The 72,089-nt window shown below is 32.6% G+C and overlaps 3 protein-coding genes across 3 annotated transcripts; 2 read left to right on the forward strand and 1 right to left on the reverse strand.

The window, feature by feature from the left end:
- Positions 1 to 342: 342 nt before the first annotated feature.
- CYL1 (alpha-N-acetylglucosaminidase family / NAGLU family) lies at positions 343 to 32,168 on the forward strand. The gene is made up of 19 exons (XM_020367553.3): positions 343 to 669; positions 880 to 953; positions 1,299 to 1,510; positions 2,135 to 2,256; positions 3,557 to 3,642; positions 9,407 to 9,501; positions 13,481 to 13,562; positions 14,007 to 14,113; positions 16,602 to 16,632; positions 16,875 to 16,992; positions 18,584 to 18,634; positions 18,857 to 18,966; positions 19,060 to 19,162; positions 19,454 to 19,552; positions 21,858 to 21,968; positions 24,145 to 24,386; positions 30,123 to 30,360; positions 31,483 to 31,561; positions 31,644 to 32,168. Exons 1-19 carry the CDS (start codon positions 460 to 462, stop codon positions 31,880 to 31,882), a joined length of 2,409 nt encoding a protein of 802 aa, XP_020223142.1. The 5' UTR covers positions 343 to 459; the 3' UTR covers positions 31,883 to 32,168.
- Positions 32,169 to 47,007: 14,839 nt separating this feature from the next.
- Positions 47,008 to 48,582, reverse strand: LOC109806049 (uncharacterized). The gene is made up of 3 exons (XM_020368395.2): positions 48,422 to 48,582; positions 47,495 to 47,650; positions 47,008 to 47,404 (listed from the first exon to the last, which is right to left on the reverse strand). The coding sequence occupies exons 2-3, from the start codon at positions 47,645 to 47,647 to the stop codon at positions 47,309 to 47,311; spliced, it is 249 nt and encodes an 82-aa protein (XP_020223984.1). The 5' UTR covers positions 47,648 to 47,650; positions 48,422 to 48,582; the 3' UTR covers positions 47,008 to 47,308.
- Positions 48,583 to 65,791: 17,209 nt separating this feature from the next.
- On the forward strand, positions 65,792 to 71,769 carry LOC109806092 (putative mediator of RNA polymerase II transcription subunit 26b). The gene is made up of 9 exons (XM_020368448.2): positions 65,792 to 67,235; positions 67,751 to 67,819; positions 67,952 to 68,034; positions 69,258 to 69,310; positions 69,514 to 69,638; positions 69,765 to 69,792; positions 69,908 to 70,218; positions 70,293 to 70,383; positions 71,134 to 71,769. Exons 1-9 carry the CDS (start codon positions 66,753 to 66,755, stop codon positions 71,256 to 71,258), a joined length of 1,368 nt encoding a protein of 455 aa, XP_020224037.1. The 5' UTR covers positions 65,792 to 66,752; the 3' UTR covers positions 71,259 to 71,769.
- Positions 71,770 to 72,089: the final 320 nt, after the last annotated feature.

Consider the following 72,089-nt stretch of genomic DNA (forward strand, 5'->3'; position numbering starts at 1 on the left):
TATTTTCATTAGAAAGATACCTTATCTTTATATAACTATTGACGTTAATAGTATAGTTGATAGTTATCTATATTTATTATATAAATGGATTTATATTCATTTTTTTAAAGATAATATTAAAAATTAATTATCACATGATTATTCAAATAAATTAACTACTCTTAATTTTTTTAAAAAAATAATATTCAAATTCTTATAGGGACACAGTACGTCAAGCTCGCTGGCTATGTATAAAAACTTTTGTAGTTTTTCATAATTTTTATTTAGCAATTTTTTAATTCTATTTAAAAAATTAAAATTATCTCATCAATTCTGTCTATATAATTGTCCCTGTCACCCATCCATGGTCAACCCGTAGGCACTCGGTGTGGAATCAAAATTATTAAACCGATAAAACCAATGGCATAGCCATCGGTACTTTGTTCTTTTCCTTTCTCTCACACTCACTCTCTGTGAAGAATGTTGAAGTTGGGATTTGTGTTTCTGATTTTGGTTATAACGAAATCAGTGCCCACCGCACTGTCAAAGTATGAAAGCATTGAGCCTTTGCTTCAGCGCTTGGACTCCAAACGGGCACCTCCATCGGTGCAAGAAGCCGCAGCCGTTGGTGTTCTCAAAAGACTGCTTCCTACCCATTTGTCCGCTTTTCAGTTCAAAATAGTTTCCAAGGTCTCTGCCCTTTTCCTTTCTCAAAAGACTTATTTTCTGAAAAATATTCCTTATTTTTAGTAGACTCTCTAAACTGTTTTTAAGTTGTATTCAAAAAGACTCTTAATCAATGTCACGGTCACTTTACATGGTAATCTTTTTGGAAGTATCATTGACTATATTGTAAATATGTTGTTGTTGTTGTTTTTTTTTTTTGTTTACAATTTTCAGGATGTCTGTGGTGGAGACAGTTGTTTTCTAATAAACAATCACAACAGGTCAAGCCAGAATGAGCCTGAGATAATGTATGTCAGGATAAATTTATGCTGATGATTATGATTAGTGTTTATTTGTTAAGTTAATTGTTATTCCTTCCAGTTCCGAATTTTCCTTAAAATTGTGAGATGGTTGGATTCTTTTATTTACAAGTTACAACTTGATTTGATTTTGATTCTTCTTTTCCTTATATTTAAACTTGATTTTCTCGTATAAAATGCTAATGAACTGCTTAATTTGTTCTGTATATCATGTGGTAAAAGTTCTAGCATTGAAATCATGTGCTCTTTGATGTGGTTGCTTGGTCTGTTTTGCTTCATCCTTTAATATTAACCTGGCACTGTCATCGTATCATGTGTATATATATTTGTCAGCATTAGGGGAACCACCGCTGTTGAGATTGCGTCTGGCCTCCATTGGTATCTTAAGTATTGGTGTGGTGCTCATGTCTCATGGGATAAGACAGGTGGTATTCAGACAACTTCAGTCCCTCAGCCGGGGTCACTACCCCGTTTGGAAGATAAGGGTCTGAAGATTAAACGGCCTGTTCCTTGGAATTATTACCAAAATGTTGTTACCTCCAGTTGTGAGTATCAAAATCAACTTTCCATAGAACAAGACATTTCTCTCTCTCTCTCTCTCTCTCTCTCTCTCTCTCTTTTTGCATACTGCATCACTGAATGAGAATTTGAACTGATGTAGTTCAGTAGCTGACAAGTGCCAAAGCTTAAAAGTTAAAACTTTGTTCTAAGAAAGGATGATAAGCTTGGTTGTAACAAAAAGGTTAAATTTATTACTGTTTGTAAATGTAAAAATTTCTACTAAATAAGTTCTAGCCTTATTCGGAAGGGAAATAACCTACTTGTAAAAAACAACTGACAGTACATTCTCAAGGTCAGATAGGTAGCTTAAACATATTTCTGCTAAAGAGAAGACCATAAACCTACTATATCCCAAAAAAATGCTGTGCAAGATCCTGCTGAGATTTATAAAAAACAGAAGGAAGTAAGGTATGGCTAACTGCTGTTAGACATAAATAATCGTCATATAATTCTTCATATGGGTAAAAGTAAAACTATCAGGTTGGGTTAGGTGAGCAAATATTGGATTTTTAATTGACAATTTGACATGCTTTCCTCACAAGGAGAACGGGTAAGGTTCCATTAGAAGCAAAGATGATAAGCTAAATGTTCTTCTTGGTTCTTTGCAGATTCATATGTTTGGTGGGACTGGGAAAGGTGGGAAAAAGAGGTAGATTGGATGGCACTTCAAGGGGTGAACCTGCCCTTGGCATTTACTGGACAGGAAGTAATTTGGCAGAAGGTTTTTAAGGTAAAGTGCTATTTAGTTTGAGGATATTAATTGAGCCAAAGATTGGTTACTAGAATCTATAAAGACCAAAAGAATTCTGGGTTAAGTTCTATATAAAGCTTTTTTGCCTATCAGATATTAATTACTCGTTAAATTATTTTTGTAAGATCCTACATGTTATGGATATTAGAAATTCAGCATTTTATTTATATTGCTATTAGTGATATCACTTTGTTAAAATGCAAGTTTTTTAACAATTATTTTACTTTTTTGCTGCATCAAATACAATGTGGTAGCTTGTTTTCATTTGGATTTTGTTATGTGATTGATTATGCTATATGTGCATCAAATAAAGTTTGCAGAGGCCTCTCAAATGTAGTAGTTTCATGACAACACTTCACATTGCAGCCAACCCAATTTTTCATGAGAGGACCAAACATATTGAAGTTGACTTCAATTTTTTAGAGTTAAAGTTCTTTCTGGTTGTATTGCTAATAGCTACACTTGTTCTAATGAACTAGTTGATATTTTCTCCAAGTCACTTAGGGCCTCCCGAACAAGCTTGGTGCATATATTTTATATGCTCTAGCTTGAAGGGGAGTGTTAGTATTGGGACTGTAAGCCTATTAGTAGTTTTAGTTGTATTTATATATGTATCCTTGTACTCATTTGTTTGTTGAAGAAGAAATATACTTTCCGTTTTCTACACTAACAATATACTTTCAGCTTAAACTCCTAGAACAGACTGTATTCATTAAATTTCTATTGTAGCCTCTTGAAGAAAACAATAGAAAAAGTATTTTGGCTAGATGTATCCCTAGTCCTTTTCCCACTTCTATCATTTCAACCATGAGGACAAGGTTGTTTCTCAAGGGGTGGTATTTTTAGGATACAAGGAGGAGGGGAGTTTAGAATATTAATTAGTTAGTTAGAGGAGTTTATTTGATATAAATAGGGAAGGATATTAATATGGAGGAGTATAAGTTGTCATTTGCAAATTGAGCATTAGCTCTTTGAGATGGTGGATATTGAGAGAATATAAATCTGTACTATTGATTGGTGAAGAATGAATTTCACTTAATGATTCAAGAGAGGTGCATCTATTATATAGATGCTAAAGTGTACAAGAGAAGCTACTTACAGTAGAATACAAGGGAAGCTAAGTAATAATGACTAACAGTCACTTACAATATAGTCAGGGAAGCCCTTGGAGGAGAGATTACTCTCCTATTCCTTGTTCTTTTCATCCTTTCAATAAAATCTTTCTTTTCTTTCTCATTTCAATTCTTGGTTCCTAACAAATAGTATCTTCTAATTGTAGGATTTTAACATTAGTTCAGAAGAATTGAATAATTTCTTTGGTGGACCTGCTTTCCTTGCTTGGGCTCGCATGGGAAATTTACATGGGTAGGTAAAAGCAGTATGTAAACCCTGTTGTTCATTTTTAATCTGTATAGAAAGTCTGGGAAATGTTCTTGCAAGTTAAGTTTATTGTTTCATATTCATTATTCAGTCAGTCATATTTCATATTGTAAAAATGGGGGTATCTGTGCCTGAACACTTTATACATTATAATGAAAATTATAATGCTGAGAAAATAATAAAGAAAAAGAGTTATTGTTTGGTACAAATTTCAAAATTATTTGAAGGCCTTGTTCTTTTTATTTTTTAAAATTCTAGGTAGACTTCTTCCATGTCAGTGTCACTAAGAAATGCATTGCATTATTGTGACAAATACTCAATACCCAAGAGATGATTAATAATAAGAAATTGTATTTTGGGGACTACTTATATGGTCAGTTTTCAGAACTGTTAACATTGTTTTCAGGTATTAGGGAATTGTAATGTGACTAATACACAATACCCAACTCAAAGAGATGATTATCATAAGAAATGAAATTGTATATTGGGGGGACTACTACCATGGTCAGTTTTCAAACCTGTGAACATTATTTTTAGGTTTTGGGGAAATGAAAATGAATATTGGACTACTACTATGGTCAGTTCTCAAAACTGGGAACATTCTTTTTAGACATTGGGAAATTAGGATGACCTAGTCTATACTTCCACAAAACTATTGCACTTGGTTATTACGTGAAGCTGAAATAACTGTAAGTGATACACTACTTGCAACGTGCGGTTGTTCTTTAGTGTTAGAACTGTAAGGATATTGTGGAGAATATTTTTTCATTCATTTACAACAGATCACACAGGGTGAATAAATAGAGAAACAAAAACAGATCCTGTACACCAATCTAATCCTAAAAATCAGGAACCATAATCTCCTTGGAATCTATTTGTGCTAAAAAAGAAAAAAAATACAATTGATCCTGTAAATAAATAAATAATTAATGCCTAGTTGTAAACAAGGATCAAACAATCCTGATTGATTCTATAGAGAAAACAGATTTTGCTTAAATGATCCTTCCTAATTGATTTTAGAAAGAGTTGAAAGAAAGGATTTTTATTAATTTGTTTCATACTCATTACATTCTTCTCTTCCACTATTATAGAGATACATTTGTCCCTAAAACAGGTAACTATGAAAATAAATAAATATAAAAGAAATAAGAAAAGATCATATCAAATCTCCTAAGATATTTTTATTTACAACACTCCCCCTCAAGTTGGTAAATGAATATCAATCATTCCCAACTTGCCTATCAACTCTTCAAATTTGCTAGTAGGTAGTCCTTTAGTGAATATATCTACTACTTGAAGTTCTGTGGGAACATGAACTGTAACAATAAGACCACTGTCCAACTTCTCTTTGATGAAGTATTTGTCTATCTCAATATGCTTGGTCTTGTTATGTTGAACTCGATTATGAGCAATGTTGATGGCTGACTTGTCACAAAACAGCTTCATAGGCATCTCAATTTGAATTCTAAGGTCATCAAGAATAATCTTCATCCATAGCCCTTCACATATGCCCTGTGCCAAGGCTTGAAATTCAGGTTTTGCACTAGATCGAGCAACTACATTTTGTTTCTTACTCTTCCAAGTCACCAAATTCCCCCCCCCCCCCCAAGAACATGCAATATCTAGAAGTAGATCTCCTATCTGTGACTGACCTTGCGTAGTCTGTATCAATTTCCATAGATATGGTGTCTCCTCTTTTGAATAGTAAGGTCATCAAGAATAATCTTCATCCATAGCCCTTCACATATGCCCTGTGCCAAGGCTCGAAATTCAGCTTTTGCACCAGATCAAGCAACTACATTTTGTTTCTTACTCTTCCAAGTCACCAAATTTCCCCCCAAGAACATGCAATATCTAGAAGTAGATCTCCTATCTGTGACTGACCTTGCGTAGTCTGCATCAATATATATTTCCATAGACATGGTGTCTCCTCTTTTGAATAGTAATCCCTTCCTTGGACTTGACGTTAAGTACTAAAGGATTCTGTCAATTGCTTGCATATGCCTTTCAAAGGGTTCATGCATGAATTGACTAACAACACTCATAACATAAGCAATGTCTGGTCTAGTGTGTGATAGGTAAATTAGTTTTCCTACCAATTTTTGGTATTGATATTTTTCCATTGGTGGACTTTCCTCACTTCCAATTTTGTGATTTTGTTCAATTAGAACTCCTAAGGTCTTACATCCCAACTTCCCTGTTTCTTTAAGAAAATCTTTGGGAGATAAATATGCCTTTCTTGGAATAAGCAACTTCAATTTCCAAGAAATATTTTAATTTTCTCAAGTCTTTCATCTCAAATTGTGTTGCCAATTTTTTCTTCGGGGTTAATTTTTCTTCTTCATCATCACCTACAATGATCATGTTGTTTACATAGACTAAAAGTATTGTTAGTTTACCATTAGGGGAATGTTTTATAAACAAAGTATGATCCCCTTGACTTTGTTTGTATCCCAAAGAAATCATTGTCTAGGTAAATCTCCCAAACCATGCTTGTGGAGATTGCTTGAGTCCATACAAGGCTTTTTTTTTAATCTGCATACTTTATTTTCTTCAATTGAAGCTCCAAATCCAAGGGGGATTTCCATGTAAACTTCTTCTAAATCTCCATGTAAGAAAACATTCTTTACATCAAACTATTGTAAGTCCCAACTAAAATGAGCTGCAAGGGAATGTATAACTTGTATTGTATTCATCTTTACCACTGGTGCAAACGTCTCCTCATAGTCTATCCCATAAGTCTATGTGTACTCCTTTGATATCAATCTTGCTTTGTATCTTTCTACCGTCCCATTAACTCCGTGCTTTACTGTGAATATCCATCTGTATCCTACAACCTTCTTGTCTCTAGGTCTATCTACAAACTTCTATGTTGAGTTCTTTTCCAATGCTTTCATTTCTTCTTTCATGGCTAGAACCCAATGTTTTTCTCTCATAACTTCTTGGACTGAATTTGGGATATTTATTGAATCAATGGCAGCTATAAAACTTTGATGTTGAGCAGACAAGTGGTTAGTACAAACATACTGTGAAATAGGATATTTAACACAATATCTTTTCCTTTTCCTCAAAGCATTAGGGATATGAGTATCATTATTAACACTTACTTCCTCCAAATTACCTTCAGGACCACTTACCTCTGAGTCAGATGATTCCTCTTGTTGTGGAACTAAGGTGGATTTTTTCTTCCTTTGATATTTTATACCAAAGAACTTATCTTCCTATTCTTTTTCATTTTGGACATTTTGTAGAGACAAAAATGGTAATAACTCTGAGAAAGACTCGTCCTCGGGTTCAAAATTTTTTCTCCCCCGGAAGCCGAGGACAAACAAATAAGGATTCATTTTCATTGAAGGTAATATCCATGTAAACAAAGAATTTACAACTCTGAAGATGATAACATTTGTAACCCTTTTTATTTGAAGGGTAACTAACAAAAACACATTTGATTGCTTTTGGATCTAGTTTACCTCTATGAGGACAATGTGAATGAACAAAAGCAACAAAACCAAAACCATGACAAGGTAAACTTGACATCAATGGGGAAGAAGGAACCAATGATTGTAACAATTCAATAGGGTTAACACCATTAAGGACTCGAGTGGGTAACCTATTTATGAGATAGGTAGAGGTTAGAACAACTTCTCCTCAGAAAGTGTTAGGAACAAACATTTGGAAGAGTAAGGCTTCGGTAACTTCTAAGAGATGACGATTTTTCCTTTTTGTAACCCCATTTTGTTGAGGGGTATTAACACATGTAAGTTCATGTACATGACCATTATATCAGTGATAAATTTAGACAAATCATGATTCACATATTCTGTACCATTATCAAATCTTATTCTTTTTATGGACTTACCAAACTGATTTTTAACAAGATGGAAGAAGTTGATAAATATTTGACCAACCTCGGATTTGTTTTTCATTAGGTATGTTCATGTTACCCGTGTACAATCATCAATAAATGTCACAAACCATTTAGAACTAGAGATAGATTCCACAACGGGTCCTCACACATCAGAATGAATTAAATCAATTGTGGAGAATATTTTTTCATTCATTTACAACTGATCACACAGGGTGAATAAATAGAGAAACAAAAACAGATCCTGTACACCAATCTAATCCTAAAAATCAGGAACCATAATCTCCTTGGAATCTATTTGTGCTAAAAAAGAAAAAAATACAATTGATCATGTAAATAAATAAATAATTAATGCCTAGTTGTAAACAAGGATCAAATAATCCTTATTGATTCTATAGTGAAAACAAAGTTTGCTTAAATGATCCTTCCTGATTGATTTTAGAAAGAGAAAGAACATATCTTGTTTCATAATATTCCACATTCGAGACTCCCCCTCAATCTGGGTGATAGATATCAATTATTCCTAAATTGGATCTAATGCTTCCACTCTACGTCATTTCATAGATGTCAGGCCGCTGCCAGTGGATTGATGATGTTGCAACACTCTGTTACTGTGGACTCTCACTGTCACAGAGCACAGAGCACAGAGCACAGAGCAGACTTTTAATCATTGATGCTATCCACATTCGAGTATGTTTCCTTCACTGCATCCCACCTCTCCCTGGCTGTGTTGTAGTACATGAAATTTTATCCAATTTCATTGGTCATGGTGATAAGAAGCCATGACATCACAAAGCTATTCTTAAGCTGCCATTTTTGCAGATTGTTGTCACCTCTCTGGTTGCTTGGTGTCCCCTGTGATATATCCTTCCTTGCTTTTTCCTTGGAGAGAGATCCAAACTGATCTTGCCCATTGGATGAAGTTTTGACCATTTAGTTTGTGGCCAGTGATTGGGAGATCTGTACCCTTGTCGAGTTTGATCTGAGAGTAGTGATCACCATTTTGGGTGATCTCTGACTTTTGTCTCTCCTTGATTGGAATGTTTACCAGCTGCTAGAATGGTTCAGAACCTGGCTCTGATAACATGCAGAAAATAATTTTTCATCGATTTACAATTGATTACACAGGGTGAATAAATAGGAAACAAAAGCAGAGCCTGTACATCAATAAAATCCTAAAATTCAGGAACCATAATCTCCTTGGAATCTGTGTTAAAAAAAAGAAAAAAACAATAATACAATTAATCTTGTAAATAAATAAATAATTAATTAATTCCTAGCTGTAAACAAGGATTAAATAATCTTGATTGATTCCATAGAGAAAACAAATCTTACGTACATGATCCTGATTTATTTTAGAAAGAGAACAGATCTTTTTTCCCAATATTCCAATTTTTGCGGATATATGCTTTGCACATTTCTTAGCATTGCCGATCATCTTCCTTTGTTTCAATTCTGGAAATTCCCTATTTGAGTAGAAATTAGTGAAGCAGTTCATGTCTGTGGCCAGTTTGCTAAATGGACAGCAAATTATGAGTCAAATTGGATAGTAAGAGAACAGAATTTAAGGTCAAATTATCAGATAAATATACAGGAGAGAACATAGCAATGGGTCTGCTATTATTTTCCCTTAATTTTTATCTTTAAATCTCCTAAATTTAAAAAAAAAAACAGTTTAATGAATATTTAGGATACACCCATCCTAATCTCTATTGAAAGGATTAGACAAAAATAAGGAAACAGAACTAAATGAGAAAACTACAAAAAAAAAAAAAAAATTCCTAATCAGTCTGGTCCCTAAACTATTGGGATTGGAATCAGATCATATAATTACACTTTTTAACTGAATGTTCTTTGGTTTCTAATGAGATTTATCTTTCACAGCTGGGGTGGGCCTTTATCTCAAAATTGGTTAGATCAACAATTAGTGTTACAGAAACAGATAATTTCGCGAATGTTGGAGTTGGGGATGACACCAGGTATGCTTGCACCATAAAACCTGTGGATTTGTTTTTTAAGTTTCATTCTATTTAATATCAACATATGTGTATGTGTTTGGTTTTATGAAATGAAGTGTCAAATAATTTTCAAATTTTGTATATGTGATCTATTCATTAAGAATTTTTAATTTAAAGGTTGGATTGATAAAATTTAATGTATATTGTGAGTTATTGAGTGAAATAACTTGATCTCTGTCGTATATATTCTTAGAATATATTACTAGAAAATAATGATAGAGAGTATTGTGTCGTGGCACTAGTTACTACCCTGAAAGCAAATTACGGTGGAGCTTCGATGCAATTTAAAATCCCGTTTTGCGGTTTTGCTCCCTAAGGTTTATGCAACATTGTGTTTGAACCTTGCACGATGCACTCAAATGTCAAAATATGTTGAAGTCCCACAAACAATACCCAAAAGAACATACCATGAAGGAAAAACTAGGAAAATAGATATTGTTCTCTGTCTCATAAGACTCACCTTGTCATTTCTATATCTATATATATAGTGTAAAGGGAATCAATCAATTGACAAGTATTTAAGAAATGCTTTTAATATCAATGGTAACATAATAATTAATATGTCAACATTAACAAAGCAATTGATATGCCAATGGTAACAATGAAATAATTAAATTAGCACTTATATGTCATTATTCCCATAATCCTCCACTAATGACAGATAAGTGAAAGAGAGAATACAAATTTTGGGCAAGGAAAGGTTCTTGTGCTAATGTTCATAGGATTGAATTAACACATAGTGTAGTAAGTCAACACCTTATGTCCAAAAAATAAATTACTCTCGAATTTAATGGATTTAAGATGAGACTCCCACAACACACTTTTACGTTTAAAAACAGGATTGATATGTGATTTAAATTTTACACAATAATTTAGGTCTTTTTTATGTACTTGCACCTTGAGTTGGTCATGAGTGCTCTAGAAAGATAGCCAAAGTCTTTCATGGAAGGTGACCTATGCCTTCACACTCACATACATCTAGTGCATATCTATAGCACCACCTATATCAATGGCTATATATCTATGAAGAGTTCATGGCTCAACATTACATCAAGTACTACCACATGCCATAGGGATGAAAAATGTAGTGCTTAAGAGTATTCATATGACTTCTTTTGACCACTAATTGGGTGTCCACCACACTTTCCTCCACTCATGGCCTTAAGCACACCCCTTCGACATATCTAGGATAATTTTCCTAGGTAATCCATTTGTGAAATGATCTGTAAGATTTTTCTCACTTTTTACATACTCGTGTGAGATACCACAATTTTTAATTAAAATTTTGACAACACCATGTCTCGTACATGTGTCTTCTGATATCATTATAAGCACTACTAGTCACACCAATTGCAACTTATTAATCACAATGAAGAGATACAAGAGATGTAGGTCTCCCCCACAATAATATATTAGTCATTAAGCCTCTTAACTATTTTGCTTACTCAGTTGCAAGCTCAAGTATTAGGAATTCCAATTTCATTGTAAACCATACTATACATGTGTTTTTTGTTGATTTTTGAGAAATAATACCACCTTCTAAAGTTTACCCTCATCATTGTCTGAACTCTAATTTGCAATACAAAATCATTTTGAGTAGTTGGAAAGTTAATAAGCTGTAAACTCTAATTCATAGTACCTTTAGATACTTTAAAAGGTGTAAAAAAACTTTTGAATAATCATCATTTGGATTATGAATGTATTTACTCAATCTACTTACAATATATGCAATGTCAATTATAGTGTAATTTATGAGATATATAACACTACCACTTATTTTTGCATATTCAGATTAAGAAACACTAGTCCCATTTCCAACGACATTCCATCATTGTTTTAAAGATTAATTCTTGGATCATATGATGCTTTATCACATACAACATTGAAATTATTGAAATTTCCTTAATATTTTTCAACATAATAAGCTTGACTTATAGAGAATCCATTTTAAGTTTTTCGTATTTTAATAGCCAAAATCACATAAACTTCTCCCAAGTCTTTCATCTCAAATTTAAATCTTAAAAAAACTCTTTAATTTTGATCACCATTTCCAAAGAGGTGTCAAGTAAAGTAACAATATATCACAATATGATAACAATTAAAATCAATTATTTTTACATACAAACAAGAATCAACAGTGAACTTCTCATACCATTACTTGTGTGCCTGTTTTTAAACCATACAATCTAAGCTTACATACCTTGTGTTCTTGTCTTGATACAATATAACCTTATGGTTACTTCAAGTGAAAAAATGTTTTATTTTTTTAAGACTACAATCAGTCATAAGTACTTTTTATTTTATACTTAATAACATAACAATTTCTAAAGTAACACTTTTAGACTTTCATTGTATTACGTTATTTATTCACATTGACAGATGCGTTTGAGCATTTGATAGTGTGCATATTTTCAACATTTTTTTTATGATTATATCTGTAATTTTTTCTCATCAAATTAAATAAAAAGGAGAAATAATAATTGATTTTTCTTTTGTTGGATCATTCACAAAATTTGTTCAGATGATAACAAATACCAAGTACTACCACTAAATAAGAAGCAATTTTAACATAAAAACAAGATTGTTAACATATACAACTAAAACATCACTTTATCACAATAATAAATCAATTTTTTTTAAAAGCCTTATATTTGCATAATGGATAATATTTTTTTGCCACATCATTTTTCATTTTTATTTTCAAAAACATTTTGTAAATTGTTTGACACAGAGATCAAATAACCAATTTGACAAACAGTTAAAGAAATGATAACATACCCATTCTTTGCATATTTAGTAGTTTTTGATTACTCTGATTGTAGTTTCCACTACCCCATTTTTTTTTCTCAAGGGAATTATTGATGCATCTTTGAAATATTGTGAGTCTCGATTTACTCAGAATCAACAATCTTTACAGTCATCCCTTGTAGTTAGTTTCAGTTTGAGTTTCGACATATTAACCAAATCAATTTCATAAATATCAAATTCATTAGAACAACACAATCAAAAGAGATAAATAATTTGTTTTTTGATTGTTAGAAAATAATATTAGAAAAAGAATGAAACAGAGTAGTGTGTTGTGGCACTAATAATTGCCTTGAAAGCAAATTCCGGTAGACTTTTGGTGCAACCCAAAATCCGATTTTGCTCCCCTAGGTTTACACAGTATTGTGTCTAAACCCGTGCACTTGAGGTTAAAACACGTTGGACTCTCACAAACAATGCCCAAAAAAACAGAGTATGAAGGAAAATCTAGGAAAATATATATTGTTCTCTATCTCCTAATACTCACTTTGTAGAAAGAGAATCAATCCGTTGGCAATATTTAAGAAATGCTTTTAATACCAATGGTAGCATAATAATTAATATGTCAACAATAACAAAACAATTAATATGCCAACTGTAACAATGAAATAATTAACACTTATATAGTTATATGTCATTATTTCTATATATATATACATGAGAGAGATCCACTTAATCTTATTCTAATCAATAACTTATGGTCTAAATTGAATTTTAAAGATTAAACCGTTAAATTAAAAATTCTCAATGAATAAATCAAGTCTATACATTTTTACAAAAATTGAAAATTATTTGATATTTCGTTTCATTAATTCAAATTAACGGATAATTATAAAAGCATTTATTGTAAACTTGATTTATGCATAAAAACTTTTAATTTAACAGTTTGATATAGAACATAAGTTATTGACTGAAATAAGTCTACCGATACTTACTCTTGACATAAGTGGATCCCTCTTCTCTCTCTCTCTCTCTCTCTCTCTCTATATATATATATATATATATATATATATATATGCTTTGTGATTTTCTTTAAAGCATCCAGATTCACAGAAGCCAAAATGGTTTTCTCAAAATGTTGTCTACACTTTTTAAATTTATCATTTTGATTTAACTTTGACTTTTTATATTCTAGTGCTGCCATCCTTCTCTGGGAATGTTCCAGCTGCTTTGACAAAGATATTCCCTTCGGCAAAAATAACTAGACTTGGTGACTGGTATTCTCTTATATGATTGTTCATTTTTCAGTCATATTTTTGTGTTACATTTTTGCTGCATCCACTGCATAACTTAGATGAAGAATTCCAGACTAGCGTGTTGAATTTAGGGGGAGAGGAAAATAGATAGAACAAGATGGAAGAGAGATAGAAAATGTGGGGGGAAATAAAGGAGAATAAAATCAAATCAGATCTTAATTAGCTGTTCTTGATCTTTACTACCTAAATTTTCTAGAATCCCTATTTGAAATTTAAATTTAAAATTAATGCACATACAACTGTCAACAATATGATATATGAACTACACATTATTTTTACAAAGTGTATTATGTATTTTTAGTAACTGTCTTGATTTGGTTTTGTTCTTCATAAAGACCTTTTCAATGTTTTAAAATCTCTACCATGTATGTACCATCTGAGGTATTTCATTATTACTGCTTCCAGGAACACTGTTGATGGTGATCCTCGATGGTGCTGTACATACCTTCTTGATCCCTCTGATCCTTTATTTGTTGAAATAGGGGAGGCTTTTATAAGGAAACAAATCAAAGGTGTGCTTAATTTCTCTTTCTTTTCCCCGTTGTTTTTTTTTTCTTTTTCTTTTTCTTATATCATACATCCCATTTCTGGATTATGGGACTCGAATTTGTGCTTGCTAGAGAAAGAGTAAAGACAATGAATGAAGGACCAGTAGCAAAAATGTGCTGGAAAAATCTGTTAGTGGGGAAAAGATGTCTTAACAGAAATTGCAGGTGGCAGAAGCTTATTGGAGAAGGGTGTGTAGGAAACATGTGACAGAAACCTTGTTTCTTATTAGAAGACTAGAGGAATTCTCCTGAGTACAGTTAAAACTATGCAGAACTGAGGGTCTGCACCTCCCAAAATGACAAGATGATCTCCTTTCCTCTCTTTTGTTCTATTTATACATGTAACTGACTACTGATTATAAGTATAACTAACTAAATTAACCAACTAATGAGTTATATAACAACACTTCCCCGTCTCCCAAACATTCACTTTGTACTTAAAGTGAACAGTTTGTGGCTGCTGAGACAAAGTACCTGCAAGGAACCTTTAGAAATGTAGGCAAAATTCTGAAACAACAGCAAAAGGATGGAAATGAATAAAGGGATCTGAATACACTTCTGCTTTATTGAGAAAGAATAGTAAATGGCTACACAAGGAATACTCTTTTACGCTGAGAAAGGGGAAGAGGGTATATCACCAGGGAAAGAAGGGAGAACAGAAGGAAATTTGGTTTATGGGAATGGAAAAGGGAGGAAAGTGGAAAGGTCTCTCAAACACTTGGAGGAGTCTCTATTCACATTTCCTCATCCTTGTTCTTGTATCTCTTTGATACAGTTCAAGAGACAGAGATTTCTGTCAATAGACACTGTTTTTCTTTACTACATTCTGATCCATTTCTATCACAAACTTAGTAAGGGATGGCCTTCGCTGGCAGTGAAACAATGAAAACTGGGTGGATGACAGCACTTTGGAGGATTTTGCTCTCCTCCTTGCTGCTTTTCCTGATTTCACTTTGAGGACTAGGTGAGACTTGTTCAGGGGAATATTAATGGGGCACCACAATGCTGGGATTGCTGAGCATTACGAGCCTCCAATTCCTGTTTACAAGAGAAGGGAGAGTATTGAATTTGAGAATGGAATTCTCTTAAAAAGTGGGTATGGACCTATAACTTAACCCTATAAAACCTGCTTGTAAGATGAGGTTTATTCCCTACTTATATATTTTTTAGTTGTCTTATCTCTAGTCTGTTGGGATACAAATAAGGTTCCACATCGATAAAACAAGAGAAGAAATAACAATTTATAAAACACATACATATTGCAATGATTGAGAGACCTTTTGGGTGATAACTAAAATCAAAACCATGAGAGCCTAGACCCAAAGCGGACAATATCTCATCATTGTGGAGTTATGTGTGAAATAACCTTATAAAAATAACAGTTATAACTCTTATAAAATATCCCTTCAAACAAATACTATAAAATAATCTCAATAGTGGTATCAGAGCCGCAGGTTGGATTCAGTGACAACCAATAAGTTATAACTCTTATAAAGTGATAAGTGCTCATGTGATATACAAAGACAGATTCTGCTGTATGAAAGATTATGTCTCTTGTTTGAGGGAAGAATTATTGGGATACAAACAAGGTCCCACATCGATAAAACAAGAGAATAAATAATCTTATAAAGCACACATTTACTTCAATGATTGAGAGGCCTTTTGGGTGATAATAAAAAAAAAAAACCGTGAGGGTCTAGGTTCAAAGCGGACAATATCTCATTATTGTAGAGTTGTGTGTGAAATAACCTTATAAAAATAACAAAGTTATAACCCTTACAAAATATCCCCTCAGATAAATACCATAAAATAACCCCAACATAGTCGATGTGGGATTTTTGGTTTTTTCCTCAATATATCCCGTCATGTCTAGTACTATTGGGGTTTGTGGTGAGTGACCCTTTTTATTGATTTAGGATAGATGGAACTTGAGTTTTTCCTAATCTTACACCCAACACTATTGGGCTTTGTGTGTTTATCAATGGTGGATGACCCTTTTAAAGTGAATCTAGATAGTTTTGGTACTATCTTAGAAAGTGAATATGGACCTAACTCAACCTTACAAAATCGACTTGTAAGGTGAGAGTTGTCCCTCACTTATATATTCTCTAATTGTCTTATCTTTAGTCGATGTGGGACTTGAATTTTTCTTAATAAATTCTTGAAGGCTTCGATCTAGAGGCAGAGAATAGGTTCTCTGATGGATACTTTTTTTTTTTCTTTCAATCTTACATTAAATATTCTCTACATTCTTTGCTATAATTAGGGCATTGCTCTATACTGTTTTGTATTAGACCGGTGTGAATACTAGGATGTATCATTTTTTTGTTAGTTTAGTTGAATGTCTTGGCCACAAAACTGCTAGTGTTTGGGTTGTAACTATAATTTTCTGTGCCTTTTGCCCTTCACTGTCTAACTCATTTGTGACATTTTTTTTGTGGTAATTTTACAGAATATGGGGATGTAACGGACATTTACAACTGGTAGACTTACTTATCCTCCATACTTTTTTTCTTGGACAAATTCGTAGCATGTTGATGATCTGACATGTCAATCTATTATTCCCTTTTTTCTAATTAGGATTTTCTCTTTTATGATGTATACTGTCATGAATGATTTGGCATGTTTTAATTAGCCTTAACCACATATGCAATGGTCTAACTGGGCCGGGGTGGTTTTTAATTACTCTTGGTTGCTGACATACATAGTATATTTTTGACTGCAGTGACACATTTAATGAAAACTCCCCCCCTACCAATGATCCCGAATATATATCAACTCTTGGAGCTGCAGTATATAAGGGGATTTCCAAAGGTGACAAGGATGCTGTCTGGTTAATGCAAGTATGCTTCAGTTGACTCCGGACTCCGGATCTTCTGGTTTCCTTTTTTATTCCTTTTGTACCATGTTTTCTCATTTAAATTTTATAAGAATCTCAGTTCCTAAAACAACTGCTCTAAACTATAAAGTATACAATGACATCCAACTTTGAATATTTGCGAGTTAAGAGATCACAATGTACTTTAGATTGAATTAAGGAGAGTGGATACACTCTGTGTACTTTATTGTTAGAGAGAAAATAGAGGATACACAGCGGATGCAAGTTTATATAGCCATATTACGTTAATTATACATAAATAGAGGATATTTTGTTAACTCTAAATCATATATACTGCTATTATGACAATAAATATAAAATATCGTATTCTGATTTTTAACACTCCCCCTTATGTTGTTGCATACTTACCCAATTCTAGGTCCTCAAAGACTTGGTGAAAACATCGCCAATTTATCACTAAAGTTGACGATGTTTGTGACAATGTCTCTTGACTCGATTCTCTCTAATGAAATGGAAATCAACTTGAATATATTTGGAACTTTCATGAAAGATTGGATTAGAAGCAATATGTATAGCTACTTAATTATCACAAATGATCTTCATTTGTGTAGTCTCTTCAATCTTGAGTAGCTGAGCTCTGTAGGCTGTTTTAGCCATGAGTTCATAAGTAACTAAAGCCATAGCAGTGTATTCTGCTTCAACACTTGATCTTGCTACAACATGTTGCTTCTTATTTTCCCAGCAGATGTCTTCACAAAGAGACTTCCTAGTGCTAGATTCCAAAATCTTATTGGCAAGTTAAGAATGATTGATATTCATTTATCAACTTGATGTTGGGGGCGGGCGGCGAGTGTTGTAAATATCATAAATATTTAGGAGATTAAAATATCTCTAAATATCGTTAGATATTTGTTACCCAATTTCTTTATTATTGTCATTTCCTTTTTAAGCATAGTCATTTACTCTATATAAAGGGAGATTAGGGACTTTACAATACATACCATTAATATAAAATTTCCTCTTTTTCAACTTATAGCTAAAGTTTAGGAACTGTATCTCAGTACCCTTAATTATCTTTTTCTTTTAACATAAATAAAATCAGAGTGTGTATAATATAGAACACACAATTCATGTAATCCTATTATTCCCTTTCTATAAGTTTGCAGTAAATCATTGATGCCTAAATATGAGAATAAAATTATTCTTTTTTCTACACTAGGCAATATGCCTTTGAGTCATATAGATAGTTTCATTGATTTATAATTCCCTTAAACCTCATTTTGATTCTTCACTTTCTCGGTGTAGATCTATATTCCAGTCTTGTAAAAATATTTCACTGAGGTTAGTAGTACTAACTACTAAGTGTAAGTGGTACAATATAAATATAAGGCAGAGAACATATTCTGTGCACCTAGTCGCAGATTTTCAACAAATGATTGTTCTATATTTTTGTTTCCACTGTGTGGATGTTTTTATGTTGAAGTTTCTTTTCATTGGTGGAGTAACAATTATTCTTTTCTTCCATTTCTTTTCTTGAATATTTTTTGTGCCATTATACAGTAGCTTGTAGCTGACAAATATGTATAAACTTGCAGGGCTGGCTCTTCTACTCTGACTCATCATTTTGGAAGCCACCTCAAATGGAAGTAAGGAATTTAGCAAAGGACCATAGATCTTCTTTTTTTCTTTACATAGGCCATACCCTAGAAGCTTAATCCACTTGACTTGTCATATATGCAATTAATTTGTGTAAACACACTCTTTATGCATTATAAATTCTTGTTTTGCATCTTCTGTCCTGTAGCAGACTACATGGAAATGCTGCTTCTTCAAATTCATTATTTTACTATACATGATACTATTTGCAGGCACTTTTACATTCTGTTCCATTTGGGAAGATGATTGTTCTTGATCTATTTGCTGATGTAAAACCTATATGGAAAACTTCCTTTCAGTTTTATGGTACTCCTTATATATGGTAATTAGCACTTTGTTAGCTCTTGTTACTAGTTTCCATAGAGAAATATGATATTCTACACAATTATGCATTCTCAATCTTACTTTGCTTCAGGTGCATGCTACATAATTTTGGTGGCAATATTGAAATGTATGGCACTCTGGATGCAATTTCTTCCGGGCCTGTTGATGCTCGTGTTAGTGCAAACTCAACTATGGTACTGCTAATATTTCCTGTATCACATATAAGCTTATTGTCATTTAAGATATCAACGATAATTTGAGTTTTTATTTGTTAGAACTTAGAAGCCTAAATTGCAAGCAATGCAAAACCTATCTTTTCTTGCGCCTATTGCATGGCTAATAATTATCTATTGATTCTATTCTTCATTTTATTGTCTTAGCATAAAATATCTTCAGATATTAGCTGAAAAAAAAGTGATTATGTTTCTTGATTTCTGACTTCTACATTTTGGATTTTATATTTGTGTTATTTTTTTTTTTTGCAGGTAGGTGTTGGTATGTGCATGGAGGGAATAGAGCAGAATCCTATTGTTTATGAGTTGATGTCTGAAATGGCATTTCGTGATAAGAAAGTTATAGTTCCGGTAATGTTCTTATGCTCTCATCATGTAGGACAATTATAGTTGATTTGTTTTTGTTAAAGATATGAAAACTTGCAAAGCTAAAAATTAGGGATCGGGGTCCTTTTCTTTATTGTCTTTCCTTGTTTCCTAAACTGTAATTCATTACTTGATTATAAATAAAGTTGAATGTGTGTGAATCATAACACACAATTCCTGCAATTTCTATATGGTATCAGTGTTCAACGGTTCTTTCCCTTGTTTTTCCACCTCTTCAAGGTGAATAATCCCTGTCACACTGTCTGTTGAGTCTCCGATGTGACCACACAATCTGGAGTGCCTTCACTAGCGACCACCATGCTGCCTGACACCACACATGCTTCCATGTGCCACATTTGTCAGGTGTGTCAATCTCACACGCCTGAACGAAAACAATGCGTGAGCCTTTTCCAGTGCCACCTACTTGCTGACTACCCTTCCCCACCACTCATCTACCTCTAGCGACCATTACCAGGCCTGTTTGGTTGATTTTTCATGGCCTTCTTTGTATCTTCTTCCAATTGCGGCTCTTCTGTGACATTTACGAATGTCTCACTCATTCTGTGTAAAAAGTTGATTGGAACAAGAAGCTACATTACCTGGGTAGCAACTATCTAGCTATGGTTCCAAGGTCAAGGTTGTGCCAACCACTTGACCACTTGAGCTGTCGGTATACCCGCCACAGATCAAGTTTGTAGGCAACAATGCTTCTTTATGCAGCGTTCTTTTGTTTTCTATTGCTCCCAACCTTCTGTTTTCAATTGCTCCCAACCTTCAACCTCAATATCAGGCATTCCAACATGTTATGAGGTTTTGACTAAATGCCCCTTGATGGAGGCTCCATGGTGAATTGGAACTCGAATCCTCCAATGATGCTTCCAAGCTCTTCATACTCCTTCCATGGATCAAAAACTCAAAGAAAAAACAAATATGGTGGAGAAAGGAGACGATTAGCGTGCCACCTTTCAAGAGAAAGGATAAGCTAGAAGGGAGGTACTTGCCACAAGGAGAGTTTCCTTGATGATAGTACTTAAGGAGAGAAATTCTCCTAAGTGACTCTAGAGAGAATTGAGACAAAATTATGAAAATTTGATTCTCATAAAACTCAAAATGACCGAATACAATATAGCAAGCTAGGAAACCAAGGTTAAGAATTAATCAAAGTTGCTTAACCATGATCACTCTAGGCACCAATTTTGAATCTCAAATTCAAAATTGGACGTCTCACATGTGAAGCCATGTGCTCCATGTGCTTTTAGATCTAAGATGAAAGCTAGCCAATGAGAGAAGGCCATTTGGCAAGCAAGGAAGGTGTGACTTGTTCTTGGCTCCATGTGCTTAGCATTTTAATTTGAAATTTCCGTCACATGTGTGCCCCCCATGTGCTAAAAATTCAAATAAAATGTTAATCACATGGTCCAAAAGTGAATTACACCTCTTAGGCCCAAAATTACACAGAGGAAAAAATACAATAAAGTGCCTATACTACTTGGCCCAAAATAAGGAAAATTTGCAGTACAAGTATATGGGAGGCATTGGGCTTAATTATTTATTAACTTATAGCTCAAGATGAGTTTAGTCCCACTAACTTCATTATGGGCCCAATCCTCTTGAATCCATCTAGCCATAGCCCTAGTAGTAGGACCCTTGGCTACGCTTTTTCCATCATGCCCCTTGTAGAGGAGTGAATTCTCATTTAAATAAAATAGTGAATTGTAACAGTCCATATTTAATTACAGCAATCCCTGATTTATAGCTATACAAAACTGTACAATTAATGAAATAAATACTATAATAAATTATGAAATATTTTTTTTGACACCAAATTAGGAAATATTAAGAAGTGACTATAGGAGCTATTTTAAATATTAAAAGATGTTGATAATCAAGACAGCTAATATCAGGCTACTTCTATTATCATCCCCTCAAATTGATGCTTCAAATTGATGCAAAAGCATCAATTTGTCAATTAGGAATGTATGTCAAGGTCTTGCCAAGGCCTTTGTAAAGATATCAGCAATTTGATTTGATCTTTGATTTTTTCCTGTATAATTTAATTTAACTTATTTTATAATCAGATTGGCTAGAGAATCTTTTTAATCAAATCTGCCTATTTATACCCCCATTGTAACTATTTATCAATTAATAAGAAAAGCATTTTCTTCTTCTAGACTACACAAGAAAAAAAAAAAAACTACACCAAGTTTACGCACATTTGAAAACATACTTGAGATCATGTGTTGAAATTAATTTTGCATGTATCATTGAAACCTTTTTATTTCTCTTGTAGGAATGGATCAAGAGTTATTGTCGAAGACGATATGGTAAAGCTGTTCATCAAGTTGAGGCTGCTTGGGAAATTCTTTATCATACAATTTACAATTGTACTGATGGAATTGCTGTATGTTTTTCATGTATTTATTTCTGTTTTGCAATTATCTCATATCTTTATCGTATTTTGGAGTATTTTAGATAATCTTACATGATATTTGGGAATGTTTTCCAGGTTTCATTATATTTCCTAATTTGTTTCCTATTTTAATTACAATAAGTCTTCCTGTTGTGTTAGTTGTCTTGGCTTTGTACTTGTAGTAGTGCACTAGTACTTGACCTAGTATTTTAGTATATACAAACCATATATATTGTTCCGCTTTGTTAAACTATATCAATATAATCTATTGCTTGTTCTCTACCTAAACCCAATAATTTCAGCAATCACTTGGACAGATATTGTCTCTCAATGTAGCTTATATAATGGCTTTTGTACCCTTTACATTCTTCTTCTTTATGAGCGACACTTTCCCTTTTCCACTCAATGAATTGTTCTGTATATGTTGGCAATGATAAACACTGGGCTCCATTATTCAAGAACTAAATTTGAGATGATTGTAACAATACTTATTAGGACATTTTGTCTTTAAAATCAAAACATATCATAGGGCATTATATAATGTTGAGCTTTTGGTATTGTGGTCTCTGCATGGTGGAGTCGGCTGTGAGATACTCCCCTCTACAACTCTGGGCATTTAATAGACCAGGTTCAGGACTCTCCCTCCGTTTTACCACTCTTAAGGCCAAAGATTCTTATTTATTGTATCTTCCCTATTATTTATACCTATCACTATCACTTTCTACTTTTCTAGTTATCTGCCTGTCTAGCTTTAGTCTTTTACCTCAAACTAATAAGTAGAGACTGGCCCCTGTTTACCTGGGATCTGCTTAAATACAAAGCCTTGAGTTTCATTAATTAGAGCATTAAAGACGGAAAGGAAGCAATAATCAACAATGTTACCATTTGTTTTCTGAATTTTCAGATGCTTTCATAAGAGCAAAATCTAAAGAACAAATGAAAATTGTGTGGGACTTAATTAGTCACTACAGTTCATAGTAGCATCAATTTAAGTGTTATTGACCATTATGGTGTTGGCTCACCAAGGTTAATAGTGTGCTATAGCGATGTAGCAGTGCGGAGTGGCAACTGCCCACTATAGGGGCTTCCATAGCGAAGTGGTTTGGTGTAGTGGCCATAGCTATAGCGGCACTGTGTTTATTTGAAAACATCCATTTTAATAGAGACATTACTGTTTTATTGGAGGGCTATTTTTGGAATTTTAATTCCAAAAAGGAAATCTATAGCCATAGTAAGTGAAAATGATGAAGATGATTTGGATTTATAAGGTGATAATGTTTGATGATTCCTATCTAGGAAACTTGTGTTTGACTTGTTTGTTTTGTTTAAGGCACCTATGTTTTATTATTGTTAAGTATGAATGTCAATATTTGAGTAATTTTAATCATTTTTTAGAATTTATATGCATATAGTATACATTATCTAAAATAAAAATAATACCAGTTACAAGTAATGATTGCTGAGCTGGATAGTTAGTTATTTTTTCTTCTATGCCTAACTTCGTTAGGTTGAGTATATATAGCTCAACTTCTGTTGTAACAGAATAATGAGAATCACTCTCTTCATTTCTCAAGAACCCATTCTCTTTCCTCCCAGTACTCTTTAGTTCTTTTATAAGGTGATAATGTTTGATGATTCCTATCTAGGAAACTTGTATTTGACTTGTTTGTTTTGTTTAAGGCACCTATGATTTATCGTTGTTAAGTATGAATGCCAATATTTGAGTAATTTTAATCATTTTTTAGAATTTATATGCATATAGTATACATTATCTAAAATATAAAAAATTCAAAATGGCGGCTATCCCACTATATGCTATATTTGGGGCTGGTTGCTATCTGGGATTTAAAACATTGTGTCCCACTCAAAGGTAACTCGTTCCTTTTTATTTGGGATGCAAAGCATGGCCTTTCTTGATGTTGGGATCACATTAAAACCTTTTCTGCTTCGTGTTGTATTAATGAGATATTAGGTCCTGCATATAATGGAAATTCTTGGGCAAGTCAATAATACCATTTTTGTTTGTTTGGACTGTATGTGTGCATGTGTGGGTATGGGAATATCTTAGGGTCATAACAGTAAAGGAATAGAGTTTTATTGCAGTTACTTTTGTTGACATCAGTGTCTGGTATGGATATTGATTGAGACAAATTTCCAATTATGCCAGGACCATAATCATGATTTCATTGTAATGTTTCCTGACTGGAACGCATCAACATGTTCTGAAACTGGCATGTCCAGCAACCAGAAGACATACTTGTTGCCACCTGGAAATAGAAGGTACTTATTCCAGGAAAAACTGTCTGATATGCCACAGGCTCATTTGTGGTACCCCTTGGACGATGTAATCAAGGCGTTACAACTATTCCTAGATGGTGGGAAAGATCTTTCTGGAAGTCTCACATATAGGTAATCTGTTGAATTTAGTATGTGCAAAATTTAATTCTACATTATCACTTGTGAATTAAAACGAAGCATATTAACTGCGTTAAATTGTTCTTTGTAATAAATCACTTGTGAACATCCATCTTCCATATTTGATTGAGGTAGATCAATTTCTTTGCATGGTAAGTGATGGAATCTTGATGGAGAATGGTGGGCGTTTTCTCCATGTTGACTCTAGCTCCTCCAATCTTCATCCATGGATCTAAATGACAGAAAATAAGCAAAGATGGACAACGAAAAGAGATGATTGGCGTGCCACTGTCCAAGTGAAAGGATAAGTTAGATATCATGAATTTGCTTTGATACCATCTTAGAATAGTGGATTTGGACCTAGCTCAACCCTAGAAAACTAGCTTGTAAGGTGGACCTCTCACTTATATACTCTTTAAATGTGTTATGGCTCATGATATATACACCTCAATTTTTTTACAAGTACACCTTTAATTTTTTTTAAATTTTTCTAAAAATCTTTAATCTTTATTTTTCTTTGGTGTATATATCATGAGTTATGTCTTATCTCTAATCAATGTGGAACTTGAGTTTCCTAATACATCCGTTCATGTCCAACACTATTAGACTTGGTATGTGGATAAATGGTGAGTGACCTTTTTTAATAGTTTAGGATAGACGAGACTTGGGTTTTTTCCAATACATCCCTTGCGCCCAACACTATTGGGTTTGGTGCGTGTATCAATGGTAGGTGACTCTTTTCATAGTGGATCTTGATAACTCTGATACCATATTAGATTTTTATCTCAGTGAGGGAGAAAAGAGAGAATATAATTATTGTAAATCTGAATTATAGGCCATGCTCCCACTTCTAGTGTGACCCACTCATTGCCAACCACCTAGACTGGTTAACTAGGCCCCATAGTGTTCATCCCATCATCTCTTGCTCCAACCAACAGTTTGCCAATGTCGCCTATACCTAACCTTACCAATGCTCTTCAGAAAAGCATTTGGTTCTCTTGTAGCTCTAACCCATTATATTCTTTTTTCTCTTAATTATGATTATTTATTTCTCTCCTATATCTTCTTTTTCTCTTTATATTTTATGTTTATTCTTGAGTCAATAGGTGAAGCATTATCTCACAGTAACTTGTCCAGACATTGCCTTTGTTGTAAGTGTTGTAAGCCAATTCTTAAACTCTCCTTGTCATGATCATTGGGATGCAGTGATTTGGATATTAAAATACATCAAAAGTGCTCAAGGAAAAGGCCTTGTCTATGAAGACAAAGAACATGCTCAAATAATTGGTTACTCAAATGTTGACTGGGTTGATTCACACAATGTATGCTACTCTTGCGACATGTCTTCATGCAAGCACATACTCAATCACTGGACTCACCATGACGAGTTGTGAAATTGTAGGAATGATATATTTTTTAGTTGGTTCGCGTCACATATTGTGGGCTAAAGTTTGACATTTTTTTTTTTTTCGATTTGGGCTAAGCCCTTAAACAACTAAACCTATTGGCCTCTGATAGTAATAGTAACATGACTAACACAAATTGTATCGACAATCACAAAGTATTGCTCCAATCGTGACTGTGAACCCTTCTTTAACCTCAACAATCTTTATGCATTCAGTTTTGCAGATCACCTCCATTCTTCAACCTCAAGGTCCAACTTTTCAAAGTAGTCTTCATTAGGTATGGGGTAGTCAACCCATGGCTTCAAACTCACAGGCCAATGCACTAGAGTCACAAGTAAAATTTCAGTCTTATCAGTAATGGGTAGAGATAGAGGGCAAAAGGAGTTTTGGAGGGATGATGGAGGTAGAGACGATCAAAAGAGAATATGGAAGAACAAGATTGTGGAAAAAAGGCTAACCAGCCTTCTATTTTACTAATTTTCCAGACAACTTCCATAAGGAACTATGGGAAATCTTCTTGAGATGGGGGAGGGTATGGGAAGTGTTCATCCATCCAAGGAGGAACAAAATAGGCCAGTGGTTTGGCTTTGTGAAGTTCAGGGATGTTGAGGAATCAAGGAGGCTTGAAAGACAACCGGATAAGGTTTTCATTGGGAAGATGAAACTGTTTGTCAACCTCCCAAGATTTAATAAAGATTACAAAGAGGGTGGCAAAAACAATTGGGAAAAAAATAATCCAATAAAGCAACAGCCAAGAAGACTAAATGCTTAGAAAGGAAAAAAAACCCGTTATATGGAACCAAACCAGAAACCAACAAGGAAAGTTATAGACACAAATCAAGCATGGCCGTCAAAGAACCAAAGCAATGGCACAAGTGATGTTCACAATTCTTGGAGGGAGAAATATCAAGAGGAGGTGGAGAAAAATCAATTGAAATGGTCAACTGTGACTGTGAGCCTATAGGTCGCTGAATGCAATCTAGAATGGCTACACAGGAGTAGGGTTGCAAGAATTAGGAACATATTGGATATGCAAAATGCTCAGGAGCTGTTCATGGTGGAGAATGGTCAATCACTCAAAGTGCGACATCTAGCTGATAATATGGTGTTGCTAACAATTGACGAGGGGGTGAATATTGAGGAGTTGTGTGAATCATCAGAATGGGTATCAAAGCTCTTTGAATTAGTGGAGAAATGGACACCAGACACATTCTAGACAAAGAATAGCCTGTGTAAGGATCTATGGGATCCCATTTAATGTTTGGGGAGCGGAATGCTTTGACAAAATCATTATTTCGTATGGGAGGATTGTAGAGGTGGATGTGGAGACAGATACATGTAATAGACTAGACTTTGCAAGGGTTAGGATCTAAACAACAAATCTGGAGGTGATCTGCAAAACTGAATGCATAAAGATCAATGGGAAACTGCATATTACCCGAATAGTAGAGGAACTGGGCGATTATAATGTGTTCAAAAGAGGTTATGTACAAGAAGACGACTTAGAATCTGATAGGGGATCATCACTTTTAGGGGCAGAACTAGGTTGGGGTCTTGCTTCTAGTGTGTCCAATTGCTCCCATGATGCTGGATGGAAGGAAGGAGGCAGCGACGACGGTCACTTTGCTCCAGCAACAACCGTTGTAAAGTCGAAAAATTCAGAAGTTAGAGACAGAGATCGTATGGTACGATAACTGAAAAACTTTTGTGGAGAGATGGATAAAGGTGATTTGGGGGTCCCAACAGATGCAGATGCAGGGGTGTCAGGCGACGCAATACAAGGAGCAGAAGGGAGTATTCACAAAAAGGGGGACTCAAGGAGGGTAACTTGAAGGGTGACAATAAGGAAGACAACTGTGGAGAAATTAAACAGCACTATTCAGGAACTATGAATAAGGTACGCGAAAAGCAAAGGTCAAAGGAAGAAAGGGAAAAAATAGAAAAAGTAGTGGGACCTATCACATGCAAGTCTCAACAATTGGCTAAGGATAAAGAGAAAAAGGTACAGGGTTGTGAGAAACCAAGTCAGGATCCATTGTTGGGCTCCCAAAGGCCCAATGACTTGGTAACTGAAAAAAAGCAAAACAATCTTTTGCCTATCCTAGGCATACAACTAGGCAACGTGGGAAGTTGAGAGACAGTAAAGGATGCTTGCATCTGGGCCTTGAAAATAAATTAGAAATTGGGTCATCTCTACAATTGGGGTTACAAGATGTTGCTAGGTAGTGTGTACATGTTGGGCCAAGTTTTGAAGAAAGAGATATGGGTCAAACTAGTGGGATCCCAAAGGGAACAAACACGCAAAATGGTTGTTATGAAGGCTTTGGAGGAGAGGGAGGTAGAATACTAGAATTAAGAAGAAATTGGAGGTTATGGCATTGAAGAAAAAAGGGAGAAGATAGCTGACTCATTTGTTAAGCCAATTCTTGTATGGAAGCCAAATTAAAAAGGGTAGTGGTATGTTGTTGTTAAAGAATGATAAAGAAGAAACTCAGGATTTGGGACCTTTCTCAAAGATTGGGAGTCACATTCTTAGTAGAAGAGGAGGGAGTCATTAAAAGGACTAATGAGATGGAAATGCGAGATTAGTCACAAAATTAGAGAGACATGGGGAGAAATAAGGGGATTCAAGATGAAGGGGGAACAAAGAAATGATCCAAGGATTATAATGTCTATGAACGTGAGGGGGCTTGGTGGTAACATTAAAAGGAGGGGAGTGAAAAATCAATGGAAATAATGTCAAATAATCTGCCATCAATTCTATTGACATCCCTGTCAAATTGATGTTGGTAAATCTAGAAGTACCAAATTTGTTGATTAGGAAATTATGTTGCTGACGTGTCAAACATTAAGGTACGAACAACATCAAGAAGATGATGATTTTTTCGTTTAGCTACCCCATTTTGTTGGGGTGTGGAAGGATATGATCGTTGGGATAATATACCATTTGCCTGCAAGAACTCTTGAAATATATGAGATGTGTATTCCCCCCATTATCAGAACATGAAATTTTAATTTTTGATGAAAATTGAGTGTTAACATAGGCATGAAAGAATTTGAATGCAAAGAATATATATTAATATTTTGTTGCTTCAAAAAGAAAAGGCGTTCTTCAATGCAACCAAACCTGTTTTATTCATCTCCAGGGCCAAACCTGTTTTAATTTTGTTCATCTAAAAGAGAGGCTCATCTTTCTAATATGGTTAATGAAGGAGAAAGAGATGGAGAAGAAGGAAGAAATAAAGATATCTTAACTAATTATGATTTTAATTTGGATGATCTATTTGACCCTTAGAGTTAGTCAATTAGAGGCCTAAACTAGGTGTTTTAAGTTGTTTTGCTCCTGTATTGTAATATTTGACTTTTAAAGTTGTTTTATTGGTCTTTTCAATTCTGTATGGGGTTTAATATTGACTTTATTACTTATGAATTTAAGCTTAAATTAAGTATTCCATGTTTTTATGATGGCTTCTTTTCCTCTTATTTATACTGCATTAGATGCATATATAAGAATTTATATGCTTATATTTAGATTTTATAATATAGTAGAATCTTACATTTCGTGTTACGATTATACGAGTTACGATTCTGTGATCCTTTTCCAGAGTTAAACTAGAATATCAATTTTTACTACGTTGACTTTAGTATCGTGTGAATTCATATGGCTAAACAGTTGCTTTGAGAACTAAAGTTTGAAAAGTTTACGCAACTCACACTTACATGTGATAATCAAGCTGCTTTGTATATTGCGTATATTGGAGTACAGTTTTACTCCTTTATTGTTACTTTCGGTTATTATAGATAATTAGGTTATCTTTCTGTTATTATAGATAATCAGGTTATCTTTCGGTTATTATAGATAATTAGGTTATTATAGACCAATCTTAATTGGCTCTATAAAACCTGTCTTGTACTCTGTTTTTCAGCAGTTAATAAGTTACATTCTTTGCCTATTGCAAATCTTCTCTCATCTCTCTCTCTCACTCTCTTAATGTGCGTAAAATCCGTTTTTTCATGAGGGGACCAAATATAGAGGTTAATTGTCACTTCATCAAGGAGAAGATGTGAGTCTAGAGAAATTACAACTACCTTTGTCAACTCCAGTGATCATCTGGTAGATGTTCTTACTAAATCTTTGAGGGGTTCATGAATTAGTTGCATATGTAACAAGCTAGGTGCATATTATATGTCCCAGCTTGAAGGGTAATGTTGAGAATCACAATGTAATTATAGTTTATGGTCCCATAATATCTTATTCAGCATCTCATGCATCTGTTTTCTCTTAAAAAAATGAAAAGCTGTATATCAAAAGTTTTTCTTACAGGTATGATTTGGTTGACTTGACACGGCAAGTATTATCAAAATTGGCAAACCAGGTATACTATAAGGCAATTTCTTCTTTTCAGAAGAAGAATAGTGAAGCTTTGCAATTTCACAGCAATGAGTTCCTTCAACTGATAAAAGATATTGATGTACTGCTTGCTTCGGATGATAACTATCTTCTTGGAACTTGGCTTGAGAGTGCTAAGAAGCTTGCAGTGAATCCAAGTGAGATAAAGCAGGTAAGGGACAGGTGTTCACCTTACAAATAATCCTTCACATTGACACCAATTTTCAAGAGTCATTTGGATTTACTAAAAAAGAATAATTTAAGTTTTATTCAGTTTGCATGTTTCACTCACTAATGTAAGAATTAAAAATATAGCTTATTCCATTAGATTATTTCTATAATCAAATATATATATAATTGATTATTGTTGTAATTGATTATGATCAAAATGAATTTTTGTTTGGTTAAGTTTGCTGAAAAACGATTTTGAGAAGTTTTGCAAATTCTGTAACTTAAAATTCTTCACATTGCTTTAGAGAAGTCTTGCAAGGTAGACAAACGAGATGCTTCATATTTTTCTCTCGTTGCCCACTATATCTCTGTGAATTGCTACTACTCTGTTAACTTTTAATGAATTTAACTCTTAAATGTGCCTCAAAAATATATTAAAAGTAAATTGTTGTTATCTATAAGTATGCATTATTGATTTTAAAAGTTATTGAATAGAGAAGTTTAACACTTTTCTTGGAACATGTGGTGGATCTCTTCCACCTTTATTCTATACTGCAAAATTCTTTTTATTTTTTAAAAAAATCTATACACCCATGTTAGTCATATTTTTCTTATTTTTTTGGTTGTATGCGAAGGATATCTTTGGGCCAGCTTTAATATCAACCGAAACAAAACCTGTGTAGTCTAGGCAGTTAGACACAGCTGATAATAAGTTATGAAAAATGTGCAATTTGCACATTTAAGTTGCCTACTATTTTCATTCAATAGAAAGATTCACTTTTTTCACTTTTATTGATTGTACATAAATTAAGTATGATGTGTAAGCTGCTTTTGTTGTGTTGATTTAGGCCTAAATATAAGATCAAAATATAGAATATAAGTGGGCTGGTATAAAAGCTTATTCTAGATCCATGAATAAGTCACCTACCATATTATCCATACACCAAGTTTAATAGTATTTGGAAAAATTAAAGTTACATCGACTAAATATAAGATTAAAATAGAGAATATAAGTAGGGACAATTTTCAATAAAAACCCATATAATTGATTTAGGCTCAAACTCACTTCTAAGAGCCAAGTATGCAAATGAGATGGTTTAATGCATTTACCTTTTATCCACAGTATGAATGGAATGCTAGGACACAAGTGACAATGTGGTTTGATACCAATGGAACTACACAGAGCAAGCTCCATGATTATGGTAAATAATCCTTTTAACGTTGCTATGCTATTCCATTCTTATTTCTTGTTTGATGTTTCTGTTTTATCTGCTACCTGATTAGCTAACAAGTTTTGGAGTGGGCTTCTCGAAAGCTACTATCTCCCTCGAGCTTCGACATATTTTAGTCATTTATCAGAAAGCTTGAGAAGAAATGAGGAGTTCAAGTTGATCGAGTGGCGAAAACAATGGATTTCACAGTCGAACAAATGGCAGGAAGGTAATGAGCTCTACCCAGTAAAGGCCAAAGGAGATGCTCTAGCCATCTCTCAAGCTCTTTATGAAAAGTATTTTGCAAAATAAGTTGATAAACCATTAAATTGGATAATAGAATGCGCATAACTATTTTAATTGTTCCTTATTTTGCTGATGCTTGGCTGTGGTAATGGCATTATCTCAGCAATTGAGTTTTCAGATAAATGTACGTTACAAATCAATTGCTAGCCATTATGTACATCCAATTCTTAAACGATAAAATAATTTCGTGTTTTACTTTTTATTTTTTCCTCCCTTTCGGACAATTGTTCAATACATCAAGAGATTGGAGTTAGTAATTAGAAAATGTGGCTTTTCTATGACGGTTCTATCAGTTGTATAGCCTTTTATGTACGAGTGCGTGACTAGTAGACAGAAAAAGTACACTCTTATTTCTCTCAATTAAATTTTTAGGGGACTTGAGATGTTTTTCATGTTATAATGAATAATGGTACGTTGCTGCTATGTTTGTATTAGCTATTGACTCCCATTAAAAGAAGTTTAATCCTTATTATAAATGGAACCTTGTCATAAAGGTAGATCCTGTTATAATTTAAGCATCATTTTTCACTCAAACTAGTAAGTAACAATGTGCATATGCATGAGTCAGTACTGGTTTTTATATTTATTTTTCTTGGTATAACTCATAAAATATGTATTTATATTTAATAACTATTACAACTTTTTACTGTTAAATTCATAACATTTGTTTCGAAAAACTGTTTTGTTTAAAAAATAGAAAAGTGGAAAGTAGGAAAAATTAAATACATTGTCATAATAATTTATATTATACATAAAGGTTATACCACGTTTTAGTTTTGACTCTTTAATATTGCTTTATCCGTTAGCTTGTTTATATTTGCTTATATATATATATATGAAGAGAAATTTATTTACTTTAGGAGTAAATTTGAATTAATGAATTGAAATATCAAATGATTTTTAAATTTTTATGTTTAATCTATGCATTAAAAACTTTAAATTCAATGATTGGATCATTAAAATTTAATCTAGAACATGAATTATTGAACGGAGTAAGTTTAGGTAGACTTACTCGTGAAGTAAACGGGTTCCTTATATATATAAATATTTTGCTCCTATTTATCATTATAATTGAAGACTCTCTTTAACTAATCACACATTATCTTCTACTATTGAATAAATAATTGCATTCTCTTATTAAATAAAATGGCTAACATTATCTTTTTTAATAACTTATGTTATTTTATTTTATTTTTTTTAACAAATATGTGGAGTCACGCAGTTCGCCTCTTTCCTTCTATACTAAACAATATATAAAGGGTATACATATTGTTTAATCCTTTAGTTCACTTTTTTTGACACTGTCATGTTTCAATAACTATTTTATCTTTGATTTATACTATTAATGAACTTGATAATTTTTATAAAAAAAATTTAAATTTCAATGATAGTGACAAATAACCTTTTAACATGTAAGTAACACATAGGAATCAAGATTCATGTACCAAAATAACAAAACATATTAAAATAAGGAAACAAAAAGATCTAATTAGTTGACATTTCTTTTTTTCCTTTCCTATGCATAGTTGTTTTATATTGGAACGAAAGAAATAGCCTTTTAATATGTTTTCTAAAATATGATGTTAATAGTTGTTCTCACCTGAGATCGGCCTAGGGGCGATATCCTCCTGGGTATATCGGTTGTGCTAGGATGGGGGTGGTACCTACAAAAGAGACTCTGATATTAAAGTTAGTCATTGTAAATGTGAGTCTTATATATAATACACGTACCTTGGTGTAAATTAGAGTTTTTTTCCTAGGCGAGAATAGAGTTGATCTGGGCCTATGGTTGGTTGTGGCCCAATAGACCGTGGGCTTGCGTGTTAGCCGATGTCATATTGTGCCTGGATACCGAGCTCAGTCTCGATGTTTGAGATGGATAGTACAATAGCTTTTTCCTCCTAATATCCAAAGCTTTTCTCATATGTGTCTTTTTCCTATTTATTTTATAGCTAAGTTGGAGGCAATTCCACTAAACATTATATAGTTGTGTGACTACCAACCTTGTATTATTCTCATAAACCTTTAGATTGATCTAAATTTCTTAACATTATCTGAACACGCTTTTAGTTTTATTTTGTGATTAGGAAGATAAAATGTTCTCAAAGTGTTGAGAATTTACTTAGAAAAGCTTCAAATATTTGACATTCCCTTTAATCACTTAAAATAACTTAAATTAATATAATTGATAACAACTCAAGAACATATCTAGTTTTAATTAAGTTTGCATTCAATTAACATATTAAATGAAATACCTAGAAGCAAAGACAAAACATAGTAACTAATTTAATTGATGGTCTCAATAATGGATGTCAAAATAGCTTTAGATTGCCAAGAAATAAAGATAAACTTATTTTTATTTTGCTTAATTAAATTAGCATGTGTGCTCAAAATAATGGTAGTTGTGAAATCATCAAAGTATGTTTTAAAAACTCTTGTGGAATATGAATGAAAACATAACTGATGGACGATGGGCAGGAGCATACAGGAGGGATTGGATAACTTGAAGGTTAATGGGCTTTCTAAGCCCAAGGTAATCTTCATGTGGACTACCATATCTTGAAGAGAAGGCCTAGTTCATTTGTACACAGTTTTCCTTGTATAGGTTCTTTTTTGCCTTTGTATTTGTGAGACACTTTGTTTTCTTTTTTATAGACTATTCTATTTTGTATTTAGGATAGGTTCTTTGGGGACTTTTGCTCCATTTGACCTTGTATTAAGGGTCACTCATTTTACATTTTTTAGTAGTAGAAGTGAGGTGACAATTAGCAAGGTCTAAGGGTGCAACTAGTAAATGGGCCAGAGTTGGGCCTAGGCCAAATTTTACATATTGAGCTTATTTTGATCAATATTTTCCAAGGAATTGATTTAGCTAGGCCTTATCATCATTTGGTGAACTTAACTAAACCAATTCCAAGATTTTTAGAATGGACTTAACATGGAAAATAAGCCTTGGCCGCTCACTCCCAACCTTGGTCGCCCACTCACAAGCCTCCCAAACCATGGTGGACGGTTAATCTAAGCTTAACCATGGTTCAAGCCATGATTAAGCTTAGCTTGCTTCACAAGCTTCCTCCTTCTATACAAGTCTTTTTCTAACCATTGTATTCACTTTTGGAGTTTATGAAATCAAAATTTTCTCAAATTCTTTCTTCCAAGAGTCCTCAAAAACCGTGGAGAATAATCTTCTCCTTAAGAACTTCCACAAAGGAATTCCTCCTTTGTGCTTGGTTCCTCAAGCTTCTTCCTCTTCAAGGAAGGAACCGAACCATCTCAAGTTGCTTCTCAAGCTTTGAAGCTTGGTTTATTGCTTCCACCATTGATGAATAGAGACCTCAAGAGAAGAAAGGACTTTGAAGGTTGAACTTGGAAACGAATGTCTATCACTTCTTCAAGTACTTCCATCAATAACCATTATTTAGTTATAATATTTTTCCATTTTAAATATCTAATATTCCTTGCGAAAATTGAATGAGTTTTAAAACAATTATATTGTCCAAGTTACTTTATATATATATATATATATATATATATATATATATATAGAGGATGGTTCAAACGACACCGGTGTAACTTTAACTAAGTGTTACACCGCTCAATAACTTTATATTAATTATGAATTTTGTAAATCCAACCGTTAGATTGAAAGTTCATATCACTTTATATGTGTATATCAAATTTTGTTAAAATTGAACAACAACTTGAGGGTAATCAAAGTGTTCATATTTTAGTATATTTTGAAATAAATATATTACGTCAATTTTGTTTTATAAGAATTAAGTATCAAATCATCTTGGATTAATATAAAATTTTGTATATATGATCTAAGAGATATGAACTTTCAATCTAACGGTTGGATTTACAAAATTCATAATTAATATAAAGTTATTAAGCGGTGTAACACTTAGTTAAAGTTACACCGGTGTCGTTTGAACCCTCCTCATATATATATATATATATATATATATTTTATAGTTAATATCTGACAATGATCTCAAAAGATAGATGCATTAATTGTTACATAAAAAATATCAAAATGATTTATCTTGGTATGAATGGTAAAATTTGCCTAAAATCTCCACCATAGATAATTATCTTTCCTCCAAAGATTGAAGAATTATAATATTCTACATTCTTGATGTCCATCAAAGTTTTATCAAGTGACCCAGAATAAAATTTATCCATCATTTGATATGCATCCCTTAATACCAACTTTGTTAATTTTAGTAAATAAGAAAGGTTACTCCTATGGTGAATGTCACAAATAAATATCCAATGAGGAATAGGAATCTTGAATATTGAATGTGTTGTTCCAGCTCTAAGTAATAATAGTGATGTAATGTCATTTGATGCAACCATTAATTAGTACAATTTGTTGTTGAAATGGAAGTCATAATAAGCTAATATTTTTTCATGTGAATGTTTTTATCAATGCTCTCACAAGATAATAAAATAATTATTAATATATTGATTGGTTCAATAATTTTTACATTCAATTTTAATTTCTAGTAAATAATTATTATAATGTAAAATAATAAAAAGCCAATATATATATATATATATATATATATCATTTATTAACTGATTCATCAATACAACTTAAAAAGAATTCGTTATGAAAAAGAAATAAATAAAATATATAGTAGTAATAATAAAATAAATAATTTTATGATATCATAATATACATATAATATTATGTTAAAAATAACTTTTATTTATTATTATTTTTCGTTAAAAAAATTTATACTATTTCAATTGTATTGTTATGTAATACACGCATATTAAAATAATATATAATGAAAAGAGTAATATTTTTTTTTATAAAGATGTAATAAATTAAAATTTTATATTTAATAAAATATTTATTCATATATTTTAATAAAAAAATATTAATATAAATATTGCACTATTGTAATAATAAATAATATATAGTATAATAGTAATATATAATTTTATAAATGTATCATAACATGAATACATATTATATTGCAATAATAATATAATAGAAGTAGTAGTAATAAAACAATAATATATGTGATATATATTATTTTATAATATTATACATCTTATTAATTAGTGACATACAGTAAATATATTGTAGAAAGATGAAGAACAAAAATATTTTTATAAATAATCTCTTCCTATGTATAATCGTATAAAATGAGACAAAGTGTAACACTTAGTAAATAGGATAATTAACGTCTATGGTGTTCATGGTTGGATTTTAATCCAAAATTGACCTTATATGTGAAAATTATATAATAAGGACACCTAACGTTATGTTAAATTAAAGTGATTTAATGACGCATAAATTATTTAGACAATTATGTATCTGAAAGGATATGAAACCTTTAATGTGTAGTAACTAAAGAGTAATTCTATTTTATGATAGGTAAGAAGAGAATTGTATAGAAGCATATGCGAAACATTCTTTGTAAATTATATTTGTGTATAATCTTCATTCTTTCTTGTAAAAGTTTATTGCTCTATATTGGTTGTATAACGTCTAGGTGAGAGAAATACAACATTCTCGTAACCTTTCATAACCATTGTAATAAGATTGAGTCTAGAAAGACTTGTCTATAAAATAATACTTGTATGAGTTTGGAAAGACTTGGTTGAAAAGAATACTTGGTTATTAAGCCTAGAGAGACTTGTTGCTAAAAGAATACTTAGATAATTGCTTGAAGAGGCAAGTCAAAGAATACTTAGGATTGATCAGTAAGAAGTGACTTGTTGAAATAATATTTGTATCTTTGTTGAAAGATAGTCGAACTTAATATAGTTGGATTCAGAATAAGGCATAGTCTTGGTGGTTGAGACGAATTAATATAAAGATATCAACATTCCATTGACTTCTCTTTATACTCCATCTGACTAGTTTTACTTTTTCACTATGTAAAAAGTGCAAGCTTTTGATACATACTATTCAATCCCTCTTCTAGTTTTTATCTCTTCTCTACATTTTTTTATATTATGGTTGATATCATTTCAATCAAATAATTAAGTACTTTTGTACAAGTTTTATAATATTTTACTTACTAACTATATATATATATATATATATATATATATATATATATATATATATATATATATATATATATATAGGAGGGTTTGTTTATACCTAGAGTAAGTTACTTACACTTACTTTATTAAATAATTTATGTTCTATATCAAATTTTAATGATTCAACCGTTAACTTAAAAGTTTTTATATATAGATCAAGTCTGCAATATTTTAAAAAAATTGAAAACTATTTGATACTCTTTTTAATTAATTCAAATGGATGGATAATCACAAAATAACTTCATACGTTGATTTGAATGAATAAAATGAAATATCAAATAATTTGTATTTTTTTTGAAATTTTGTAGACTTGATCTATGTACTAAGAACTTTTAATTCAATTGTTAGATTGTTAGAGCATCTCTAATGGGGGTTGCTTATAAGCAACTCCATGTGTCACATCACTGCCAAATCAGCTCTGACCCACTTTATGGGTTGCTTAACTCTGCTAAAATTTAAGCAACCTATAAAGTGGGTCAGAGCTGATTTGGCAGTGATGTGACACATGGGTTGCTTATCCCCCATTGCAGATGCTCTTAAAATTTGATGCAAAATGAATTATTATGTGAAACAAGTCTAGGTAGACTTATTTTGGAATAAGTAAATTCCTCCTCTCTCTATATATATGATTGGTATAGACTAACAAATTTACGTTATTAGACTTCTCTATATTATTTTCATATATAAAAATTGAGATTACTAAAGTATTTTTTTTATTAACATTTTCTTTTTAGTTTTTTAACATATTTTCAATAAAATTTAGCATCAACTTGACAATAACATAAATAGAAACAAAATGTTGTTATTGATGACTCTTAATAGGCACATTATAAACTAACTTTAGAAATATTTCAAGAAATGCATATTCAAAGATTTGACAACCAATATATTAAAGATAAGTTGGGGGTGAGACTTTATCTTTGTTATTACAAAACCGATTATCAATCATTTTAAAAAATTTATGCATAATAATATTGTATCCTATCAGCCAAATAAATATATAATTTTATATAAGTTTTATAATACTATACATATCAATTATTGAAATAAATTACTTATCTCCCATATATTTTTAATTTTACATTAATAATTTGTTTTCTCTGTAGCAAAAATGCATGACTAAAAAAAAAAAAAAAATTTTTGTTGAAAGTCTAATTATTATACATAACTGCTTTCTTTGTCTTATTTTTTAAATATATTTTTCATAGTTTAGTTTTTTAAAAAAATCCCCTAAAAAAAAGTTTTAAAAAAAATTAATTGAAAAATATAATATTATTTTTCTTTCAATTATTTTATGAATAAATTTATACAACTCATTTGCCTAATTACATAGAGTATGTTGTTTAGATTTTGTACGATATTATGTATTTTTTAATTAAATGATTTTGATTGAAGGTAGAATGACCAATTAAATAAATTTTATTTGTGTCTAATATAAAATTTACATTATATATATATTTTTTTACAAATTTTCATCTTACTATTGTATTCTAATTTATTATATAATTGTTTAAAATATACTTATTTCACAAGTAATCATGAAAAGAAAACATATGTCCATTCGCACGGAATACTTACTAGTAATTAATTAAATAAATTGTTTTTTTCCATCATTTTACAATAACTATAAAAGTCATTCCATGAATTTAATATATTAATTACCATATTAATTAATAAAATCAAAATTCATATATGATTTAATGCTTTGATTGATTTATTTAACCAAAACATATATTCATTGTAACCACTTTAATTACTATAATTATAATTATCTAATTCTATAAATTGAAAGCAAAATAAAAGATTCAGAGATATTTTGGCATGGAAATAGTTAATTCAACGTTTTTCATGATTGCATAAATGTGAAATTTTTATATTAAAACAAATTGAGATAAATTTGAGAATAATGAAACTTTAATATATTATATAAAAAAAACCAATGAATAATAGATATCATGAATATTGTATAAAAAAATAAACACAAAAATTGATTAATTTTATTCTATTGGTATATATACGTAACATGGCATATATTTAATACGGAAACTAACGAAGCAGAATAAATTAAGATATGCTGATAAAGAGAAAATAAGAAAACAAATTATGAAGAATAAATTAATGAAATCTAAAACAGGTAACAATATATTTTTCGTATATAATCTATATTTAAATTTCCCAATGGGAGTATAAACCGTTTTATTATTGTTACCGTTTGAGGGCTTACACTACACTACAGTGCTCCCTAGGTTGTTTCTCTATGCACTACCACCGTGCCCTATTTAAACTCCTTCCAAATATTTACAAATTCTCCAAAAGCTTCAAGAGGTGTGATTTCTTTACATTAATTCATATAAGGTTTGTTTTTGAGAGGGTGAAAAAGCCATGAAAGACGTGAATTTTTCACAAACAAGATTTCATTCAACGAATGTTGAAGCAAAGGAGAAGTTGGTGGTGAGTAATGATAGAGGGATCAAGGCAATGCAGTCAAAAGGGTCGCATGAGAGCGATTATGTGTCATCAAAGCAATGTGGTGGTGACAAAGAATGCAACCCTTATTGTGGCACAAAGATTGTTGGTCAGCAAGAACCAGAATTTGGTTCTTTGGAGAGAAAAAGAAAAGCTTGTTATTCGGATGCAGACATGGACCCTGAGATTCAGTATATGATACAAGTGTTGTTCTGGGAGATAGATAACTGTCCTCCGGCATTATCAGGTGAAATAACTCTCGAGGTCAACAGAATCAAGAAACCAAGACCAGCCAAGAAGTTGCGTAGGGTTTATAGAGTTGAGGATCTGTTGGTCAATGAAGAAAGAAAGTAGCTAGGGGTGATGTATGTTATCTACTAGGTATTGTAATTTGTTGAAATGTCATGATGAATGTTGCTGCTATAGAATCAATGTTATTTTGTTTCATTTTGTTTTGTTTGGATATGTTTATTTTTGTAAGGTTGAAGAAGAATGTATTATCAGAACTTGTTGTTTAATAAAAGTTTTTTTTTTTTTTTTTTTTTTGCTTTTCTTTTGGATTTTAATGTGCAATGTTATCAATGAGGAAAATTAAAACCGATCTATTCAAGCCTCTAGGCAATTGCAGTGGTTCTTGATGTCACACAAGTAACGCGCAGTTTAGACTTGTTTGTTGAAAAAGGGGAAAATAAAAAAGATTAAGTGTCTTTTTGGTCTAAAAGTAGGGTAAATAGGAGAAGGATTTTCATGGGAGGTAGAGTTAGAAATTTTGTCTATTGAGAGGGAGGGAGAGAAGAGACTTTAGTAGAGGGAAAGGTAACTCTTTTATCATTTAGAAAAGATTTTAAAAAAACAATTTACCAAGTGGAATTTTCGTCTCAAGTTTTAGTTAAGCGAATTAGCTCTCCAAATTATTAAAGATAGGAATTGTAATATGCTCCTTTACATCTAATAATCACAATTAACAGTTATACCAATAAATTTTTTTTGATATACAGATGAAATTTATAAATTATAATATATATATATAATTAATATTAATAATATTCTTAGTGTAGTGGTTAAATCTTATTGGAGAGGTGAGAGAGTAATCTTCAATTCTTACCTTTTACATTTTGGTAACTTTGTAAACTTATTCCCACATTATATTATTAGATCATCATGTTATGTTAGTGTCTATTTCATTCACTTAAATCTAGCCTCATGTTATTTATGAGTGTCATGTCAACCAAAATTATTAGACTTCTAATAAAAAATTGACTAAGAGATTAAGATTGTATAATTATGTTACTATAGAGAAATTTAATTCACCAAATTTAAATTTAGGAGATCAAAATTGCAAGATTGTCATACTTGCGTGATTAAAAGTATAATTAAGTCAATTTAAAAACATAAGGATATTTTGGATATTATGTTTAAAATGTTTTAAATTCTTTCCCTTCCTCCAAATTCTCCAATGTTAGAGGAGAGCTAAGATTAGATGAGGGAAGGGTTTTGCTTCCATCCACTCCTAAAATTGAATCAAGCAAGAAAAGTTTATAAACTTCTCTCCACTTCTCTCCTCTCCATTTACCTCCAAACAAACATCATATATGAAAAAAAATGTTATTAGCTTAAATATATTCTATGTGGCAATAGTAGCAACAGTGGAGGTGATGATGGTGTTGGGAGATGAAGATGGTGACCATAATGGTAATGGTAGCAATGGTAATCATGGAGGCAATATTAGTGATAATCTCGTAAGTGAGTATTTATAATAATTAAGTTTTAATCTTAAGTATTAATTATTTTTATCTATAATATAAAGGATATTATTTAATTCTTTCATCTCTCATAATAAAATATGTTTTCATTGTATACCCTCCATATATATATATATATATATATATATATATATATATATATATATATAAGAAGATATTAAATAACATTAGTGTAATTTTTATAACTATTACACCTCTCAATAATTTTTAATTGAATGAATATTTTTCAAAAAGTTTTTTCTCTTAAGTCATACAAGCAATTTTTTTATTAATATAAAATTATTTGATAACACATTTATATAGAAGAAAATCGGTGTAATATATACATTTTAAAATATCTTAATATATAAACAATTTAATCACCTTCTTATATATTCTTGTTTAATTAATTTTAACAAAATTTGACATACATATTCAAGGTAATATAAAAGTTATAATTCAATAGTTGATCAATAAATATTTTTTTATATATGATTTATTGAACGATGTAAATGTCGGTAAAAGTTATACTAGTATCATTTAATTTCATATATATATATATATATATATATATATATATATATATGAGAACGGATTCATGTACTCTAAGAATATGTCTTGGTATATTTATTTTTTTCAATAAATCATGTTCTACATTAAATTTCAACAATCTAACTGTTAAAATAATAAATTTCTTAATGTAGATCAAGTATACATATTCTACTGGAGAAAAGGTGCACATTAGAAGGGGGATCGAATAGTGTATATAAAGAATTCTCGCACTTTTGAAAAAAGTGAAGTGGTAAAAGCTTGGCAAACGAAGTGTTGAAATGCAACAGAAGAAAAGACACAAGTCTTTTATACTGGTTTGTCTCAAATACAGAGGCTACGTCCAGTTCTCAATCTGACTATATTAAGTTCCACTATCTTTCACGAGATACAAGTATTCTTTCAATAAGCTTTTATAACTCAACTCCAAGTAGTCTTTTACTTGCCTCTCCAAGCAAACAACCTCAAGTATTCTTTTAACAAACAAGTCTCTCCAAGCTTAATAACTAAGTATTCTTTTAATTACAAGTCTCTTCAAGCTCAATCCTTACAAATAGAAATTTGAAAATAGTTACAAGGATAACTTTGTTTCTCCTAGATGTGATGCTATGAAAGTTAAGCACAAACAAACTATACAAGACAAAATTTATCTACAAGATATACAGTTAGGGATGGCAACGGAGCGGGGCGGGTACGGGTTTCATGATACCCGTCCCCGTCCCCGCGAGTCAAACTCATCCCTATCCACGTACCCGTACCTATCGGGTATGTGATTTTCATCCTCATCCTTGTCCCCGTTGGGTATCGGGTATACCTGTACCCGTACCCGTATCCGTCAAATTTTTTATTATTATTATTTTTAAATATAATATTTTTAAATTATTTTTTTAATTATTATAATTATAATTAGGTTATTTTTTTTTCTCATATTATAATATATAATTATACATAAAAAAATATTAAAATTCTTTAATATAATTAAATTGAAAGTGGATATTAAATTAAAAATGGGAACGGGGACGGGTAAGGGTACGGGGCGGGTAAGTACATACCCGTACCCGTACCCGGTCAAACCAGATATTTCCCGTCAAAGTCGGGACGGGTTCGGGTATTACCCGCGGGTACGGGTATATTTGCCATCCCTATATACAGTTAGAAAATTTTCACGATGTGTTAACTTTGTTTCTTGTCTCTCTTGATTGAGAATCCCTTATATAGTAGCCTGGAAGAAAATGATCCTTAAGGAATCTTTTCAGATGCTTCGTTTGTCTTCTCTTAAAAACCAGAGAGAGTAAATTATAGTTGTTACTGTAAACATTTAATGCATTGTGTGAAAATGTTCATCTCTTATTTGATCTTGGCAGCTACTTATTATCATTTCGTAGGTAAGGTGAAAAGCAATGACTAAATCAAACTAATCCAGCCCATTCAGAGTTTCTGTTTGCTTTTCCATGATTTTCAGGATTTTTCTCTTTCTTACCTAACACAAAGATTGACTTTCCATTCCTAACAACTTTTAGTATCTTCAAAGAAACTGTTTCATTTGACTTGTTAAGGAATAAAATATTCAATGTTCTTTCAAATAATAATCTATCTTGATAACGAGAAAAAAATTTAGTAGTGAGTTAGATTATATGTTTCTAATGTCATTCGTCTTACAATCGAGATATGATGTTTACTTCGTCTGAAATACTCTCTTTTAAAAAAATATTTTGTTTGTTATCATTAAAACTTATAAAATTTTAAGAATCCAAGATTGTTTTTTGATTTTACATATTCTTATAAATTTTTAAAAAAATTATACTTTGTTATATTAAATTGAATGAACAAATAATCATAAACTATTTTATACGTCGATTTAAATCTATATAATAGAGTATCAAATAATTCTTATCAAATATTTAATAACAATTTTTGAAATTATTGAATATTCAAATTTATTTTTTAAGTATTAAAATATTATATAATATTAATTTTTAAAATTATTAAATATTTACAATGAAATAATATTTATTTGTATAAAGTTTAATCTTAAAATTTCAATATATATATATATATATATATTGAAATCAAATTTACCTAAGGTAAAAAATTAAATTATTCTATTTAAACCAAGAATTTAAAATTTAAGAAATTTGAATTAACTTGTCCACATAAAATATTTTTAAAAATGATAGAAACTGAAAGTAAAGTAATTCAAATTTAATGAATTTCAAATTTCTAAAATTTTTGAAATCCTCCAAGCAAACATAATCTAAATGCAATTCATCATCAACTATTCAAATTCTCTAATTAGTCACAATAAAATGGTGAATAAACGAAAAACTACACAATTCCTAAAAGATCACCATGCAACAAATCTAAAACACACAAAGCAAAACTAACCTAAACGAAGATTTTAGTTCGTAGTCAGAGTTCAAATAAAAGATTCCCCTCACCAAATAACCAAAAGCTGATGACGACAACTAGGCAAGAGTAGTATCATCCCTAACAATGGTTGAAGAGCTATCTTGCAAGCTCCAATTGTTGGATCCTCCAACAATGCAATGCTTCTGCTAGACACATCAATATGTGTATGTGTCCACGCGTGTAACATTTTCATGGTTATACATAATTAGAACACTACAGAAAATGAACACTAAAAACTGACTTACAGTAAGAAAATGAAATCAATGAAAATAAAGCAAATTCGATACAATTAATTGGATGTTTAGAAACTCATGGATTTATGAATGTATGCCCAGATTATTAAGAATGCAATGAATAGACACAAAGTAAAGGATTTTCATCGTAACAAGTTTTGAGTTTCCTGATAGGTGAGAGGGATTCAAATTGAAATTTAAGGTTCACAATTTTTGAACGAAAGAAATTGCTTTTTATTAGTTTTCTTTTAAATTGATTTTTATTATATTTTTTAATTTAATAAAAAAAATTGTGTTTGCCACACAAGAAGAAAGTTGACCACCTCATTTAATTGAGAGACACACATTTCACCATCTGCCAACAAAGATAAAAAATTAATTGAAATTATTTAGAACATTATGATGGTTTGAAACAGTTAAAAAATGTCATCATTTGTTATGGTTAATACTTTTACTAGAGTTATAACTTTTTTTGACGGTTTATTGGATCCATCAGAAATTTATCACAAATCACCTAATTTTTTTTTTTTTTGTAGTGACTCATCTAGGTCAAAAACTTGTTTTTGAACTTATAATTGTTTGTTTGAAAAAAACATGTTTTGAGGGCCGAAAACGTGTTTTTGAAGATTTTGCCTATCCACTTGAGCGAAATTATCATTAGAATCAAAATTTGAGAGAAATTTAGTCTTGCAATTAGTGGGTTAGACCTATAATTAATCTGCCAACTAACATAAATATCTATAAATAAGTGTCAATAATTTATATACTACACATGTTATTTATTTTTTAAAATTTTACACTTGTTTCGTATACAAACTTCTCTGATCTCTCTCACTGCTTTTCATAATTGTTGCAAATTTCTCTGATCTCTCTCACTGTTTTTCATGAATTGTTGCGACATCTTAATAAAAATGTTTGGCTAATCCTTTAATCCATTTGAGTTCCAATTTTAATCCATTTGAGCTCCAATTTAATTTTTTTTTAATGAATTCTTCATCTTTTTTCTTCTTTTCTAGATCCAATTTAATGATTTGTGCTTTGAGGAAAAGGTAAACAATGATAAATCATAAAAGAAGGAGAATAAAAAGTGAAAAGGAAAAAAAATATATGCATTGTTGATTAAAAAATTAATATATCTAACCAACCAAAAGTGTTCCTCACGGTGAAAAATATGACTAGCTTTCCCATGCTAGCATTCCCCCTTTTTAACTTTGATACTATCATTGTCGTAACCTGCTATACTACCAAACTGAGTGTAACCATGCTTCACTACCAAACTGAAAAATTTGACATTCAACTAATTTATTATCACCCTGTTTGTTGCCTTCACCAAATTCAAAGCCTCTCAAGAATCACACCAAATTTTGCTGACCCAACTCTAAGAATGTTAACCTCCCCTCCCTTCTTCCATAAACACTTCCCACCACATTAATAACTCCGTCATTCCCCAATTTCAAAACCCTGTCTGCAACACTTTGAGTGCTTCCAAGTGTTCAAGCAAACGAGTAGTTGGTGAGTAATTGTTATTTTCCCCAATGAATAGCAAGCCCTTACTTACCACACATGTCTTCTAAGTCAGTAATAATATAACTATTGTGATAATAATACCTCGTTAAGACGTGAGAATAATGTATATTTAATATGTATTTACTCCAAACAAAAATTGACTAAAATGAAATTTTATTAAGTCAGAAAATGGATTGGAGACATAAAAAGATAATAACTACAAAACTACAAAAGCAAAATAAAGGGATTGTGTAGCATTAACCAATGTAAGCAAATCACATCCCAGTGAGATGTCTGAACAACATAGTGCCATGGAACATGGTGCCTTGGTATTTTTCATGATATTAGTGGTACCTAAAATAACTATTAACCAACTAAATCAATCCCTTATTTTTATCAACTTCCATTCAGAGAGCTTTTAAAAAGTATACGATTATTTCTCCATATCAAACATGACACTAATCTTGCAAAGTTGTCTGCAGAGGCAGAGAGCTCTCTACTTCCTTGGCAGCATTTGAGTTCCTTTCTGCAACAGCCTTGGACATACCAAACATCTGAAATTGATCAAAAACCCCACAACAAATGTTAACATGGTGATGCAAACAATTGTTTTCTTTCAAAGTTTAGATAAACACAAGACGAACCTTCTGAACCGTTTTCTTGAAGCAAGTTTTGTGTTCATCCATAGAAGCATGCATAAACTCGTCAATGTGATCCTTCAAGTCCTCCAAGAAAGTGGCTTCTTCATTCTTCTTCCTTCGACATGAAGTAACAGTTTTCCCTTTCTCAGTGTCCATACTCTGAGAGTCCAATCATTTGAAACAGGAGTTACACACCCATATTAAACTCAGTGAAGTGTTTAGGCCTATTTAGATCAATTATTCCAAGATGAAAATAAGAAGAAAAACTGATATAATTTTTTTAAAAAACTTAAATTAATTTATACATAACCTAATTTTTTTTTTTAATTTCCCATCATAAGTAAATAAAGTCTCTCTAAGGATTGTTTTCACCAAAAGATCAAATTCGGGCACACCCGACCAATTTGACATTGAGATCAGCATATTAACACTTGTAACCAACTCTAGATAACACACAAACAAATTGGTAAAATTTTACTCTAATAAACTTCTGCTTATGAAAAAATTATTCTAACAGACTATTAGTTAAACATTATTATCATCGGTCTCAGAACACTGGTACCACAGCTAAGCAAATTATTAAAACGCAACAATGATTTTTAATTAAATAGACAAGCTCATGGGAAAAACATGGCAAGAGAGACAAAATCTATAAACATAAACACGTTAGCACCAACCAATTTGAGACTTAAACATAATAATCCCTCGCTGTTGAATTAAGGTCTTCAAATACTCAAATGAAAACTAACATCGTCCAATTCAAATTAAAAATTAATTCAATTACAAATTTTAGAAATTGCACATTAAGAACGTAATACAATGAGTGACCAACCAACTCAGAATGTATCACTAGATTAAAAAAAAAAAATTAGAGAAAGGGATTTGAATAAAAAAAATGAAGAAGAAACAAAAAAAAAAAAAGATAAATACCCGAAAAATAGGGAACGAGAGAAGGTGAGGGAGAAAGGGTTTGGGGCGGTGCAGCGTAGAGGAGGGATTTGGTGAGAGATTTAAAGAACAGTGATTTCGTGCAGAGAAAGATAAAGAAAAAGACGAAACAGAGAAACCAGTGGGCTGGTTGGGTCTAGAAGGTTCTAAATAGTGTACTCATATTGCGAGGCCCGAGTATAATCGACCATTGTATTTCTTTTCTTTCTGGTTTTTGCTAAATATTCCTACATTTTCTTTCTTCTTTTGCTGGTGTTTTGTTTGTATAGTAAAATTAAGTTAATATATATATATATATATAAATTATGTGTTTTAAAAATTTTATGGAGAAAATGGTATTGTAAAAATTCAGAATGAAATTAAAGTGAAAAAAATTATAATAAATAAAATTTAAGTTATATTATATTTTTTTTCTATTTTTGTTGATTTGTAATTTTGATATTTCTATTTTAAAATTAAAATATAAACATCTTTAATTTTAGAAATATGAAATTTTGATTTTTTTTTCTTTGGACATCCATTAACCATTAATTATTAACGTTAATTTGTGACATGTTATTAGTAAGGTGACATGGCAAACATTATTTTAGTTTAAATTATTGATTTTTGTTTATTAGATTAATTACATTAATAAATAATATTAATTCAGAACATGATTTAGTCGATTTAAAACACCATGAAGGCGTGAACACAATCCCATTATTGAATAGACTACATTGAAATAGGTTACATTGCATCATTGATTTATTACTCTGATTTCTTCATTTTGTACAATATTGTTGTGTTGATGTCGGTGTTTCTAAATTGTAGAAGAGAAAGAGAGTGAAGAAAGTAGCAAACGACGAATTAGCAAAACCCACACAAATAAAGAGCATGTCCATTGTCCAACCTTCTTTTATCTATTAGTTTCCTTTCATTTCTCTCCATTTTTTTTTTCAATTTACAAATTCTACTTCCTTTTACACCCCTAATGCCCTTTCATAATTTCCAAATTCTCTCTCACATTTAGCTCAACTAATCGTGATTATAATAATTATAATGAATTATTATGATGATCTAATACTCTTTCCTTTCGTTGAACGAGATATTCAAAATTTTCTCCTTCTATCTTAAGTGATTTAATATTCCCTTTTTGAAAGCTTTTATTTTTTTCAAGACATCATAATTATTCGATTTGTTAAGGTATAAAGTATTAATGCTTTCTCAAGAAATAGTTTAACAATATAACGATAAATAAATATGACATTTATTCCAGATCATATGTTTCGTCTGGTGTGCTTCATCTTACAAACAAAATATGTTACTACTTCATCTGAAATGCTTTCTTTTGAAAAATTTTTGGCTAGTTGTTTGTTATTTTAGAGAAAGACGTTTTATGAAACTCTGATCTGTTTTAGAAAAATGTTTGTTATCATAAAAACTTATAATACTTCAAGGGATACTAGATGATACTCTAGGCTTCCTTTTGATCTTATAACTTATTTCTAATAAGAACAATGTAATGATTACAAATCAATGTAATTAATTACGAATTTTTTTTCATAAAAACTATTGTCCTTCATAACACAAAAACACACATGTGAAATTTTTCACGGTGCATCAAAATTCAAAAATCTTTTTTAAGTGTCATAAATTGATAAATCACGTCACTAGTGCAAAAATTAGATTTAAAATCGGAGTTTTAAGATCGGTTACAAAGTAACCGATCTTAAAAGTGACGCGGTGACAATTTTGTAAATAACATGAACACTTTTAAGATCGGTTAAAATTTAATCAATTTTAAAAGTACTTTTAAGATCGGTTATTTTATGACCGATTTTAAAAGTAGCACTTTTAAAATTGGTTCTTTAAGAACCGATTTTAAAAGTCTAACTTTTAAAATCGGTTATTTCATAAACGATTTTGTATGTAGTATACAAAATCGATTCTTAAATAACCGATTTTAAAAGTATCGTCTGAAATCTTTTATATTCCCATCCATTCTCATTCTCTTTAATCTTTCCCTCCATTCCTTTTTTTAATCTCTGACGCTCTGATTTTCTAAAGTCTCCAATAAGGTAAATTTCGTTGTTGTTTTCGTTTTCATTTTCGTCTTCTCATGTTCTTCTTGTGTCTCTTTTCGTTTTCTCATGCTTTTCTCGTCTCTATTTTCGTTGTAGGTTCAGTTTGGGTAATTTTGGAACCTGGAACGGCCCGTTCTGCAAGGAGAACGAGCCGTGCTACAAGGAGTACGGGTTGTTCTCCCTGAAGCACGGGCCATTCTACAAGGATCGCACGGGCCGTTCTCCAAGTAGAACGGACCGTTCTCCCTAGAGAACGGCCCGTACCAAAGTTTACTTTTTAGGCCTTTTAAACAGACTGGAACGGCCCGTTCGAGTTTAATTTTTTTCCATAGCCAGACTTTTAAGATCGGTTATAAAACAACCAATCTTAAAAGTTAACTTTTAAAATCGATTGTTTAACCGATTTTAAAAGTCTAACTTTTAAAATCGGCTCTTTCAAGATCGGTTACAGAATCGATTTTAAAAGTTAAAAATAACCGATTTTAAAAGTCTTTTTTCCACTAGTGCGTGTGACTGAAAACAAAAAGCAAGGATGAAGAAGATAAAAGTTTTATAAGCTTTTCATGATAATTAACTTCTTGTTTCAAGAAACAATAAAGTTTTATTCAATCCAAATTGTAATGCTTTTGAAATCCATGTAGAATTTTGGGTTTTATTTTATTCCATTAGAAAAGGGTGTAATCTTAGATTGGATTTCTCAAGCATACAAGTTAAGAAAGGGTTTCCTAATATTACATCAAAACCGGGAACCTTTATTAAGGGTTAGTAGAGAGTCTCATGATGAGATGTTAATCAGGTTTGATTTTTGTAACTACAATATTTTTTTTATATAGTGGAAGTTTTTAACCGTGTTTTAAAACTCGGACCGACCCGGCCGATCGGACCGGTTGGACCGGGAACCGGTGGTCCAGCCGGTTCGAATATGAAGTTGGATCGGTTATGCAGTCGACCCGTTTCAAACCGGATTGAACCGGTCAATTTTCTGGTTCAACCGGTGAACCGGTGGGTCAAACCGGTTCAACCACTTTTTTTTTAATTTTTTTTAAATTTTTTTTAAGGGACCATAAATCACAAAAATAATAATGAAAATTGAATCTCTTAATGAAAAAGCAAAGAGTCTTATTAAATATAACAATGACTACTTGTTCTAATATATTTGTTTGCAATATATAAAACTTAAATAACTTTTATAGTATATTATTAATTTTAAATTATATATTTAATAATGCAATATCTATGTAAATATTACATATATTATTTTGTGATATTAATTGCAAGCATATTATATATGTACATATTATTTATATTTTTAATTTGTATTAATATACCGTTTAACATGTAATTTTTTTATGTATTTTTTTACAAAATAAAAATAAAAATAATTTTAAATAAGATAGAAAAATTGAAATTTAAAATAAGATATGAATTTATTAAAATTTATAAGTATAAAATATATTTAATATAAATATTTTTTAATAAAAATTGAGTCATGCGATTCAACTAGTGACCCATCGGTTCAACCTTTGACCCACTGACCCAGTACCTTAACCGGTTCGATGACCGGTCCGGTTTTTAAAACTATGGTTTTTAATCAGCAATAAATTACAAAAAAAAAAAAAACTAGATGAAACTTTAAATTTGAAAGTGAGCTAGTATAAACATTTTCTGTGATATTCTTTTTCCCTTATCTCATGAATCTTATTATTCTTGATATGTTGCTTTTATCAAATAAAGGTTCTTTAATTCATCTTTAAGTTTCGCTAACTTTTGATTGTTCAAATAACATATTAAAGAAAATGTTTGAAGATAAAGAACTTGTTTAAGAATTGATTCAAGAAAAAAAAACACCTTTCTGATGAATTTTAATTCACCAATTTAATTTCCATTTTCTCGGTGAGATATTGTTTTAATTATATATATATATATATATATATATATATATATATATATATATATATAGATATTATAATTACACCGGTGTAACTTTTACTAAGTATTACACCAGTCAATAACTTTATATTAAATGTGAATTTTGTAAATTCAACCGTTAGATTGAAAGTTCATATCACTTTATATGTATATATCAAATTTTGTTAAAATTAAACAACAACTTGAAGATAATCAAAATATTCATATTTTAATATATTTTGAAATGAATATATTACGTCAATTTTGTTTTATAAGAATGAAGTATCAAATCATCTTGTATTAATATAAAATTTTGTATATATAATCTAAGAGTAAAGAACTTTCAATCTAACAGTTGGATTTACAAAATTCACATTTAATATAAAGTTATTGAGTGATATAATACTTAGTAAAAGTTACTATTGCAAAGTAAATTATATATCCCTAAGGCCGTACGAAATCCCTAACTCACGAAATCGCCTTCGTCCAGCCACCACCACCTGTGGTCGCGCCCAACTGCCATTGTCCGTCGTTTCACTGTCAAGCTTGATATTTACTTTATACGCTTTGAAATATTATGGTTGGCGGGACAACATTGGAAAACCTTTTACTGTTAGGAAAGTGAGTGAATGGAGTCGGTGAGAGACACCAACCCTACAATGTCGTCGGCCCACTACTGTTAACGGTAGCCAAGCCCCTTCCTGTTCGCGTCGACCTTGCACAAGCAACCTCCGCTCAAGCCCTTCTGCTTTAGAAGCCCTCTGTTTCCCGTTGTTTGTGTTGCGCTCGCCGCACTTCGCACTCAGTGCGAGCCTGAGAAGGTCACGACATCATTTTAAAAACTGGCAGCACCTCGCGTCGTCCTGATGGCCACCGTTTCACTGCCCTCTACGGTGGGGCTTGATGGATGCTCATGCTTAAGGGGAGTGCTCTTCTTCTTTGGTCTCGTCTAGCCTTCTCCCTCTACCACCTCCTAGTCGACGATTTTGTAGCCATCTGTGTTCTTGTTGCCCAATAAGTAAACTCTCATCTTCCTCTATTTCTTCTTCTCCTCATGGTTTCAAAAGGGGGGGGGGAATGGGTGGTACTCAAGAAGGCTTTGGAGGACACCTAAGACAGATTCTGAATAACTCTACGTATTTCTTCTTCACTAATGTGGCGGAGAATCAAGAGATCTCGGTGCTGTGGAAAATTTTCCAAAAATGGGGAAAGGTAGTAGATGTGTTTATCCCCAAAAAATGTGACATCCATGGACAAAGGTTTGGGTTCGTACGGTTCTCTGGTGTCTACGATGTGGAGGGTTTGGAAAGGAGTCTTAACTCTATTGTCATTGGAGCACGGAGGCTAAAGGTCAACCTCAATCATCATTCTCGGATGGCGAGGAGCAACGATCATGTTGTCACTCGGGTGCAAGTTGATAGGCAATGTGTCTCTAGCGGGGTAATGCGCAGCCATGGTGCCTCATATGCAAATAAATTGAAAGGAACGACGATGTTCAGCGTTAGGGATTCGAAGGGAAATACGGTGGTATCAGCTACGGGGGGTAATGAGTGGGTGCGAAAAAGGGAGCCTTGGGCTCATCTTTATTTCTCGGTTGATGATGAGGTAATTGAGGAATATCGGCGATCTTTGGTGGGTCGGCGTCATTGTCATCTCCAGTTGGCTACGATACGTCAAGATTTACTACAAAAAGGTTTCCTGGATATCAAGGTGGCAACGATGGGTGATGATATGGTTCTGGTGGAATCGGATGCTGGTGTTAATCTTGAGGATATAGTGTCACTAAATAAAAAGCTCTGGGAGAGGTGGTTTTATGAGTTAGTTGAATGGCATCCCAAGATGGTCTGTGTACGATGTCAGACATGGGTACGTTGCTATGGCATCCCCCTTCACGCATGGTTAGAGAAAATTTTCATTAAAATGGTATCTTCAATGGGGGATTTCTTCCAAGTAGATGAGGATAAACGAGAGATAAGGCGTCTTGATTATGCCCGAATTCAAATGAGCACGACGTACAAGGCGTTGATCAATAAGGAATCACGGGTGTTGGTGAATGATTTATGCTTTTTAGTGCGTTTGGTGGAGGAACATGGAGGAGAATTTTTGACAAGAGAATGGGCTAGTGATGCTAGCACCTCGGAGGATGTCTCCGTGGATCAGTCACTTGATTTGGAAGATGTGGAAAATTATTCCTCTAAGGAGGATAGAGGTGTGGAGGAGGGGCCACCAGAGACGATGGCCAAAGAACGTAGTAGTGGTGAGGTCTCACCGAGGATTGTCAATGATGATAGTGGTGGGAATTGCATTGAGGGGGTCACACAAATGGTGGAACAGATAGTGGAAGGGGTAAAAGAATCTACTATGACAGTTGCTAAAATTACAGATTTGGGTATGGAAGGTGTTAATGTAATTGAAGGGGTTGGTAATAAAGTTACTAAGAATATTCAAAATGGGGCAAAGGGGAATATTCAGAATGATATGGTGAGCCCTATGAGGAAGGTAGGCGCTGACCAATATGTGGCATTAGTTGATGGTGGTGGTTTGATTACCAATATGAGTATGGTGGTTGGTAAAAAGGAAGGTGTGTTTAGTAGAGGGGGTGGTGTGGAGTGTGATGAGGGTAGGGTGCGAACAAGGATGGAAGTGGAGGTTATAAATGTGGTGACTTCTGTTGGTGTTAATAAAACAATGGAGGACATAAGTCTGGATGGGTGTGCATCGCTAGATAAGGAATTGGGGCCTGAATCCCAGAACAACCTTCTTGGGCTTAACAAAGTGCTTTGGCCAGATGAAGTGGAGGGGTGTATTGAGCCTAGGGAGGGGATGGTGTCAATAGACTCCCTTCAAGCCAAATGTGATGAGCCTACTATAAGAAATAATGTGAGAAATGCACTAAAAATAGCCAGAAAGAAAATGCAGATCCAAGGAGCACCTCACGATTTGGTATCATTGACGAAAGGTTCTTTGGCTGCGGTGATTGGTGTAGGTGGTGGGAACTCAACGATGGTCCAGTCAAATGATATTAATAGTGTCAATTCAGGTGCAAATGTAGAATGGTGTTGTGACGAAGCCATGGCCGATCGTATGGTGGCGTGAAAATGAAGACAAGGTGCGACAAAAGCTTATTTCCACGGAGTAGAGGGATCGTATGGTGGCGGTTGGTATTAGGGGATCCTCAGATATGCAATGAAAGTTGGTACATTCAATTGTCGTGGATTAGGGGGTGATGTGAAAAGGCATTGTATATCGGAGCTTATTCGATCTGAGGAGCTAGATTTTATTGCAACACAGGAGTCTAAATTGGAGATGTGTGATAATACCCTTTGTGCTCAATTGTGGGGATCTACAGAGTTTAAGTGCTTTGCTTCTCCTTCTCAAGGTAGGAGTGGAGGTCTACTTTCAATTTGGAACTCTAACCAAGGTAAATTGGTGTTTACATTTTCTGGTTTTGGTTTCCATGGTGTTTGCTTGCAATGGGGTGTGGATGCGTATAGGTGTGTGGTGGTCAATGTATATTCTCCTTGTCAGCTAGTGGATAAGAGGTGGTTGTGGGAAGAGATAATCATGTCTAAGCGTGGTTTTGGGAGTCGTTTATGGTGTATAGTGGGGGATTTCAACACGGTGAGAAGACTGGATGAGAGAAAATGGGGGATTGGTGACTATGGTGCACGGGATATGGAGGAATTTAATTCGTTTATAAGAGATATGGAGTTGATTGATGTACCGCTGGTTGGGAAGCGATTTACTTGGTTTAGGAGTGATGGTTCTATGATGAGAAGGTTGGATATGGTGTTGGTCTCAGAAAGTTGGAGTGCTCACTGGGGCGCAGGATTGGTGACTAAAGAAGTGGAATATTGAGGTGTTTGGTAATGTGGATACCAAGATAAAAAGCTTGACTAATGAATTAAAGGATCTGGATGTGAAGAATGAGAAATATGTTCTTGTAGAATCAGAAAGGAGTAGGCAAAAGGAGTTAGTAGATGGGATTTGGTGTGCTTGGAAGAACAAACTAAGCTTGTTAGCTCAAAAGGCCCGAGTTCGTTGGGGTAAATATGGTGATTTAAATTCTAAATAATTTCATGCTTGTATCAGGGAAAGACAGTGACGTAACCAGATTATAGCTTTGAAGATGGGTGAGTGTATGGTAGAGGAGGTCTATGAGATTAAAGAAGTAGTGAGGTCATATTTTGAGGAGCATGTCAAAGCAAGAAGTTGGCTTAGACCACGATTGCTTGTTTCCCTGTGTTTTCTAATGAACAAAATGCAAGGTTGGTTGGTGACTTTACTGAGGAGGAGGTGTGTTGTTTAATTAGGAAGAGTGATGGGGACAAAAGCCCAGGACCTGATGGGTTCAATTTTGCTTTTTCGAAGAGATTTTGGCCTCTTATGAAGGTGGATGTGATGGATTTGCTTGCTGAGTTTCATACTAACTTGAAGATTCCAAAGGCTCTTCTATCTTATTTTGTGACTTTGGTCCCCAAGGTTCCTTGCCCTTAAGGTATGACTGACTTTCGTCCTATCTCGTTGTTGTGGTGCTTGTATAAAATTATCTCTAAGGTATTAGCGAATAGATTGCGTGATATTCTTCCATCAATCATCTCAGAGAACCTGTCTGCTTTTATTCCTTGTAGACATATGCTGGACAGTGTTCTAGTTGCTTCTGAGGTTATTGATTATGCTTAGAAATATAAGAAGCCGATTTTTGTTATGAAAATTGATTATGAGAAGGCATATGACTTTGTGGAATGGGACTACCTGTTGTTCATGTTTCGAGGGTATAGGTTTCACGAGAGATGGGTCCAATGGATGGAAGCTTGTGTATGTAGGGGAAGCCTATCAACCCTTGTGAATGGGAGTCCTACGGCAGAAGTATCTATGGGTAGGGGATTAAAGCAGGGTGATCCGTTGACACCATCTTTGTTCTTAATTTTTGCGGAAGGTCTTACATTGTGGATGAGTATGACTTTAGATATGAATCTGTTTAAAGGATTACACTTGGGTGGTGAAGGTTCGTCGATTTCTCTTTTGCAGTTCGCAGATGATACTCTGATTATTGGAGAAGCTACTATGCAGAATCTGTGGTGTTTAAAGGCTATCTTGCGCTGTTTCGAGTTAGTTTCAGGCATGAAAATTAATTTTCATAAGAGTTGTGTGGTCGGTATTCATTCTAGGGCAGATTTCACTAACTTGGCGACTACTTTTTTACATTGCAAGGTGGGTCAACTACAGTTTAAGCATTTGGGATTACCTCTTGGTGCTAATCCTAGGAAGTTGTCTACTTGGAAACTAATGCTTGATGGCTTACAAAAGCGTCTATCCTTTTGGAAGCATAAATGTTTATCCATTGAGGGGAGAGTGACCTTAATTAATTCAGTTTTGAATGTTATGCCCATCCATTTCCTTTCATTTTTTAAAGTTCCAAACCCAGTGATTAAGGAAATTGTGGCCATCCAACGTGATTTCTTGTGGAGAGGTGTCAAGGATGGCTCAAAGATTCCTTGGGTAAAATGGGAAACAGTGTGTAAGTCAAAGGTTGAGGGTGGACTAGGAATCAAAGATGTCAAATTGTTCAATTGGGCACTACTAGGGAAATGGGTGTGGAGGTGCATGCTCTCTCCGAGTATGTTGTGGGCTAAAGTTCTTCATGATAGGTATGGTCATATTGAGTCATTTTCTAATTTCTCTCTCCTTTGCCTTGGACCCGTTGTTAGTGGTGGCAGATAATGGAACTTGAGAGGGATCTAGGTGGGTGTGGCAAGTTAATTGGAGAAGAGAACCTTTTGTCCATGAAGTTAGGAGTGTGAATACCTTGTTGGATATGCTTCAGGGCTTGCAGATTATCTCTTCAAGGCAAGACTATTGGAGATGGATTTATGATAAGGACGATGTATTCTCGGTGAAAAGTGCGTACCTTTGGCTGCAACGCTCGGTGGGTGGAGAACTCAAATACTCTTCAGATTTTCAACTAGTTATAAAAAGTCTTTAGAAATGCAAGGCTCCCATCAAATGCTTGGTGTTTTGTTTGCAGGTGTTATTGAATGCGTTCCCGTGCAAATCATTGTTACAAGTACATGGTGTGGAGTTGGATAACAATTTCTGTTCTTTTTGCTCTCATGTTTGTTGAAGACCCTCTTCATCTCTTTCTAATGTGTCCAATGACTTTTAATACTTGGTTAGTTGTTGCTAATTGGTTGGAGGTTGCGGTGGTCTTTCCTAATTCTTTAATTTCTCTTTATTTATATTGGACGAATCTTGGTATATATAAAAAACGTTCTCACTTTTTATGGGTGGTCTAGGTTTCTGTTATCTAGTTACTATGGCTTTATCGGAATGTTATTATCTTTTAGCAAGGTACTACAGATTGCAAGGAAATGTTGGACAATATTAAATTGCGTTCATGGAAGTGGATTAGTAGTTCTGTCCCTGGTTGTTCTTTTAGTTACATTAGTTGGTATTATAACCCAGATTTGTATTTCTCATAGTTTCTATTCTAGCTTTGATTCTAATTATGTCTTTGTGTCTCTTGTAACGGGTTGGAATACCCCTTGTACTCTCTCTAATTTAAATCTCTTTTACTTATAAAAAAAAATAAAAAATATCGGTGTAATTATAATCTCCTTTATATATATATATATATAAGTGGTCTATAGTTGATGACCAACCTAGGAGCACCACGCTCGATCTCAGAAGCCTTATTGACATAAAAGGCTGCACAAGACCAAGGACTCTTGCTCTTCCGGATTAAACCTTTGGAAATAAGATCGTTGATCTCCTTTTGACAGTGGATGACAAGTTCATGACTCATCTGGATTGGCCTAGCTTTGGTTGGGATTTGCCTATCAGTAAAATCCTTTTCATAAGGAAGGCTGACCATATGTTTCTTTCTATCCCAAAAAGCATTAGGAAGATCGGAACAAACATGACCTTGAAATCGATCATGAAGACTCATAATCTTTTGTTTGATATGGGATTGAGAAAGCTGACTTTCGATATGTTTGAAAGAGATTTCCTCCTTAAGGAAATTGATTTGATTAAGCTTTCTATCAACCTGATTGATGTTACGAAAGAGGGGTTTATTCAGAAATTTGAACATGATTGTTTTCCCTAGATATTGGGTAGATATACCTTCATCAGATATCTTAATAGGGAAAATGGATTTAATGAATGGTGTTCCAAGGATTACATCATTCTTAAGATTTTTTACCAGGAGAAATGGAGTTTCAACCTGGAGATTATCATTTTGAATGATTGCAGATGGGAGCTTATACTGGATTTCTAGTCGTGAACCACTAGCAGTCCTAAGCTTCTCGGAGGTTTTGTGGAAGTATTTGGTTGGAATGAGTCCTTCCAGAATACAGTTAGAATCAGCTCCAGTGTCAAACAGAGCGATTGTTTTTAAGACAAAATCTTCGACTGAGATAGTAACATCAATATAGAATTTTTGAATGCTACAATGATTGATCAGAGCGTTGAAGAGGGTATCATCATCAGTGGAGACATGGTCAGATTCATGATCATCACTGGGATTGTCATGGTCATGCCGGACCATGTTATCGGAAAAAGCTTCAGTTATTTGAGATATGAAAGTCTCATGTAATTGTTGCTTCCTTTTGAGGTCACGAACCTCAGATTTAAGAGAACTGATTTCAATCTGCAGGTCTTGAATTGTAACTGCCTTAGCTGCAGACTTTTCAAGGCGTTTGAGGGTTTGAGTAAGATCAAACTTATTGTTAACAAACCTATTATTAAGCTGTGACTTGTTAGGTTTATGGAGGATTGTCTTGAGCTTTTCAAGATATTCATTTCTTTCATGAGGATCTTGAATGGACTTTAAGACATCAAGAAGAAGATTTTGCTCATCATTGTGGATGACATTGATGAGAGGAGAGTCAGAGCTTTCGTCACTAGAGGAGGAAAGGTCATCATCAGCTTGAATATCCTCGGAGGAGGACATTGGTGTATCAACATCTTCATTGCTACTATCAGAGGAGTTGATTAGAAGGTTGTTAAGCTGATCCTGGATGGTAGAATCAAGATTGAGTTCTCTAACTTTAGAGGAGATTCTACAGAATTTTGCTAAGTGACCTTTACGGCCACATTTGAAACAAGTCCTAGTTTCCCTAGGGTTTGTGGTAGGATTGAAGCCCCGAGAGGTGGGTTTAACCGCAGGAGGCCTACTGGTTGTGTTAGTGATTTGTCTAGACTTAAATCTAGGGGTTCTTTTACCAGGCTTGTGAGAATTACTCAACTGGAGCCTAGAGGATTTTCTGTGTTTGGTGGGTTTACCAGAATCCTTAGAACAAGGAAGACCAAACTGCTGGCAAAAATTTCCCAAATCTTTGCGGTTCTGGGCCTTCTCTTTGGCCAATTGTTTCTGGATTTTGTCATCTTGACAGATTTTGAGGGCTACCTTTTGGACGTAAGCTATGAGGTTACCATAACTTAACTGGCCGTAAGGGATGTCACCATTAAACTGGGATCTGATCTTTTCCCTAACTTTATCTCCTAAAGATTTTGGGAGACCGGCTAAGAATTTTTCTTTCCAGAATGGTTGATTACTATCATCCCGGGTGTAGACTCTTGTGAGGAAGGTATCCTTATACCACCTAAAGTCTCCTAAGGTTCTACACTTAAGATTGGACAGGAGTTCGCCAGATCGGTCCTTCCAAATACTGGGATCTCCGATAAAATGTTTTATAATGGCCATGATAAGGGTATTTACAGCATCGGGGATAGATTCACCCTTAACTGTGGTAATGATGTTACCCTCGGCATCAGTTTTGACGGCAGTGAGAATTTCATGTTTTTCTTCTTCAGAAACATAGTTATCCCACCATCCTTTGAGTTGTCCAGAAAAACCAAACGTCAGGATTTCAACATTAGCATCATCAGTACTATCAAGAGCAGTTTGATATGCTGTAGAAACCATTGTCATATGTTGGAGAGTACTGAGGATATTATACTCGGTTAAACCATCTATATTCCATTCATAGATGTTTGTGGCACTGAATGATCGAAAACTTTGATCATTCTTTTTCTCAAGAAGGAGATTAGGGGCAGTGGCCCGATTATAGTAAAGTTTGGATGGCTGCTTCCAGTTCACAGCCTTGGTGATTACAGGATTAACCTGAAGAACAGACTTATTACTGGGTTCAGTAACTTCAGAATCAGAACCTATAGAAGAGGTTCCTAGCTTGTTAATCCTAAGGGATTGGTCTTTTTGGGAGGTACTCCTAGTGACGGGTCCTGTCTTGACAGATCCGACCTGAGACGAACTAGGGGTATCAGGGATAATAATAGAGCTATTTTTGGCTTCTTTAGATTCTTCTAAAGACTTAGTCCAGTTAAGATGGATGGCTCTAAATTTGTTTTTAGTCTGACTAGTAAGACTAAAAGGTTTGAACAAAGGTTTGATAACCGAATCATCATCCTTGGTCCCAGAGGATGAGGGTTTTCTTACAAGATTTTCTCCTAGAACTTGGAGGTACTTGTTGGTGTAGTTGTTTTGTTCCATAAGGGCTTTAATATCCTGAGCACCTATGGTTTCATCAGATTTATACTTAAAGGGCGAAGCTAGGTATTTGTCCTCTAAGTTTGGGATAAAATAACTACTGTTAGGCGGAAGGTCAGATTTGACCAATTTACCGTCCTTACGGTGCCAAACAGTAAGTGTATTGACAGAAAGGTCTTCTGTGATGGTAATAACCCAAGGCGGATAGATATTGTTTCTACGAAGGTAGACATTTAACCAATCGAAGAAACACACATGGGTTTGGACATTGTTAAGAAAAGTATAGAACAAATCTATGATTTCTGACCTACGGTCACCCTTAAAATTACTAAGGAACCACTTCCTCTGAGTTGTCCAAACATCAGAGTAAAATTCCTTATGAAGGGATGGTTTATCTATGGTGTAACTATTCATAGATGACCATATTGCATTTCAGATTGAGTAGGGGAATGGATTTCAGATGTGGTTTCTTCTTCAGCCCTACTATAGATTGATCTAGGGATAGACGAAGAATTGTCTAAACCCTGAAGGTTGGTTTCAGGAATGATGATCCTAGGATTCCTAAAAGATTGGGATGCTACAGAAAAAGATCTTCTAGCACTATTGTACTCAGATCTAGTAGCTTCAGATCTAGTGGAGAAAGAATTTCTCCGATCAAAAACGATCTCTACCTTACCAGCCTCAGATTGCCTAATCTCTTGGAATTCAGGGGCTTGTCTGGGCAAGGTTGGGGTTGCTCTATCGATTTGCCAGGATGTGGGTAATTCAACCTCATCCCATTTTATAAGTTTGGGAACAGCCACGTTGGCCTTTGTCATGTCAGTGACAAACAAAGTGGTTTCCCGATCGGTTGTTTTAAGGAGAACCCTTGAGTTGCAAGTATTCATAACCTTGTATTGGATCCTAAACAGGAGTGCTGCAGGGATAGAACCTTCTTTCATGTTTAACCCATGCAATCTGATATTTAAAAATAATGAATCTAAGACGTTTCTGTCTAAGAGACTCACAGTTTTGTTTGGAAAACAATTGAAGTAAACAGGACCATGTCCTAAACTTGTTTCTACGGTTCCTATAAGGGAATCATGGAAATCATTGTGCCTAATATCTCTAAGACACATGAGGATTGAAGCGTTAAGCCCTTCTCGGATGAGGGGTTTAACAGCTACCTGGACACATCCTATATGGAGGTACTTGTACTTCCTAGAGTGTTTGGTAACAGATTGCTTTGAGAGAAGGTGAAATTCTTCACCAGCTTGAGGATCCAAAAGGATATTGTTTTCAGCAGTCTTGATAATATAATCAGAACTGCGGGCATGTTTGTTTTCATCAGGGATGTAAAGCTCATCCTGAGGGATTTTGGGGATTTCCTAGTTGTTGATTGCTTGATTAATATCTTCAAAGCAAACTTCTTCTTCAAAGATATTGTTTTTAGGAGGAATTTCCTCCATTGATTGGTTTTGCTCAATGAGCAGATTTTTGGAAGATGAAGAAGAGGAGGAGGATGCTTTGACAGTAAGACGGCGAGAGAGAGAACGAAGGAAGCTACTCATGATAAAAATAAATCCAGTATCATCACCCTCATATGGTTATATATATATATATATATATATATATATATATATATATATCTTATATAAACAGTGATATATATGTTTCAAATAATTTTTTTTCTCAAACTATTGATTAGAGAATATCTTGATGCAAATTAAAAGAAAAAAGTGTTACAAGCAAGTAAAACTATAACAAAAGATCCAAATTCTGAGACTTTTAAATTCATATTGATTCACCAAGAGAAAGAAAAAAAAATTCCAAAAAAATACTCACTCATTTATTAATTAGTTTTTATATAACTAATATTTTAGCTTTCACATTAAATAAGCAAAATATTTAATATATATAATTAAAATTTATAATCAATAATATATAAATAAATATTAATTTTAGAATTTATATAAATAAATATTTTAAATATATATATATTTTATTTATGGCAAATAATTTATGTTATGACATAAAATTATTTTTAATTATTGATAATTTATTTAAAATATTAAAAAATTATAAATAAATATATGATAAATAAAATTTAAAATAGATAAAAAGTTAAAAGAGTTATAAGTTTTATCACTATAAAAAATTATGTTTTATCACCAGATACAATTTGTTTTTTTTTTTTTTGTTGATATAGTAAACCCGTTCGGATATTTATGAAAGAAAAAAAAACAGCTAAAAAGTACATAATTGATGAGATGCACCAAGATAGAAAGATAAAATTAGGGCACGGTTGTTTATTTAATCGTATTTTGGTTTTTATTTCTAAAAATTATTCTCTAAAGTAATTTTGAAAACCTATTTTTCATAATAAAATGAGAAAAAAAAAAAACCTATTTGGTAAGTATAGATTTGAAAATATTTTTACTGATGAGAAAATAATTACTTTTCTTGATAAATTTATTTTTGAGAATATGTTTCTTTATTATCTTATCCCGCATATTTGCTTATTTCGAAAATAAAAATAAAACAAAAAATTTATAAAAAATAATCAAAATGAAAATATTTTTAAAAATAGCTTGAAAAAGAAGATACTAAATCATTTACTAATTAGTTTTTATATAACTAATATTTTAGCTTTCACATTATATAAGCTAAATATTTAATATGTATAATTAAAATTTATAATAGATAATATATAAATAAATATTAAATTTAAAATTTGTATAAATAAATATTTTAAATATATATTATATTTTATATTCATGGAAAATAATTTGTTATGACATAAAATTATTTTAATTATTGATAATTTATTTAAAATATTAAAAAAATATATAAATACATATATGATAAATAAAATCTGAAATAAATAAAAGGTTAAAAAAATTAAAAATTTTATCAGTGTAAAAGAATTTCTCAAAAAATAAAAATAAACAAAAAATTTATAAAAAATAATCAAAATGAAAATATTTTTAAAAATAGCTTGAAAAAGAAGATACTAAATCAGATATTATTGTTAAAATTTATAAACTATAATAGAAGGGATTTATAACACCACTTAACACAATTATCTATTTTCTTTTATTTATTTATTTATTAAAAGATATATCTCCTTTACCTTTTTGTAAAGAGATTTTTTTAAATATTTTACTCTTATCATTGGTCTAAACCACTCACTCTTTATTGAAGAAACAGGGAATTTAATTATAAAAACACCCATTCTTTAATTATAAATTATTCATCATTATTTCAAGCAAAAACATCACTCTCTATTATTTAAGTTTTGTTATCTTTATTTTATTTTACTCGTATTTAGTTTGTACATTTTACAGACTAAATATATAATTAAATATTACTAAAATTTATAATTATTATATAAATAAATATTATATTTAAATATATAAATTATATTTAAAATTTAGATAAATAAATATTTTTAAATATATAATTTTATCTTGAATTAATATAAATAATTTATATTATGATATAAATTATTTTTAATTACTTATAATTTATTTTAAAATATTAAAATTTAATAACAATAAACATGATAAATAATAATTGAAGAAGATAAAAAAATAAAAAAAATAAAAAAATATTTATGTTGAAAAATAACTATTAAAAATATTTTAAGATAATATTCTTTTTTATGTATTTAAAATAATATATTTAATATGAAATTAAATGGTCGTGTATCATTTTTTTTTTCTTCTCAATATCATGTTTAAGTTTGGATTAGAAGAAAAAAAAAATTAATTTGGAATTTCCGACCTTCACGAGGGCCCCATCTAACTCGGTCCACGGAAACGCCTCTTGTTTCTAACTATATAGTATATCTCATCAGTCATCACATTCATTACCTACTTTTATTATCATTTCACGTCCTTTTTTGCGTTTTTAATTGATACAACCTCCATTAATTCTTCAAGAAAATAAGAAGATTGCAGAAACACTTTTCTTCTTTTCCCAATTATTTTATTTTATTTTTCTAACCACAGTTTTGGATCAAGTCAAAACCGAGCCAAAATCATTAAAATTCAGGAACACCGCAACAACCCCTCTTTTGTCTTTTCAGAGGGCGGTTTGGAGAACCCCAATTTATTTATTTTTAATTCTTTTCCTTAGCCTTCCTTTCAGCACTTGTTAGTTTGTTCAAACTGAAAACAGAAGAACATTACAAAGACACAGAAGAAACTAAAGTAGATAGAAAATCTTCTGAAACCTCTGGTTCGGTTTTGGGCTCCAAATTTCGTTAATTAATACCATCCATTTTTCCTAAGCTTTTTTTTTTATTATTTATTTTTTATTTTATTTAATTTTTTTCTTCTGTTTTTCCTTGGAGAAAAACCAGGGAAAGGTGGTGTTTCTCTCTTGGAGGAGGTTTTTACTTTAACACCAGAATCTGAAACGTTTGTTGTAATAATAATAATAATAATAATTCGTGTGTCTGTTTCTGAATTTGTGGTGTTACTGTAATCCTCCATCCCCTCCCAATCCAACGTTTATCCATTGCCCACACCTGAATCCAAACCCACCCTTTGCCAAAACGCAACACCAAAAATATTATTTTTTAAACAAGAAAAATAGAAAAAAAAAAACGTAGCTTTAAGCTTTGGTCATCGATCGTAGGCCACCCAAATTGAACCCCTTTAATCTATTTTCTCAAGGGCAAGGACAATCCAGTACTTTTTCTTTTCTGGGTTGCATCGAGGCTCTTGTTGTTTTGCATTGATCAGTGACAATTGGCATGGAAAAAAATCGATTTTGATTGGTGGGTGGTTGGTGGATTTAGTTTTCCCTCGATCTATTGATCTGGGGCTGTGGTTTTTGGATTTTGATGACGAGAATGAATAAAGGGTCACTTGATTACTGGAGGAATTACTTTGGAGCTGCAAACTCTGACATATTTGGCATCATTGACCATGCGATCATGGTGGCTGCTTCTGATTGTCCCAAGGAGTTCAGGTTGAGGAGGGATGGGATTGCAGAGAGGTTGTTCTCTTGCAGGTTGAGTAGATGTTTGGGGTGTGAGAGGGTGGAGTTGGCCGTGTCAGTGGATGATGATGATGATGGTGAAGGGAGTGGTGGATGCAAGAGTGGTTTTGATGGAGATGGTGCTGAGTTTGAGTGTGAAGCGGGTGCAAGTAAAGAGAGCAAGGTCAATAGTACTAATGATGATCCTGGGGAGATGAACATGAACCAAGTTAGCAATTACAGCTTTGGGGAAGCAGAAGCATTGACTGATGAGATTGAAGAAGAGTCTCAATATGTTGAGGAGGTGTTCAGGATCAAGGATGTTTTACTTAACTGTGAAGAAGAGGTATGATAAGTCTTTTAATATGCATGTGTCATCTGTGATTTTGTTCCAATAGTTTTCTTTATGTGACTTTCCAGATTAGCTCTTTTCAACTCCAGCCCTACGCTTTTTTGTTCACACTTGTATCAATAGTTTCTTCTTTGTTTTGTAATTTATTTGGATTTTTTCTTGTTCTAATTTTGAGTTAGTGATAGTTACAGAATAAGGTTTTAAATTATGGTCATGATTTTAATTGTGTCTTGATATTTGATATTGCAACAAATGCGGCTGATATGCGAAAACCTTGATGTTGAGGCAGCAATCAAGATGACCGTTATGTAAAATCTGGTTACGTAATATAAATATATATATAAATATATATATATATATATATATATATTTCTGTTCTTTTTATGTGTTCTTGTTACAGAATATAAGTGGTTTTATTGGATGACAGTGGATTTCTTTTATGGAGATTAAATTGGTTTGTGTCCTGTGTGGTGCCCTGATGCATGGTGCTTTATTTCATGTTGCAACAGTCTGATTCAGTATTGTTTGATTCACTAAGGAGACTTCAGCTGATGGAACTCACAGTGGATCTTCTGAAGGTTTGAATTGAATCATCCCTTGTTCATTCAATAAGCCTGCCATTTTTTTCTCCTGCTTTTTGGCTCTGTTATTTATTTTCCAGTGCCTACTTCAGTATATCTTTTAGTTGACTGAAAACTTAATTTTGCCAGGCAACTGAGATTGGAAAGGCTGTCAATCCTCTTCGAAAACATGGATCAAGGGGCATTTGTCAACTTGCACGGACTCTTATTGAGTATGAACTAATTTTTACTTGAGACTTATTTTTCTTGCATATATCCTCAGCATCCTATAAAACAAAAATAGTCTGTTTATCTTCTCTTACATGGATTATAGAAGAGGCTTATAACTAGTTTCCTTACTTGCCATTTAGTGGTTTGCTACTCTTTATGATATTGTTTATGATCTTGAGCGAAGGTCTATAGGTTTAATCCCTTTTATTTTGTTTATCCATCCATCACACTGTCATGATTAGTAGTCAATAGCATGTTATAGAGCTGCTATGGGATTCAAATTGAAATAGTGGAGCTGTTTTTAGTTATGGTATTGCGAAAATAATGCCTTATTGCGTGCTATAGTGGGGCTACCGTGATATAAGCTTCAAAAACCCTTTTTTTACCCTTAAAACAATGATGTTTAGGATTTTTTTTAAAGGTAAAATTGTGATTTCTCCATTTTCTAATGCATTTTTTTTGCTGCTTCAGAAGCATAATAGGATTTGAAATCATCTTCCTTGACCATTCCACTAAAAGTTACCTCTATTTTTACTTCCCCACTTTTACGCTTTATAGGACTATTTTTTCCCCCAGTTTTTCATTCTTACTTCTTCCTTTAACCTTCTCAATTCTCATTTTGCTAATTTTTATCTAAGCTGTTATGTTCTTTATCTATTAGCTTCGCCATCATCTTTCATTTTTGACTTCTTTACCATGTTGTTATGACTCCTGGATTGATTTTTTTATTTTTTGTTGCTTTTTTGAGTAGTAACATGTGCAGTATAAATGATTTAGTTTGTGTTGTAATATTAAAATATTAAAATAAAAGTATACCAGTTCATGATATCCTCCTATAGCTTTTCAGAGTTGGCCGCTAGGTGCTTCTCCAAGATTGATAGCTAGGCTGTCATCAATATTTTACCAAGATTTACTATCTGCTGCTCTAATTAGACTAATGTATTGAGTTCGGTGATCATAGTCATTAGTTAGCACTTTTATTTGGCCTGACATTCTATTTGTATAGATTTGTCAATCATGTCTCCTATTTCCTCAAATGTAATGCTTATTAAGTTTGATGAGGATCTGAATATAGGTGCATTAGATTTCTGTTCAATTTATCATTCTTCATGCTCAAACATTTAATGTTCTTGAAAGTCTTTTATTATTGTTTTAATTCATATTAGTGTAGTAGTTTTGCAAATGAAAACAAAGTAACAACTATACATTGACTATTTAATTGTAGTGGCTGGAAAGAAATGGTGAATGAGTGGGTTAAGGCTACCACAGCTATTACAGGTATAATTATCTGCTTTCATTTGGATACAAGTTTAGAAGCGTTTTTGAGAGCTTCTTTATTGGAAAATATTATTCAATTTTTTTTTTTTGTAGAAAAACTCTTAAAAGCGTTTTTAGCTTATATCCAAATAGGATTTAAAACCTTTTCTTTCGTCCAATTTTAAAATTAGTTCATTTTAAAAAATTTCATAAAAAATTTGTAGGTTCAGAAGGTACTCCTGATTCAGTAAATCCATCTGTAGTTGATGATGAAGAAGGGCTACCATCACCTCCCATGGATGAAGGGGCTTTATTTGCAGCTCCAACTGGTTCGATGGAACTCTCACAGGTACTTCGTTGTTCTCTTTGTCCCTCTCGCTCCATCTTTCTTCTATTCACGTTTTGCAGGATTTGAAAGTTAGATACTAACTTCCACTTCTCTTGGTTGAATGGTACATATCTTGATGATGCAAAGTTCTTTGATGGCATGGATGATGATGGAAGTGAGTTGACTTTGCAATTTGTCATGCTTAGTCTTGCTAGCTTTTGCCCTGCTGTTCTTTATATGAATTCCCCACTTCTTTGTTTGATGATTATGCTTCGGGATTGCTGTTTCAGATCCTCGACACTGTGGGGAATTCATCAAGAGCCGTGAACATGGAAGAAGACCATCTCTTAGCGATCAAAATACAGCAAAGAGGAAACCTCAGGCTTCAAATGAGGCAAACATCATTGCCAAGGACAGTAAGGGTCAGCAAGCAAATAAAAATGAGGCCGCTGTGAGGTTAAATAAACCAGGTACTGCTAATTCTGGCCCTGGCAGACCACCAAAATCAACCATGCAGAAGAAAAGCAACATTGAGCAGAAGATGCAACAAAATATAGTGAAGAGTGCTATCCCGAAAAATCCTCATGTTCGTCAGCCAGATGTAAGGACAAATTCTCTTGGCGCATTGTGTTTGTAGATTTGAATTTTGTCTAAACTTCGTTTCTTGACTATCAGAGATTCAAGGGTTCGGATGATGCTGCAGTCCAAGTGAAGTTAGAAGCAACTAAGAGGAAACTTCAGGAGCGGTATCAACAAGTTGAAAATGGTTAGTCATTCCTTTTCCAGAATCAATGTCATCTTTCCTTCTAATTTTAAATGTTTAGAATTCAAACAGTTCTAAAGAATATACATTTCTTGAAAATCTGCTCATACTAAAGTTAAAACGGGTAACCAAGTGCACACAAGGCTCCCACCTAATCGGATCTAGCAAGGGGTAGATGTTTCCACCCTTACTCTTGCAAGCAAAGAGGTTGTTTCTAGGATTTGAACTCATAGCCTCAAAGTCACAAGGCAACAACCTTACTATTATGCTATGACTTGATAATAGTAGATAGAAACAATGCTCGTAAGGAGTCCTATTGAAACCAATAAATATAAGTCTGCTTGCCATTCACACTGGAATAAATTAAGTTTTTTGGAAAAACCTGCTAGTAGAGAAAAACCTCCTAAGGATAAGTGACATAAGGCTAAAGAGAGAGCTAAAAACGGATCTTTCTTGTATAATCTCAATTGTTATGAGTTGCGGTAAATGCCCCACAATTTATACTAAATAGCCTCACCCTTTGCAAGCAAAAATGTTTCTAGGATTTGAACTCATAACCTGAAACTCACACGGCAACAACCTTACTATTGTGCTATTACTTGCCCCACAATTTATACTAAATGGCCTAAAATGTTGGATTTGGATTTTGGAAGATCAACCTTTCAAAATTTTAGAGCTTTGAGTTTTGATTTGAGAAGTAAATATTCATAACACAACTTCTTGATGAAACTGCTTCTTGATTCTCACCTGCAGCTAAGAGGCAGCGGACTGTACAGGTTATGGAGTTGCATGACCTCCCAAAGCAAGGGATTGGCCACCGAAATCCACATGTCAAACCTGGAAATCACAAGAAGCAATGGGGTCATGGACGAAAATAGAACTTCTAATTATGAATTTGCCAGCATTTTCAAGCTTCCAGAATCTGGACAAGAACTCCCTTTGCTAGCCATTATTGAAGCTTCATCCTCTTGACCAAACAAAAACAACAATTCAGTTCACCATTTTTACCTCTATAGAGCTATTCTGATTGAGAGGGGAGTAAACTATGTCACTGTTTATTTCCCAAGTTAAAAGGGTCGAATATATATAGAAATTTTGTTGATCCAATATTGGATTTGGAAGAGGGTCCTTCAGCACTTAAATGTTGGTGTGGTTTTAAACTAGTTGTCAATTGAAATGTCCATTGATTCCACCCTCATGATTGGTCATTTAATTTTGGACAATTTTCTTTCTTGTCACATAGAACTTGCATTAGGGTCTCAACATTTCAACTCCCTTGTCACAAACTCGAGGTCTCGTGTATTAGGTGTATATGTAAGGAAGCTGAACAACATAACCTATTTGAGAATAAGTAATAGCATTTAATTTATTATTATTTTTAATTAAAAACTTTTTCAACTTTTTCTTATTTGAATATTCTGCTTTCAATTTACATCAGCATTTGAATTTAGCTTATGAGAACACGCTCAGGGTGTCTGATGTCAAAGAACATTGTGGAGTGAATTAACAAGGAAAATTATGCAACTATTTTAGGCTTTCAAATTGTCGTATTTTGTTTTCTAGTTTTGAATGCCCTAACCAACTTTCCTTTTTGTTTTTTGTCAACCAATGTGTATTTCCTACATTGTATGCGGTACTTTAAATTGAAAACAAATTAAAAAATATAAATATAAATTATTTAAAATTATAAGAAAACATGTATAATTTAA

This window comes from Cajanus cajan, chromosome 7 (assembly GCF_000230855.2).
Source record: "Cajanus cajan strain Asha chromosome 7, NIPB_CcT2T_4, whole genome shotgun sequence".
NCBI classification, from domain to species: domain Eukaryota; kingdom Viridiplantae; phylum Streptophyta; class Magnoliopsida; order Fabales; family Fabaceae; genus Cajanus; species Cajanus cajan.

Excerpts from the sequence above, each read along its gene's own strand:
- CYL1 (XM_020367553.3), top strand. The coding sequence starts at position 460 with ATGTTGAAGTTGGGATTTGTGTTTCTGATTTTGGTTATAACGAAATCA. Across the intron at positions 1,511-2,134 it reads AAATGTTGTTACCTCCAGTT|ATTCATATGTTTGGTGGGAC; the intron begins GTGAGTATCAAA and ends GGTTCTTTGCAG. Across the intron at positions 19,553-21,857 it reads ATAAGAAAGTTATAGTTCCG|GAATGGATCAAGAGTTATTG; the intron begins GTAATGTTCTTA and ends TTTCTCTTGTAG.
- LOC109806049 (XM_020368395.2), bottom strand. The coding sequence starts at position 47,647 with ATGGACACTGAGAAAGGGAAAACTGTTACTTCATGTCGAAGGAAGAAG. Across the intron at positions 47,405-47,494 it reads TCAAGAAAACGGTTCAGAAG|ATGTTTGGTATGTCCAAGGC; the intron begins GTTCGTCTTGTG and ends GATCAATTTCAG.
- LOC109806092 (XM_020368448.2), top strand. The coding sequence starts at position 66,753 with ATGACGAGAATGAATAAAGGGTCACTTGATTACTGGAGGAATTACTTT. Across the intron at positions 70,219-70,292 it reads CTCATGTTCGTCAGCCAGAT|AGATTCAAGGGTTCGGATGA; the intron begins GTAAGGACAAAT and ends CTTGACTATCAG. Across the intron at positions 70,384-71,133 it reads GTATCAACAAGTTGAAAATG|CTAAGAGGCAGCGGACTGTA; the intron begins GTTAGTCATTCC and ends TCTCACCTGCAG.